This window comes from Nomascus leucogenys, chromosome 17, assembly GCF_006542625.1.
Source record: "Nomascus leucogenys isolate Asia chromosome 17, Asia_NLE_v1, whole genome shotgun sequence".
In the NCBI taxonomy this organism is placed as follows: domain Eukaryota; kingdom Metazoa; phylum Chordata; class Mammalia; order Primates; family Hylobatidae; genus Nomascus; species Nomascus leucogenys.
This window is the reverse complement of record NC_044397.1, coordinates 51,341,093-51,413,181: the sequence shown is the minus strand read 5'-3', so window position 1 is coordinate 51,413,181 and position 72,089 is coordinate 51,341,093. Positions and strand designations below refer to the sequence as shown.

The 72,089-nt window shown below is 36.6% G+C and overlaps 1 long non-coding RNA gene and 1 other non-coding gene across 3 annotated transcripts; both read left to right on the top strand.

Annotated features, from left to right (window-relative positions):
* Nucleotides 1-36,380: 36,380 nt before the first annotated feature.
* LOC105737772 lies at nucleotides 36,381-55,100 on the top strand. Of its 2 annotated transcripts, none has more exons than XR_001113455.2 (3): nucleotides 36,381-36,501; nucleotides 52,971-53,042; nucleotides 54,624-55,100. It is a non-coding gene; the product is annotated as an uncharacterized LOC105737772 (long non-coding RNA). The 2 variants fall into 2 exon arrangements; XR_004026519.1 differs by having other exon boundaries at nucleotides 54,156-55,100.
* Nucleotides 55,101-65,254: 10,154 nt separating this feature from the next.
* On the top strand, nucleotides 65,255-65,358 carry LOC115831069. The gene has a single exon (XR_004026616.1). It is a non-coding gene; the product is annotated as a small nucleolar RNA U13 (small nucleolar RNA).
* The last annotated feature ends 6,731 nt before the right edge of the window (nucleotides 65,359-72,089 follow it).

Here is a 72,089-nt window from a genome sequence, read left to right as displayed (position 1 = left end):
ATGTTATATAATGATTTTTATATGTTGCTGGAATTTATTTGCTAGTAGTAGTCTATTGAATATTTTGCCTCTGTATTAATAAAAGATATTGGGGTGTAGCTTTGTTTCTTATTTTTATTTCATTTTCCTTTGTGATGCCTTTGGTTTTGTTATCAGGGTAATGATGACCTCACAGAATGAGTTGGGAAGTGTACAGTATTATTCTTTTTTTTTTTTGAAGAGATTGTTAAGGACTGGTTTTCTTTAAATGCATGGTAGAATTCACTTGTGAAGCTATCTGAGTCAGGTTTTTTTTTAAGTGAAGTTTTTAAGTTACCAGGCAATCTCCTCCTCTATCTCTTGATTGGCTTCCTCATGTCTAAAGCAGTGAGAGTCAGTCCCACTTTACCTATGTCTCAGGACAGTTGTAAAGACTAAATAAGAAGTTATACGTACTGTCTTGTGAACTAGGGGAGTCTTTCCAACGTTAGGTATCAAGACAGCCAAGTAAAAAGGGGTTTCTGGAGAATCTCCAACCCGCCTGCACACTGGGATGACGAGGTGGAGCCTCTGGAAGTTCACGCTGTTTGCAGCGGGGAAGAGTGTGGTCTGTCCTGTTCCTGTGTGGGAACCTGGGATTCAATCTGTTAGGCAGGACTCCCTCTCGCTTTGCTAAAAGTCCCTGTTTCTTTTTTTTTCCCTTTTCACCCAGTAAACCCTGCCCTATTCACCCTACAGTGTGTCCAGGTGCCTAAATTATCCTGGTTGTGTGGCAAGAACCTGTTTTTTTCTACAACAGCATCATTATGTAGAGTAGATGAATAAAAAGGAAAAATAGATTTTTAGTAAAGGCAAAGTCAATCACACAGCATGACAAACATGCAGCTGTGAAAGATTATATCAGAAGAAGAAGACACCAAATGTTTTCTCTAGATTAAATATGGATTGCATTTTTAAACACCTTAAGCACCATTTAATCCTCCATATTTTAAATAAACCGTTTCATTTCTAAAATAACTGTTCTTTGAAGAGAACACAAAAGATACAAAAAAATTTACATAAGGAAATAGAAAGCATTTATAACTAATACTGATTTAGCATACTGAAGCTGCCCACAACTATATATGCATTTTTTTCACATGCACATACTATTTAGCTTTTTTTCTGACTTTTTAAACATCTGTCTACACATCATCAAGATCCTAGGCAAATGGCTAATTTTTGTATTTTTAATACCAGTGCTCTCTCATTTTAGTTCAAATCTCAGACACCTTTTTTTTGACCTTAGCCCACCATTTCTTGTTCCAGCCTCTGTTCTCCTTAGGGCTCCTGGTTACCTGTTACTGATTAATGGAAAAATATATTCCTATAAGCACCTGTTTCAGCACTTGTGTTGTTATAAAGGAATACCTAAGGCTGGGTCATTTATAAAGAAAACACATGTATTCGGCTCATGGCTTGGCAGGCTATACTGCATGGCGCCAGCATCTGCTTCAGATGAGGGACTCAGACTGCTTCCGGGCACCACGGAAGGTGAAGGGGAACGCACATGTGTAGAAATTACATGGTGAGAGAGGAAGCAAGAGAGAGAGTGAAGATGCCAGGCCCTTTTTAACAACCAGCTCTCCAAGTAACTCTCTCAGGAAAGAATGGAGTAAGAGCTCACTCACCACTGCAGGGACAGCACCTATCCATTCACGAGAGATCCACCGCCATGAGCCAAACACCTCACACTAGGCCCCACCTTCAACACTGGGGATCACATTTCAACATGAGGTTTAGAGGGTAAAATCTAAACTGTACCAGAACCCAATTCCTGCCTGCTGCCTGGACTCACTGTTGATGTGGATAGGAGACTACAGTTAGTGGGAAAATGCTTCATGAAGACACACACACACAAACACAACCTCGTTATTCCTTGAAGGACAGCATCATGGATCTCTATCCTGATCCTCCTTCCTTCCCACGTTACCCCAAACCCTCCAGCACTCAGTTCCCCCATTAAGATTAACAACAATGTCTCTGCTGCTGACTCACTTTCTGTGGAACCAGGCCGTTCCTGATTTAGCTGTTCTCTCCAGAGGCTCATGTGGCCTAAAATATTCGGGGAGCTCCAGGAGCCCCTGCTATGGGTCCCTGAATGCAAGGGGCAGGCTTATTTTCCTCTACCTGCCCTGTGCTCTGTCCCTGAACATGAGTTCCTCATAGATGTGGGACGCTGAACCATGATGAGTAACACTGGACTCAGGACTGCGGGCATCCCAAATGCAGAGAAGCTGTGGCTGCATGGTTTTATGAATCTTTAAGTTGGAGTGCTGGAAACAGGGAGGCCTGAATCCCCACCTATGTACAGGACTAGACCCTCAGCAGCTAATTGTGTGCTTGCTTCCTCCTTCACTGTCTCTTTTTTTGGTGGAAATCTTTCCAAAATCTAGAAATAAGTGCACTGGTAACCTCTGGTAACCTTTACCTTCTTTGTTGTGACTCTCAGCTTTTTTTTCCTATCCCTTCCCAAGTGGTAGCACTTTTCTTTGAGATGGGGTCCCAGTCTCTTGCCTAGGCTGCAGAGCAAGTGACGCAATCATAGCTCACTGCAGCCTGGACCTCACAGGCTCAAGCGACCCTCCCACCTCAGCCTCTGGAGTAGCTAAGACTACAGATGCTGCATTTTGTTGTTGTTGTTGTAGAGATGAGGGGTAGGGGGGCTCACTACATTGCCCAGGCTGATCTGGAACTCCTGGCCTCAAACAGTCCTCTTGTCTCAGCCTCCCAAAGCACTGGGATTACATGTGCTTGCCACCATGCCCAGCCCAGGTGGAAGAATATTTTGAGAATCCACTGCTGTCTAGATCTATTTTATCCTGGAAGTTTAAATCATGTTTTTCGTATGTGGGGAGAAAATATTCATTTGGCTGGATGAGATGAACTATGGCACCAAATTTTTAATACAGTGTGATTTTTAATAGTAAAATGGCAAAATGAATAACTTTCTATAATTATTTTCACTAAGTCACAAATAATTTGGCACAATGACAAAAAGAGCAATTCAGAATGATTCCTAGAAAATTGACTAATACAATAGTATTGCATTTTAATAAAAAGATAATTATCTGCTTTAAATACTTACTGATTTATTTTAAATGTAAATCCATACAACATAATAATGCATTCTTATCCTTGCTTAATTCATCAAATACTATGCATTCAGGTATTTTGCTTCAAGTTCATATCAAGATCTTAAGCATTCATTATCAAGTCAAAATAAAAATGAATTGGTACCAGAAAAAACTTCCACTGGCTTTCATAAAAGTTGCTTTAAAATTTAGCACTCAGAGGATAATCAAAAGAACTAGTGCTCTATATTCAGAAACCAATTCCCTATTTGAAATATGGACAGATAAAATGACTTCAAGGAAATGTTTGTAATTATTGTACTAACATGCTTCAATATTCAGCATGTTAAGGGAATGCAACAAAATCTAAAGCAATAGAATTTCAAAATCAAAGTATTCTAATGGTCCCTTGCCAACAATATACCAGGAAATTTTTAAAAGCTTCGCACACAGAAACAAGAAATGAATGCTTTTTATCATTACTAAATGAGAAAGCCACAGAAAAGTGTTTAAATATCCAAGGTAAAATATATAACAATCTCGGCTTCCAAAATAACTCTATTACAAGCATTTATAAAAACAAATATATTTGGTATTTTTAGAAGGAATAAAAAAGTTCATACTGTCTTTGGAATTTGAACATAAAATACAGCTTTTATAGTCATATAACAACTTTTTGTTCTGAGATTTTTTTTTTTTTTGTCTGAGTTTTGCTCTTGTTGCCCAGGCTGAAGTGCAATGGCACAATCTTGCCTCACCACAACCTCCACCTCCCGAGTTCAAGTGATTCTCCTGCCTCAACCTCCCAAGTAGCTGGGATTACAGGCATGTGCCACCACGCCCGGCTCATTTTTGTATTTTTGGTAGAGACGGGGTTTCTCCATGTTGGTCAGGCTGGTCTCGAACTCCCGACCTTAAGTGATCTGCCCACCTCAGCCTTGCAAAGTGCTGGGATTACAAGCATGAACCACCATGCCCAGCCTGTCCTGAGATTTTTTTAAACTTCTAAATTCTTCAGTATTTATTAAGGTGAATTTTAGTGTGACTAATATTTTTTGTTTATTATGATTGGTTATTTTAATATTAAAATACTGGTATAATAAATAAAATAGGTTATTTTAATGTTAAACCATTTAAAAATTTATATTTATATTACTTATTTTACAATTATTGTAACTACCTAGATGCGACTATATTGAGCAGTTCAGAAACATTTTCAAATACATAGACATTTATGGTTAAAAAGTTAAATATATTTCTATTAAATTGTGCTACAGCAACACAGAATGAAGTGGAAAGTACAATAGATCCTCTTGCTATCAATATAGTCTATTATTGGGTCCAGTATTAAATTTTTGCTGTGGCAATGTGAACTATTTTGTTCGTGTATGTCATCTACATTATTTTTCATTAGGATTTCCCTCATTCTCACTATCTGCGTCTTCCTTTGTTGTGTGTTGTGGGCAAACTGATGAGAAATCAAGTGCTGTCATAGCAAAGTAGAGGACTGCCAAAATGGTATTAATTCTTAATAAAATAATGAAATTTGCTTCAATGCTTTTAAAGAAGACGTGGGGCATGTTCTCTTATATTGTAGCTCACTTTCAAATTTAATCAGTCAGAAACATTCAACCATAGCTTCCAGTGTCTTAACTACTTCTTCATTCTCAAATACTGTATCCTAGTTTTTGCCCCTTGTACCTGAGACAGTCTAGCTAGCTTGTAGCTGACTTCCTGCCAAGTTTCTTCCACACTCATAGCGTATGTGTTAATTCTTCCTAGTGTGTTTTCTTAATTTTGCCCTTCCTTGATGAATAATTTACAGTGACTTCCTCTCCCACATAGTTTTTTATTAATAAAAATGAACAACAAATTTATTAGGTCTGAGATCCAAATTCAGGTGTCTATAACCCTCAGAGTAAAGTATTTCTCTATTCTGAGTAATGTGTTTAAAAAATATATTAAATTATTGTGGAATGTACATATTAAATTATCTTTATTTCAGTGTTACTTGAATATACACAACATAAACTGTGAATTTCTCAGGTTTTGGATTTCTGTGAAAATATAGAGTTAAAGCAATTTAGTAAATTTATTCAAACAAAATTAAAATAATATTAAATCAATAAAATGAAGATGCTTAAAACCACTGCTAGTGGTGGTGATATCAGCAAGATGACAGAATAGGAGCATTTTGCTGTTATCTCTGCACAGAAGCATCAATTTTGACAGCCACTGGCAGACAAGAGTCCCTGTGTGAAAGTCCAGGAGTCAAATCAGGAAAATCCAACACACTATGGAGCAAAAAATCTGAGAACAGATGGATTGAAGAGGATACTTTACTCCTGTCACCCCTCCCACAGGCATCACAGCTCGATGTCAACAAACACTCTTGACACACGATTTCCTTCACAGGATAAAGTGTGAGCACAGGATAAAGCTGAGTGAGCACTCAGCTTTCCCAGCTATGTGAGATGCTGCCCCAAAAATCCACTTTTTCTCACCCCACCCAGAATGCCGAGGTAATCAGCATGGTTGGGAGGGGCTGGGAGCAGAGAACAGAGAAGACATACCAACAGGGGCTCAGTACTCAACCAAAGCTGGATCCTACCAACCACTTAATGTACTACATCAGTAAGTCCACACATGAGCCACTTCAAAAAAACTTACCTTGGACCTGCCAAGGCCTCACAGGCATACCCAATGCATCACACACGTCACTCCCTGTCACCCCATGGCTGGCTCCCCACACAGTGCAGCAGAGAGCAATTGTGAGCCTCTACATATAACTCTCGAGCATGCTTAGACAGTGGGCTTAACATTGTGAGATGCGAAGGAAGACACAAAGTTATGTATTGCAGGGCACCACTCCAGGGAAAAACAGACAGAAGACATCAAGGAACTACCCTGGCTTTGCAGGATTGAGAGAAGGCATATAATCATAAAAATTATTTTTCAAAAGGGATCCAAAAGTATGGAGAAGATAATCCATAGAAAAGATCAGAAAGAGCCTAAGAGTCTCTAGCCAGGCTGAGATATGAAGGTGTTTCTGTCCTAAAGCCAGTCAGTAAAGAGGAGAGAAGGTTACTTGTTCTTCAAAGGCAAGGACAGCAAGGCAAGACTGAAAGGAATACAAAAAATCAAGGAACCATGACACCACCAAAGGAGCACAAATTTCTAATAATCAAACACAAAAATTTGAGACCTATAAGTTGCCTTACATAGAATTCAAAATAATTTTAAAGAAGCTTAGTGAGTTACAAAAGAATACAGATAAACAACTCAACAAAAAGCAGAAAAATAATATATGAACAAACAAGAAATTCAACAAAGAGATAGAAATTATAAAAAGAATCAAACAGAAACTCTGGAGCTGAAGAATACATTGAATGAAATAAAATATGCAATTGAGAGTTTCAACAGCAGACTGGATACAGCAGAAGAAAGAATCTATACATTCAAAGACAAGTCACATGAAATAATCCAGAGGACAAAAAAAAAAAAAATCAAAGAAATAGAAAGAATTTGGGAAGCCTATGGAATATATGGAACCCTATGAGTAAAATTATCCAGTCAAGGTAGAAAAAGAAAAAAGAATGACAAGGATGAAAATAAAAGCCTATGGAATTTATTAGATTATTGAGAGACCTGATATATGAATTATGGAAGTCCCAGGAGTAAAAGAGAGAAGACTCAAATAAATAAACTCAGAAAAAAAAGAAAAACATTGCAACTAATAGCACAGAAATCACAAATATAAGGGACTATTATGAACAATTATACCTCAATAATTGGATAACCTAGAATAAATGGATAAATTCCTAGAAATATGCAAACTACCAAAAGTGAATCATGAAGAAAAATATCCAAAGAGGGCAATAATAAATATAGAGATCGAATCAGTAATCAAAAAACCCACAACAAAGAAAAACTCAGGACCTGACTGCTTTACTGGTGAGTTCTACTAAACATTTAAATAATTAAAACCAGTCCTCAACTCTTCTCAAATGTTGTCAAGGAGGAAACACATCCAAACTCCTTTTACAAGGCCAATATTACCTAGACATCGAAACCAGACAAAGTGGCCAGGCATGGGTGGCTCATGTCTGTAATCCAAGCACTTTGAGAGGACAAGGCAGGTGAATCACTTGAGGTCAGGAGTTCAAGACCAGCCTGGCCAACATGGCAAAACCCCGTTTCTACTAAAAATGCAAAAAGTTAGCTGGGCATGGGGGCACCTGCCTGTAATCCCAGCTATTCAGGAAGTTGAGGCAGGAGAATCACTTAAACCTGGGAGGCAGAGGTTGCAGTGAGTGGAGATCACACCACTGCACTCCAGCCTGGGAACACAGATGCATAAATTCTCTACAAAATACTGCCAAGCCAAATTCAAAGCTACATTAAAGGGATCATACGTTATGATAAGTAAAAAGTGATTTACCCCTAGGATGCAGGGATGGTTTGATCTGTGCAAATTAATAAATGTAATACACTACATTAATATAATGAAGGATTATAAGTCATATGATCATCTTAATAGATGCATAAAAAGCATCTGATAAAACTCATCATCCTTTCATTATACAAACTCTCAACAAATTAGGTATAGATGGAAATGTACTACAAAATAATAAAGAACATATATGACTATAACTAGCACCATACTCAGTGAAGAAAAACTAAATTTTTTCTCTAAAATTATCAACAAGACAAGATGTCCACTTTCATTACCTCTACTCAATAAAATACTAGAAATCATAACCAAAGCAATTAGGCAAAAAGGGAGAAAAAAAGAAATAAAAGACAACCATATTGGAAGTCAATAAGTAAAATATTCTGTGTTTGCAGATGGCATTAACTTATGTACAGAAAGCACTAAAAACTCCACCAAAAAACTGTTAGATCCACAAATTTAGTAAAGTTGATTTGGTAATTTAGTTGATTTAGTAAAATCAACATACATAAACTAGTTGTGTTTCTATACATGTACAAAGAACTATCTGAAAAATAAGGTAAGAAAACAAACTCACAACATAAAAAATTATAAAATGCTTAGAAATTTAACCAAGATGGTAAAAATCTGTCCACTGAAAACTTTACAATATAGATTACAAAACTGAAGAAGACACAAATAAATAGAAAGATATCTGATGCTCATAGATTGAAAGAATACATATTGGCAAAATATCCATAGTACCTAACATTTTTCACAGAAATAGAAAAAAATCAAAATTTGAATGGAACCCCAAAGACCCTGAATAGCTAAAACAATCTTGAGCAACAACCAAGCTATAGTCATCACATTTCCTGATTTCAAATTATATTACAAAACTATAGTAATTAAAACAGTACGGTACTGGCATAAAAACAGACCAATGAAACAGAACAGAAAGCCCAGAAATAAACCCACTAATGTATGGTCAATGACTCTTTGAAAAAGTTTCCAAGAATATATACAATGTGGAACAGTTAGTCCCTTCAATATATGGGGTTGGGAAAACAGGATATTCACATGCAAAAGAATAAAATTGGACCCTTGTCTTAAAACACACACAAACATAAACTCAAAGTGGGTTAAAGACATAAAGGTAAGACCTGAAACTGAAACACCTAGAAGAAAACAAAATAGAAAAACTTATTGATATTAGTCTCAAAAAATGTCTTTTGGATATGACATCAAAACAAAGGCAACAGAAGCAAAAATGAACAAGTGGGACTGCATCAAACTAAAATGTTTTTGTATGTCAAACAAAACATACAATAAAATGAAAAGGCAACCTATGAAAAGGGAGAAAATATTTTCAAACCATGTAGCCAATAATGTGTTAATATGAAAATATAATAAGGAACTCATACAACTTAATAGAAAAAGAGACAAATAATTGATTAAAAATAAGCAAAGGTCCTAAATAGATATTTCTTAGAAGAAGACAAACAAATGGCCAAGGGATAATTAAAGCCAAAATGAAATATCACCTCACCTGTTAGAATGACTAAACTAAAGCTAACTGATCTTCATCAAGGTCATTAAGAATACACATTGGGGAAAAAACTCTCTTCAATAAATACTTCTGAGAAAACTTGATAGCCATGTGCAGAAGAATGAAACTGGACCCCTATCTCTCACCATATACAAAATCAACTCGAGATGATGTAAAGACTTAGACATAAGTCTAAAACTATAAAACGACTAGAAGAAAACATAGTGGCAATTCTTCAGGGTATTAGTCTAAGCAAGGATTTTACTGGTAAGACCTTTCAGGGTATTAGTCTAGGCAAGGATTTTATTGCTAAGAACTCAAAAGCACAGGCAACAACAACAACAAAAAAAATTTTGCACAGCTAAAGATACAACAGAGTAAAGAGACAACATTTTGAATGGGAGAAAACATTTGCAAACTACTCACTTGACAGGAAACTGACATCCAGAATATGAAAATAACAGCAAAAAAAAATAAATTAAAAACAGTCAAAGGACATATATAGACATTTCTCAAAAGAAGACATACAAATGGCCAACAGATATGTGAGAAAGCACTAAGTATCACTAATCATTAGAATTACTACTTTCAAAGAGAAAAAAAACATAACAGATTTTGGCAAGGATGGAGAGAAAAGAAAACTCTGGGAATTTAAATTAGTAGAGTCACTATCAAAACCAGTATGGAGATATCTCAAAAAATTAAAAATAGAACCTCTATAGGATCCAGCAATCCCACTGCTGGGTATTTACCCAAACAAAGAGGGATTAATATATCAAAGAGATACATGCACTTCCTTGTTTATTACAGCACTAGTCACAATATAAAAAATATGGAATCAATCTAAGTGTCTATCAATGCATGAATGGATAAAGAAAATATGACATGTATATAACCTGATGAAATACCATTTCGCCATAATAAAAAAGAATGAAATTATGTCATTTGCAGCAACATGGATGAAACTAGAGATTATTGTGTTAAGTGAAATAAGCCAAACACAGACAAACAAATATCCCATGTTCTCATTCATATGTGGGAAATAAAAAAACGATCCCTTGGAGGTGGAGAGTAGAATGATAGATACCAGAGGCTGGGAGAGGTGTATGATTTTGAAGGGAGGGGTGATGAAGAGCAGTTGGTTTATGGGTACAAACATAGTTGGATAAAACGAATAAGTTATAATGTTTGATAGCAGAGTAGGGTAACTGTAGTTAGCAACGATGTGATGCATTTTTCCAAATAGCTAGAAGAGAGGTCTTGAAACGTTCCCAACACATAGAAATGATAAATACTCAGGTGACTGATGCCCTAAATACCTTGACTTTATCATTGCACATTCTATGCATGTAACAAAATTTCACATGTACCCCATAGATATATACAAATGTAATGCATCAAAAATAAAAATATTTTTATGAAAGATAACAAGTGCTAACAAGGATATGAAGAAGAACTCTTATATGCTGTTGACAGGAATGTAAATGTGTACAGCCATTATGGAAACAATATGAAGGCTACACAAAAAATTAAAAATAGGATCACCATATAATCTAGTAACCCCAGTTTGGATATTTATCCAAAGGAAATAAATTCATTATCTTAAAGAGATATCTGAACTTCCATGTTCGTTGTGGTATTTTTCACAATAGCCAAGATATGGCAACAACTTAAATATCCACTGATGAATGGTTAAAGAAAATATGACATAAGAAGAAAATTCTGCCATTGTATCAATATGGATGAACCCAGAGAACATTATGCTAAGTGAAATAAGTTAGTCACAGAAAGACAAATCTGTACAATCACATAAGAGGTTTAACATTCTCTTGTTAAAAGTATTACATTGCTTCTAAAATTTGGCTATTAAAAATTGTTAGATAGCATTATTTGTGCTTTTTTGTGTAGTTATAGTTCTAGATATCAAACTAGAAATTATATTGCAGATTGAAAAAATTTATTACTTCTAAATTGCTCTTGAGAGAGGTTGTACCAATTTAATCTCTCATAAATCAAAACTTAATATGATCAAAGTTTAAACTGTCTTGTTTTTATCAATGAAAACTATTATTTCTTTGTTGTTCCAATTTTTATCCTACTTTCTAATGAGGTGGAGATTTATATAAATTGATCATTTATGTTTATTATTATTTTAAATTTTTTATTGCTCCATTGTTAATATTTATATTAATGTATAGAAAGTATTTATATAATTTGAATACTGAAGAATACAATGAATGAAACAAAAAATGCAATTTACATAGCACATAGAAATAGAATCTTGGGGGTAGGAAAAGTCTTTCTCAAATAGCAAAAATGCCATAAATAAAATGAATTATTATTATTAACTTACCTAAATTAAGCAACAAATTTATGGAACAAAGGACTTCATAAAATTCAAAACAAATGAAATATTTTGAGAATACATTTGTGTGTATGTATATACATATGTACTCAAAATATACAATGTATGCTAAATACTAATTTTTGGTTATTAAATTTTGCTATATTTGTACTATGGAATACTTTTTCACAGTTGACAATAGATAGCTAGATCCATATAAAGTTCCTTGGATAGCTTCCCAAGATATATTATAAAAAATATGTATATGTTACAACATACAATATATCCTTTAAAAAGACACCTAAACACAGTAACATATATTTATATCAGTACACATACGCATAGTTATGCATCTAAGTGTATCACATGAAACTAACATATATGATCAGCTCCAGAAAATAAATATGGAACTGGAATTAGATTGGAAGCCAACAGAAAGAATTAATCATCCTCTGTAATGGATTTTGTGCTTATTTGCTTGTGTATCTTCATATGTTAATTATGTAATTAAAAAGTCATTTAAAAATAAAATTTTGTACTCAGGAGGCTGAGGCAGGAGAATGGCATGAACCCAGAAGGAGGAGCTTGCAGTGAGCCGAGATCATGCCACTGCACTCCAGCCTGGGTGACAGAGTGAGACTCCGTCTCAAAAAAAAAAAAATTATATTATGAATTTAACTTTATGCACCTTATTGGGATGTTGAACCAAATTTAGTTATTTATTTATAAATATTATGGAGGTGAGAACTCTCTATGTTTTCCAAACTGATCTCAAACTCCTGGGCTCAAGTGATCCTCCTGCCTCAGCCTCCCAAAATGTTGGGATTACAGATGCGGGCCACCACACCTGGTCTGAAACCAAATTTCTCTTTGACTGTTTTATTTTTATTATTATTGCAAAATTAAATGTAAAACCCTTCGCTTTGGGCTGTAAAATATAGGCAATACATAGCTATGTTGCTAATAACATACAAACTTCGTTAGTACAATGAGTATGTTCTTAATAAGCATGGAGTGAGCTAATGAGGGAGACAGAAGGAGATGAGGATAGGTGATAACACTATGCTGTCAGGGAAATCAGTCTTTCACTGCCCCAGCTGCTGACCTCAGCTGTGTTCCACTGACCTCTGTTAACATTTCTTTATTCTTTTTAAGTTTTTTGAATTGGTACTTTGTAATTATACACATTTATGTGGTACAATTTGATGTTTTGATACGTGAATTCATTGTATAACATTTTTCTCTAGTCTGCAGGAGGGGTTTGGAATTGCTTCCAGTCTGTGTGATGATCCACTGAAAACTCTATTCTTTGTGAGATGTACTGAGACTCATGCTTTGTCAGCATTCGGTGATGGTCATGAAGCCTTTGTGCTGAAACTTGGCTAAGGAGCCCCCTGGAGTCTTCTCACAGATCCTTGTCAGTGCTTCAGCTGTCTCAAACACAAGCCACTTAGTTGCACTGTTTTACATTACAAAAGCAACCTGTAAACAGGTTGAAGGTAAAAGCGTGTTTTCCACATTTTTTTAAGATTTTCAAAAACAACTTGTTCAAAAGCAAATTTTGTATCAGTATGTTTATATTTCTTAAGAACTACTTGCTTATAATTTGGCAAAGTGGGGAGAAAACACCATCAAATAATTCCACTTGGAGGGAGGAGGTATCCTTTAAACATTCTCACACAAAGCACACATACCGCATAGCTGACCCACGTGCTTCCCTTTCCCCGGAGGAGCGCAGCTTTAATTTTCTCTCACGTTCTAATCTCCTGCCTATGTTGCTGCTATCCAGATTCAACTGGAAGCAAGAAGGGAGAACACAGCATACAGAAGTCAGCCTCCCAGGGCTGGGCTTGGGGTGAAGGATAGAGACCGGAGCAAAATTAACAAAATGAGAACACCCAGTGCGTATCCTCAGTGTGGGATTCCAGCTGGATTCACATTTTAAGGTCAGATTGCCAATGACGAAGGAAAAAACAAATTCTAGCAAAATATTTTAAGATTTTTACTCTGAGCTAATGTGAGTGACTGTGGCTCAGGTAACACAGTCTCAAGAGGTCCTAAGAAAGAGCGCCCAAGTGGTGGGGTTACAGTTTAGTTTTATACATTTCAGGGAGACAGGAATTGAAGGCAAAATCGTAAATCAATACATGGAAGTTATACATTGGTTCAACTTGAAAAGGTGGGACATCTTGAAGTGGGAAGTTACAAGTCATAGGTGGGTTTTAGAATTCTTATTTGGCAACTGGTTGAAAGAGTTCAGCTTGTCTAAAGACTTGGGCTCAGTAGAAAGGAATGCGTAAGTTGAGTAAAAGGAGTCTGCTATCTGTCATGTTCCGCCATAGCAGAGTCAGGTTGGAAAGTTGTCCACAATATTCCAAGTCAAAAAACAAACAAACAAACAAACAACAACAATAACAAAAACCTGTTTAATGAGATTTTATGGTATGTAAGACATGACTCCCCAGGCCCCTTAGAAAGGAATTTGAGCGAGAAAAAATGATCAGAGTTCAGTCCTCACCAAATTGCACTTTACTGGAATAGTTTATTCAGAATTCAAGGGTATGGAAGGCCTAACCTCAAGCCACTATTGCCAGAATTTAATATTGCACTTATAAAACTCTTCACTTATGGTGTCTGCTAACACATCCATGTATCAGCAATGGCACAGGAGGTTCAGGCAGCTCCTGCACTTGTCCACATGATTGCAACTTCAGCGCGGGGTGGTCACTGATCCTGCCTCACAGAGCATTCCCACTGCATGTGGAAACTGCACTCTGCCTGGTCTGTCTGTGACCCAGGAGGCTTCCGTCTTCTCTCAGCATTTCTGCAATTTAGCCTATTTCCAAAGCACTTGTCAGAGCTCTCTTATAAATGGAATTCTGCTTATGAATGTTTCCTAGTTCCAGAGTAAAAGGAGTTTACTGATTCTTGTGATCTTTGTTGCATGTGATTAGTTTGAGGGAACAAAAAGAAGCAGAATTAGTATTTTACTCTATTATTATCGGGCAATCTACTATATTTTTATGTAGACATAACCTAGGTTTTATTTGCGTGAAAAAATTGAAAGAAAAAAGTAATTTGTTACGAATTGTAATCATTTGGATAAAAAAAATTATAATTGACTGAGATCCCGGATTTGTTTTAAGATGTACATTTCCTATATGTTATGTAAATAAAATAAGTGTTCCAATATAACTGTATATGCTAATATACATGTGTGCATACTGTGTGACAATTATGGAACAAAAAGCCAATAATTATCTACAATATAGAAATACACTTAATTCTGAATTTCTGAAGTCTTTTATTATTTACAACTCAGACTTATGACTTAATTTCTGAATTTTTAGGCAAATTATTGAAAGTATTATACATAATTAGTCATTTAATTTTACTACCTTCCTCTATAAAAGTCAGATTCATTCTTTGACTAAAAACACCAAGCTTTATTCACTATAACAATAATAATAAAATGAAAGTATTGCACATCATAAGGTCTTACCTCTTTTTACATTTTAATGAGTATTTGTGCACCTTAGTGATGATTAGCATTGCTCTGAATCAAGAACTGTATATTCACAGACATTCTAAGTTTGCCTCTTAACAGAAAATTTTAATTAATACAATCCAAAAACAATGTTTCTTCTAAATATAAAATAATTGAATATTATAATACAAATTTTAGAATCAGACTATTATTTTAGAACACACCACATAATGGATCAGCTACATACTTTAGAAAGTACAATTTCCAAGTGCAATGTGCTGTTTGATGTGAAGGTGAATAATCAGGCTTCTCCAGTGGGTAGTCAGGACACATCACCTTCCACCCGGACTGGAGATTTCCAACATTAACTCTGACTGGAAAACTTGGGCTGTGTCATGAAACAACCACGGCTGTTAGTGTCTGGATAACTTGAATTTAAGGTTGATCCAGGCCTTGAGGCAAGGTATCCAAGATTTCCTGAGTAGGGTTTTACTCTCAAGCAAAGCCCTTTCATACCATCGAAAACTATGGACCCTGAATTTATCCATGATCCCAATGCTGTCTTACCCAGGAATGTCATGTTATTTTGAAGCCAGAGAAAATGTCCAGAATCATTTTGCTGCATGGTTTTGCTACTCTTACTCCCTAAATAAGGTTAGATGGAATTACAGATCCTATATCTTATTTAAATTTCTGTGATTCTTTTCTTGTTTATTTTGTATTCTCCTTAACTTTATTTTTTTTTCTCTCTCTTTTCTTTAAACTTTAGGCTTGTTGACAGTATGTGGTGTCACTGACCTCTGCTTTATAATGAAGAGAAAAAATCACAGAAATGGGAGTTTTCTTGAAGATTTCTTGCTTTCAACATTAAAAACATATCCAAGCTTGAATATAAAAGAGCTAATTTAGTTAATCCAATTAACTTCATAATGCAAGTGCAACATATCATTAATGCTATTTCCTCCCATTTGTTTAATGGATTATCTAATTGGTTTAATGTAAAAGAGTGGAACAAAATTAGAGTCAGATGTTAAGGGATTTTATTGAGAAAGCGTGGGATAGAAAAGAAATAACCCAGGATTCTGTAATGATAAAGCTAAGAGGTGAAACAAGTCTGATATTTCATAGATTTTGAACTAGATTTAATTCTAACAGAACTGAGTGGTGCCATTTACAGAAATTGCATGCAAGGCTGGTTCTAATGTGCCAGGTGCTCGTTACACATAGGTTCACAGGGCCTTAAGCCCATCTTTCCTTGAAGCTCAGGATTTAAGCAAATGTAGCTCCAAGTTATGGGGCTAGACATTGCAGCAAACTGGCTGTCTTTGCTCCATTTCCCTTGCTCTTTTGATCTACCATTAAATTAATGCTGAATTTTGAAAACTAGGCTCTTGGGAGTGCTTCTCCCCCAGCACACCAGGGTAATTGAGACATTTCTGCACTCTCTCCCTCAACTCTCTATTTCTCTCCTTTTCCTCTTTATTTTGTTCATTTTGGAAATGAAAATACATACTTATGCAGTTTAACTTTAAGTTTTCAGAGTACAAAATATTTTAAGTCAAAATAAAAAACACGTTTCTATATTCTGACAAAATAGAGAAAACTTTTCCCAAAACTTTGGAGCTAAACTATAATGGTTCATTTTGTTTTGCTTTGCTTTTTTTGTTTGTTTAATTTTATGGGAAAAAATAATACAGGTGGTTTATTTTCTGGGCCATTACATCCCAAATATGTCCTTTTGCCTATAGCCATTTTTGCTATATATAAAGAAATATGTGAGGCTGGGTAATTTACATTAAAAAAAAGGTTGAATTGGTTCACTGTTCTGCAGGCTGTATAGGAAGTATGGTGCCAGCATCTGCTCCTGGTGAGGACTTCAGGGAACTCACAGTCATCGTGGAAGGTGAAGGGGGAGCAGGCATGTCACATGGAGAGTGAGTGGTGAGGGGGTAGTCCTAGGCTTTTGAACAACCAGATCTCACGTAAACTGAGTGAGAATTCACGTATCACCGAGGATACGGCACTAAACCATTCATAGGAGATCTGTCCCTGTGATGCAGTCACCTCCCCTTAGCAGGCCCCACCTGCAACAATGGGATCACATTTCAACATGAGATTTGGAGGGGACACATATCCAAACCGTATCACCTTCTCACACTATTCTTTCTATGGTTTAAATATAATCATTGCATGTAGTGTGTTTCTCTTTTAAAAAAACTATTCAATCAGAAATTATTTGCCTTTAAACAAAGTAATTATGTATTTCTTAATTCTGCTCTTAGTTTGTCTTACATATATTTTACACTTTTACTTTTCCCATCTCTCAGCTTTTGCTAGACTACAACTATCTTTGCCTGCTCTGGATGTTATTTTTTTCTCCTAATGGATACCCTCCATGTTTTACAAATTGTTATCAGTCTTTATTTTTCTAACAATCTCTAAAAATTAGTCCAGGCAAGCAAGAATAGAAGAATGTAGAATTATTTCCTTCCCTTATTTCATGTGAGTTTTTTTTAGTATTCTGAAATTTGAGTTCCAGATTATTACTTGTGTTTATGTCAGCAATTTGTGCATCATGCTTCTTTCACTTTATAAATATGCTTGACAAATGCATTAAGCATCACACTTATATGATCAAAGGTATGTTTCTTATACTTAAAAAAAAATCAACTCATGTGTTAGCTAATGTATACTGTAACTTGTGGGTCAGATTAAACCTAGATGACCTCTCCCAGGTGTGGTGGAAGGACGGTGCAGGGGTGTTAAAGGCAGTCGTAGTGCCTCACAGATGCCCTGCAACTTTTCGATCAAAACTCCACTTTAGTTGATTGCCAGATTCATCCAATGTAGGACTCATCTGGTCAGTCTAGGTGTAGTGCAGTTCTGTATCATGTCAAACATCAATCCCTCCGAATCTCCCACATGAGGTATTGTATCTGAGCATACTTTGCTAATTGTTTGGGTTGATAATCAGCTTGAAGTAGCCACAAAATACAGCTCTTCTAACACTCACATCTACTCACCTTCTCCCTCTTGCCCTCCTTGCATAACTTCTGCTTGGCTCCAGGCTTCATTTACCTAAGTGTCTTATAAATGCACTTCCTAAGTAATTTATAACAAGTCTTATCCTACAGGAGAAGAAACACACAAGCGGACACTTAAAAGTTTTTACCTTCCCCTTCTCTTTCCAGTCTGGTATGTACAAGAAAAAATTGTAGGATGTATGTCATAACTCATCAACACAACCCTCTACTGCTATACGTAAGAGGTAAGTATGATCAGTGTGTATTTCTTTCTCATTATTAAAATTGTACCTTGTGACTTTCCTATTTTATTATTTTTAAAATTTTCATTATTACATTATTTACATTATTACTAAACTGAGAAATCTATTTCTGATTCCAAAATTTGTGCATTGTGGTATTCCTATTGAGTCACAATATGATTTAAACTTACACCTTAATGGAAGTTTGGCTGGGAATGTAGAATAATAAATTAAAATTATGTATTTTTTCTATGAGTTCTATATAATGTTTTCATTGCCTTATTGCATTTATCCTGTGCCAAGCTAGTTGTTTTTTTGCAAGTGCTTGTTTATTTTCTTTCCTCTCTGAAAGTTTATAGGAGGTTCTCTTGGTTTTCCTTATCCTGTCAAGTGAGAATTTTCTCAATATTCAATTAACATATTCCATCTGAGTACTACATCTATTCTTAGTTCAATGAAGTTTTCTTCCCTGGCTTCTTTGATAGCGTCCTTTTCTTTTGTCTTCTTTATATTTTCTCATATGTTCTTACAATATAGAGTACTGTTACATATCTTGCATGTATCCTATATTTCCCTTCAAATTTTGTCTCCTAATTTTGAACTCTTTCTATTGTTTTAAGGTATGGTAGAATGGCCATGTTTGATATTCTTTATATCTAATCCAATTTTCAGAAATATAATTTTTATTATGTTTTTTGAATTTGTGTTCCTAATATGCAAGATGTTTTTCCCTCTCAGTTTCTTTTTAACTGTGTGTTATTGCTTTTAAGTATAATGTCCTCTCAAATTTTTTTCTGAAAATACTATCTAGAAGATAACATGAGGCAACCTACTGCCCTTGGGTATGGTGCTGACATTTTAGTTACAATAATGAGTTACAATTCATGAAAAACAAATTTGGCTGGAATTAAAATTAAAAACTTCTTCTTGAAGGATGAGAAAAAACATACAAAAGATCAATGAATCTAGTAGTTTGTTGTTTGAAGGAATAATAAGATTAATAGCCCATTAGTTACAATAACAAAGAAAAAAGAGAAGATCCAAATAAACACTATCAGAAATGACAAAGGAGACATTACCACTGACCCCATGGAGATACAAAATATCCCTCAGAAACACCTATTCACACATACTAGAAAACGTAGGAGAAATGGATAAATTCCTGGAAACATACAACCTCCCAAGATTTAACCAGGAAGAAACTGAATTCCTGAATAAACAGTAATGAGCTCTGAAATTGAATCAGTAATAAAAAGTCTACCAACCAAAAAACGGCCAGGGCCAAATGGATTCACAGCTGAAGTCTACCAGATGTATAAAGCAGAGCTGGCTCCATTCCTACTGAAACTATTTCAAAAACTTGATGAGAAGGAACTCCTTTCTAACTCATTCTATGAGGCCAGCATCATCCCAATACCAAAACCTGGCAGACACACTACAAAAAAATCAAACTTCAGGCCAATATCCCTGATGAATGTAGAAGCGAAAATCCTCAACAAAATACTATCAAACTGAATCCAACAGCACATCAAAAAGCTAATCTAATGCAATCAAGTAGGCTTTATGCCTGGAATGCAAGTTTGGTTCAACACATGTAAAACATGTTTTTCCCCCTCAGTTTCTCTTTAACAGTGTATTATTGCTCTTAAGTATAATGTCCTCTCAAAAATTTTACATGTGATTCATCACATAAACAGAACTAAAAACAAAACCATATGATTGTCTCAACAGACGCAGAAAAGGCTTTCAATAAAATTCAGCATGCTTCATGTTAAAAGCCCTCAACAAACCAGGCATTAAAGGAACATACCTCAAAATAATAAGATCCATCTATGACAAACCCACAGCCAACCTTATATGGAATAAACAAAATTTTGAAGCATTTGCCTTGAGAATAAGACAAGGATGCCCCTGATCACCACTCATATTCAACACAGTACTGGAAGTCCTAGCCAGAGCAGACAGGCAAGAGAAAGAAATAAAAGGCATCCAAACAGGAAGAGAGGAAGTTAAACTATTTATGCTTGGAGAAAATATGATTTTATACCTAGAAAACTGCATACTCTGCCTGAAAGCTCCTAGATCTGAATAACTTCAGCAAAGTTTCAGGATATAAAATCAGTACACAAAAATCAGTAGCATTTCTATACAACAACATCCAAGCTGAAAGCCAAAGCAAAAACGCAATGCCATTCACAATAGCTACAAAAATAATAAAATACCCAGGAATACAGCTGACCAGGGAGGTGAGAGATATCTACAGCAATAATTTCAAAACACTGCTGAAAGAAATTAGACATGATACAAACAAATGAAAAAACATTCCATGCTCAATGACAGAATCAATATTGACAAATGGCCATACTGCCCAAAGTACTTCACAGATTCAGTGCTATTCCTATCAAACTACAAATGACATTCTCCACAGAATTAGAAAAAAAAAACTATTTTAAAATTCATACCAAACATAAAAAGATCCCAAATACCCAATCCTAAGCAAAAAAAAAAAAAAAACTGGAGACATCACATCATTCAGCTTCAAATTATACTGTTAATACAAGGCTACAGTGACCACAACAGCATAGTATTAGTATAAAAACAGACACATAGACCAATAGAACATAATAGAGAGCCCAGAAATAAAGCCACATATTTAACAACTATCTGGTATTTGAAAAAGTCAGTATAAACAAGCAATAGAGAAAAAAACTCCCTATTCAATAAATAGTGCTGGTATAGCTGGATAGCCATATGCAGAAGATTGAAACTGGGCATCTTCCTTATATCATCTACAAAAATCAACTCAAGATGAATTAAAGGCTTAAATGTAAAACCTAAAACTATTAGGTTGGTGCAAAAGTAATTGCTGGGCTGAGCTGGGCCTGGTGGCTCAGGCTTGTAATCCCAGCACTTTGGGAAGCTGAGGTGGGTGGATCACAAGGTCAGGAGTTCAAGACCAGCCTGGCCAAGATGGTGAAACCCTCCTCTCTACTAAAACTACAAAAATTAGCCAAGCACAGTGGCAGGTGCTTATAATCCCAGCTACTCAGGAGGCTGAGGCAGGAGAATCACTTGAACCCAGGTGGCAGAGGCTGCAATGAGCCGAGATCATGCCACTGCACTTCAGCCTGGGCGACAGAGTGAAATGGCAAAACAGCAGTTACTTTTGCACCAACCTAATACAGAAATACTAGAAGATAACCTAGAAAATACCATTCTGGAAATAGGAACAGGCAAAGATGCCAATAGCAATTGCAAGAAAAATAAAAATTGACAAATGGGATCTTATAAAACTAAAGAGCTTCTGCACAGCAAAAGAAACCATCAACAGAGTAAACAGCCTACAGAATGAGAGAGTTGGCAGTTTCTTACAAAAATTACATACTCTTACTATACAACCCAGCAATCATGCTCCTTGGCATTTACCAAAATTAGCTGAAATTTATGTCCATGCAAAAACCTGCATATGAATGTTTATAGCAGCTTTATTCATATGTACCAAGATACCCTTCAGTAGGTGAATGGATAAAGTGTGGTACATCCAGACAATGGAATATTATTCAATGCTAAGGAGATATGAGCTATGAAGTCATGAAAACACATGGAGGAAACTTAAATACATATTGTTAAGTGAAAGAAGCAAATCTGAAAAGGCTACATACTGTATAATTTCAATTATATGCAACTGTGGAAGAGGCAAAACTATGGCGATATTACAAGGATCAATGGTGTCAGGTGCTGGGTGGGGGTTGTGTAGGTGAAACACGGAGAATTTATAGAGGAATGAAACTATTCTGTATGACACGATGGTGGATGCATGTCATACATTTATCCAGACCTCTAGAATGTGTATTACCAAGAGTGAACCCTAAAGTATGATACATAGTTTAGGCAATTCTGGTGTGTCAATGTAGGCTCATCAATTCTGACAAATGCCCCACTCTGGTGGGGGATGTTGATAATGTAATAGGCTATGCATAGAGGAGTTAGAGGGATATGGGAAACCTCTGTACCTTCTGCTCAATTTTGTTGTGAACCTAAAACTGGGCTAAAAAACTAAGATCTATAAGAAATAATATTAATAATTTTAAAATAAATAAGTCATGAAAAGACATGGATGAATCTTAAATGCATATTGCTCAGTGAAACAGCCAGTCTGAAAAGGCTACACACTGTGTGATTACAACTCTATGACATTCTGGAAAACACAAAATTACAGAGACAGTAAATAGATCAGTTGTTTCAAGGGATTTGGGAGGGTGGAGTTAAGTATGTGAAGGACAGGAGATTCTTTGAGATTGTAAAACTATTCTACATGATATCATGATGAATATAATACATTAAGTAAGTGTCAAAATCCATAAATATTTTTTGTTTTCTTCACTATCATTTATCTTTATTTCTTTATTTATTTATATTTAAATATAGATATATTTAAATATTTTATTTATTTGTATTATTTCATTTTTCATTGTGGTATAAGCACATAACATGAATTCTACACACTTAACAAATTTTTAAGTACACAATATAATATTGTTGAATCTAGGCCCAGTGTCATACAGTTCTCTAGAACTTATTCATCTTCATACCCATGGAATATCAACTCCCCTTTTCCCCTCTTACCTGTTCCTGGCTACTACCATCCTACTCTGTTTCTATGAGTCTGACTATTTAAGATACCTCATACAAATTAAATCATGCAGTATTTGTCCTTCTGTAACTGGTTTATTTCACTTGAAATGATGTCTTCCAGGTTCATCCACGGCATTGCATATGGCAGAATTTCTTTCTCTTTTTTTTTTTGAGACAGAGTCTCCCTCCATTGCCCAGGCTGGAGTGCAGTGGCACGATGTCGGCTCACTGCAAGCTCCGCCTCCCGGTTTACGCCATTCTCCTGCCTCAGCCTCCCGAGTAGCTGGGACTACAGGTGCCCGCTACCGCACCCAGCTAATTTTTTGTATTTTTAGAAGAGATGGGGTTTCACCGTGTTAGCCAAGATGGTCTCGATTTCCTGACCTCGTGATCTGCCCACCTCGGCCTCCCAAAGTGCAGGCTCTTTCTCTTTTTAAGACTGAATATTATTCCATTGTATCTGTGTATGACATTTTCTTCCCTCCATTCACACATCAGGGAACATTTATGTTGTTGCCATACCTCGACTATTGTGAATAATTTTGTGGTGAACATGGGAGTGCAGATATCTTTCCAAGATATATGTTTGTGTACATCTTCTCAGATATGTATACACACGTACATTTCTTTATTCCGTCAGCTGACAGGGCCTGGAAACAATACCCTGGAGACAGTCTAGTGCCTTGATCTTGGTTTCTAACATATTTCTCCAATAAAAAATATCAGGAATCCTTGGAGAAATGGCTGATTCTAGTACTGTGGTAGAAAATCCACAAGATGAATCTGGATTACCTTGTTGCGCCAGAAAGTAAAATAGTGCTAACAAACAAACAGAAAAGACCCACAAAGATACAAGATATCCAAGGAACTGAGAAGCAAACTGAAGAGCTCCAAGGGGCCAAATTTGAAACAATTGGCGCAAGAAAACAAAGTAGTATTTGAAGTATAACGTTAAATATAAAATAAATATCCATATGTCAATATAGATATAAATAAATGGTTGAATAAATAAAAACAAACAAAATGGAGAAAGGAGAAATCTTTTTCTTATTATACTTTAAGTTTTAGGGTACATGTGCACAAAGTGCAGGTTTGTTACATATGTATACATGTGCCATGTTGCTGTGCTGCACCCATTAATCCATCATTTAACATTAGGTATATCTCCTAATGCTATCCCTCCCCCCTCCCCCCACCCCACAACAGGCCCTGGTGTGTGATGTTCCCCTTCCTGTGTCTATGTGTTCTCATTGTTCAATTCCCACCTATGAGTGAGAACATGTGGTATTTAGTTTTTTGTCCTTGCGATAGTTTGCTGAGAATGATGGATTCCAGCTTCAACCAGGTCCCCAAAAAGGACATGAACTCATCCGTTTTTATGGCTGCATAGTATTCCACAGTGTATATGTGCCACATTTTCTTACTCCAGTCTATCATTGTTGGACATTTGGCTTGGTTCCAAGTCTTTGCTATTCTGAATAGTGCCACAATAAACATACGTGGGCATGTGTCTTTATAGCAGCATGATTTATAATTCTTTGGGTATATACCCAGTAATGGGATGGCTGGGTCAAATGGTATTCCTAGTTCTAGATCCCCGAGGAATCGCCACACTGACTTCCACAATGGTTGAACTAGTTTACAGTCCCACCAACAGTGTAAAAGTGTTCCTATTTCTCCACATGGTCTCCAGCACCTGTTTTTTCCTGACTTTTTAATGATTGCCATTCTAACTGGTGTGAGATGGTATCTCACTGTGGTTTTGATTTGCATTTCTCTGATGGCCAGTGATGATGACCATTTTTTCATGTGTCTTTTGGCTACATAAACGTCTTCTTTTGAGAAGTGTCTGTTCGTATCCTTCACCCACTTGTTGATAGGGTTGTTTGTTTTTTTCTTCTAAATTTGTTTGAGTTTATTGTAGATTCTAGATATTAGCCCTTTGTCAGATGAGTGGGGTGCAAAAATTTTCTCCCATTCTGTAGGTTGCCTGTTCACTCTGATGGTAGTTTCTTTTACTGTGCAGAAGCTCTTTAGTTTAATTAGATCCCATTTGTCAATTTTGGCTTTTGTTGCCATTGCTTTTGGTGTTTTAGACATGAAGTCCTTCCCCATGCCTATGTCCTCAATCGTAATGCCTAGGTTTTCTTCTAGGGCTTTTATGGTTTTAGGTCTAACATGTAAGTCATTAATCCATCTTGAATTAATTTTTGTATAAGGTGTAAGGAAGGGATCCAGTTTCAGCTTTCTACATATGGCTAGCCAGTTTTCCCAACACCATTTATTAAATAGGGAATCCTTTCCCCATTTCTTGTTTTTGTCAGGTTTGTCAAAGATCAGATGGTTGTAGATATGTGGTATTATTTCTGAGGGCTTTTCTCTGTTCCATTGGTCTATATCTCTGTTTTGGTACCAGTACCATGCTGTTTTGCTTACTGTGGCCTTGTAGTATAGTTTGAAGTCAGGTATTGTGATGCCTCCAGCTTTGTTCTTTTGGCTTAGGATTGACTTGGCAATGCGGACTCTTTTTTGGTTCCATATGAACTTTAAAGTAGTTTTTTTCCAATTCTGTGAAGAAAGTGATTGGTAGCTTGATGGGGATGGCATTGAATCTATAAATTACCTTGGGCAGTATGGCCATTTTCATGATATTGATTCTTCCTATCCATGAGCATGGAATGTTCTTCCATTTGTTTGTGTTCTCTTTTATTTCATTGAGCAGTGGTTTGTAGTTCTCCTTAAAGAGGTCTTTCACATCCCTTGTAAGTTGGATTCCTAGGTATTTTATTCTCTTTGAAGCAATTGTGAATGGGAGTTCACTCATGATTTGGCTCTCTGTTTGTCTGCTATTGGTGTATAAGAATGCTTGTGATTTTTGCACATTGATTTTGTATCCAGAGACTTTGCTGAAGTTGTGTATGAGCTTAAGGAGATTTTGGGCTGAGACAGTGGGGTTTTCTAGATATACAATCATGTCCTCTGCACACAGGGACAATTTGACTTCCTCTTTTCCTAATTGAATATCCTTTATTTCTTTCTCCTGCCTGATTGCCCTGGCCAGAACTTCCAACACTATGTTGAATAGGAGTGGTGAGAGAGGGCATCCCTGTCTTGTGCCAGTTTTCAAAGGGAATGCTTCCAGTTTTTGCCCATTCAGTATGATATTGGCTGTGGGTTTGTCATAAATAGTTCTTATTATGTTGAGACACGTCCCATCAATACCTAATTTTTGAGAGTTTTTAGCATGAAAGTTGTTGAATTTTGTTGAAGGCCTTTTCTGCATCTATTGAGATAATCATGTGGTTTTTGTCTTTGGTTCTGTTTATATGCTGGATTGCATTTATTGATTTGCATATGTTGAACCAGCCTTGCATCCCAGGGATGAAGCCCATTTGACCATGGTGGATAAGCTTTTTGATGTGTTGCTGGGTTCAGTTTGCCAGTATTTTATTGAGGATTTTTGCATCGATGTTCATCAGGGATATTGGTCTAAAATTCTCTTTTTTTGTTGTGTCCCTGTCAGGCTTTGGTATCAGGATGATGCTGGCCTCATAAAATCAGTTAGGGAGGATTACCTCTTTTTCTATTGATTGGAATAGTTTCAGAAGGAATGGTACCAGCTCCTCCTTGTACCTCTGGTAGAATTCGGCTGTGAATCCATCAGGTCCTGGACTTCTTTTGGTTGGTAAGCTATTAATTATTGCCACAATTTCAGAGCCTGTTATTGGTCTATTCAGAGATGCAACTTCTTCCCGGTTTAGTCTTGGGAGAACGTATGTGTCAAGGAATTTATCCATTTCTTCTAGATTTCCTAGTTTATTCGCATAGAGATGTTTATAGTATTCTCTGATGGTAGTTTGTATTTCTGTGGGATCAGTGGTGATATCCCCTTTATCATTTTTTATTGCGTCTATTTGATTCTTCTCTCTTTTCTTCTTTATTAGTCTTGCTAGTGGTCTATCAATTTTGTTGATCTTTTCAAAAAACCAGCTCCTGGATTCATTAATTTTTTGAAGGGTTTTTTGTGTCTCTATTTCCTTCAGTTCTGCTCCGCTCTTAGTTATTTCTTGCCTTCTGCTAGTTTTTGAATGTGTTTGCTCTTGCTTCTCTAGTTCTTTTAATTGTGATGTTAGGGTGTCAATTTTAGATCTTTCCTGCTTTCTCTTGTGGGCATTTAGTGCTATAAATTTCCCTCTACACATTGCTTTGAATGTGTCCCAGAGATTCTGGTGTGTTGTATCTCTGTTCTCATTGATTTCAAAGAACATCTTTATTTCTGCCTTCATTTTGTTATGTACCCAGTAGTCATTCAGGAGCAGGTTGTTCAGTTTCCATGTAGTTGAGTGGTTTTGAGTGAGTTTCTTGATCCTGAGTTCTAGTTTGATTGCACTGTGGTCTGAGAGAGAGTTTGTTATAATTTCTTTTCTTTTACATTTGCTGAGGAGTACGTTACTTCCAACTATGTGGTCAATTTTGGAATAGGTGTGGTGTTGTGCTGAAAAGAATGTATATTCTCTTGATTTGGGGTGGAGAGTTTTGTAGATATCTATTAGGTCCACTTGGTGCAGAGCTGAGTTCAATTCCTGGATATCCTTGTTAACTTTCTGTCTCGTTGATCTGTCTAATGTTGACAGTGGGGTGTTAAAATCTCCCATTATTATTGTGTGGGAGTATAAGTCTCTTTGTAGATCTCTAAGGACTTGCTTTATGAATCTGGGTGATCCTGTATTGGGTGCATATATATTTAGGATAGTTAGCTCTTCTTGTTGAATTGATCCCTTTACCATTATGTAATGGCCTTCTTTGTCTCTTTTGATCTTTGTTGGTTTAAAGTATGTTTTATCAGAGACTAAGATTGCAACCCCTGCCTTTTTTTGTTTTCCATTTGCTTGGTAGATCTTCCTCCATCCCTTTATTTTGAGCCTATATGTGTCTCTGCATGTGAGATGGGTTTCCTGAATGCAGCACACTAATGGGTCTTGACTCTTGATCTAATTTGCCAGTCTGTGTCTTTTAATTGGAGCATTTAGCCCATTTACATTTAAGGTTAATATTGTTATGTGTGAATTTAATCCTGTCATTATGATGTTAGCTGTTTATTTTGCTCATTAGTTGATGCAGTTTCTTCCTAGCCTTGATGGTCTTTACAATGTGGCATGTTTTTGCAGGGGCTGGTACCGGTTGTTCCCTTCCATGTTTAGTGTTTCCTTCAGGAGCTCTTTTAGGGCAGGCCTGGCAGACAAGCATTTGCTTGTCTGTAAAGGATTTTATTTCTCCTTCACTGATGAAGCTTAGTTTGGCTGGATATGAAATTCTGGGTTGAAAATCCTTTTCTTTAAGAATGTTGAATATTGGCCCCCACTCTCTTCTGGCTTGTAGAGTTTCTGCTGAGAGATCAGCTGCTGGTCTGATGGGCTTCCGTTTGTGGGTAACCCCACCTTTCTCTCTGGCTGCCCTTAACATTTTTTCCTTCATTTCAACTTTGGTGAATCTGACATTTATGTGTCTTGGAGTTGCTCTTCTCGAGGGGTATCTTTGTGGCATTCTCTGTATTTCCTGAATTTGAATGTTGGCCTGCCTTGCTAGATTGGGGAAGTTCTCCTGGATAATATCCTGTAGAGTGTTTTCCAACTTGGTTCCATTCTCTCCATCACTTTCAGGTACACCAATCAGACATAGATTTGGTCTTTTCACATAGTCCCATATTTCTTGGAGGCTTTGTTCATATCTTTTTATTCTTTTTTCTCTAAACTTCTCTTCTCACTTCATTTCATTCATTTGATCTTCCATCACTAGTACCCTTTCTTCCAGTTGATTGAATCGGCTACCAAGGCTTGTGCATTCGTCACGTAGTTCTTGTGCCTTGGTTTTCAGCTCCATCAGGTCCTTTAAGGACTTCTCTGCATTGGTTATTCTAGTTAGCCATTCATCTAATCCTTTCTCAAAGTTTTTAACTTCTTTGCCATTGGTTTGAACTTCCTCCTTTAGCTCGGAGAAGTTTGATCATCTGTAGCCTTCTTCTCTCAACTCGTCAAAGTCATTCTCCATCCAGCTTTGTTCCATTGCTGGTCAGGAGCTGTGTTCCTTTGGAGGAGGAGAGGTGCTCTGATTTTTAGAATTTTCAGTTTTTCTCCTCGTTTTTTTCCCCGTCTTTGTGGTTATATCTACCTTTGGTCTTTGATGATGGTGACGTACAGATAGGGTTTTGGTGTGGATGTCCTTTCTGCTTCTTAGTTTTCCTTCTAACAGTCAGTACCCTCAGCTGCAGATCTGTTGGAGTTTTCTGGAGGTCCACGCCAGACCCTGTTTGCCTGGGTGTCAGCAGCGGAGGCTGCGGAACATCAGATATTGGTGAGCAGCAAATGTTGCTGCCTGATCGTTCCTCTGGAAGTTTTGTCTCAGAGGAGTACCCGGCCGTGTGATGTGTCAGTCTGCCCCTACGGGGGGGTGCCTCCCAGTTAGGCTACTTGGGGTTCAGGGACCCACTTGAGGAGGCAGTCTGTCAGTTCTCAGATCTCCAGCTGTGTGCTGGGAAAACCACTACTCTCTTCATAGCTGTCAGATACAGACATTTAATTCTGCAGAGGATTATGCTGCCTTTTGTTTGGCTATGCCCTGCCCCCAGAGGTGGAGTCTACAGAGGCAGGCAGGCCTCTTTGAGCTGCAGTGGGCTTCACCCAGATCAAGCTTCCTGGCCACTTTGTTTACCTACTCAAGCCCGAGCAATGGCAGGTGCCCCTCCCCCAGCCTCGCTGCCACCTTGCAGTTTGATCTCAGACTGCTGTGCTAGCAATGAGCTAGGCTCCGTGGGCATAGGACCCTCTGAGCCACGTGGGGGATATAATCTCCTGGTGTGCCATTTGCTAAGACTGTCAGAAAAGTGCAATATTAAGGTGGGAGTGACCCAATTTTCCAGGTGCTGTCTGTCACCCCTTTCCTTGGCTAGGAAAGGGAATTCCCTGACCTCTTGCGCTTCCTGGGTGAGGCAATGCCTCGCCCTGCTTCGGCTCAGGCCCAGTGCACTGCACCCACTGTCCTGCATCCACTGTCCAACAATCCCCAGTGACATGCACCCAGTACCTCAGTTGGAAATGTAGAAGTCATTCATCTTCTGCATCGCTCATGCTGGGAGCTGTAGACTGGGGCTGTTCCTATTCGGCCATCTTGGCTCCACCCCCTGGAGGAAACTTCTATGCAAAGAAAAATTCCAAATGCATACTCCCTCTTCTTAAGTGTCGGCTGACCATGGTGACTTATTTCAAAGAGTACAATATAGAAAATTAATTGTTTTTAAAACGTTACTATGCAGAGAAGAGAACTGACAAGAACTACTTCAAGCTATGTGATAAAGTTTAGCACCAGCAATCATGAGTCATATTGATAAGAGGTATTCTTGATACAATGTGATGAGGATGACATTTTTTCTCTGTTCTTCCTCCAATAAATACATTAGCCCAGTGTAATCATGAGAAAAACATCAGACAAATTTCATTGTGGGGACATTCTACAAAATACCTGACCATTATTCCTCAAAACTGTCAAAGTAATCAAATACAAGAAAAGTCTGAGAAATTGTCATAGTCAAGAGAAGCTTAATGCCACATGATAACTAAATGTTATGTGGCATCGTAGGTGGGACCCTATAACAGAAAAAGGACATTATGAAAAAGGCTGAGGAAATCTGAATTAAGGAATTTTAATTAAAATTAAATAGTCCATTAGTTGTGACAAATGTATCATCCTTATATAAGATGTTACTACGGGGGGAAGTTGGTATAGGGTATATGGAAATTCTCTACTATCTTTACAATAATTTTGCAAATCAAACCTTTTTTTAAAAAATTAATAAAAAACAAAAAACAGAGTAACTGGGAGAGTGAGCAATAGGACATACTATTAATGTTGAGTTGTCAGGAAGGTCCTTGATGATAGGGTGGCGTTTGAGCAAAGTGCTTAGAGGAAGCAATGGATGGTTCTTAGTGAAAAAGCACAGAAATCTGAGTTACATTTTCAGGAGGTCACTCACACAGCTGATGGGAGGAGGTGGCGGAAGGGGTAGGACCACAGGGTTTACAGCAGGGCACCCAGTGAGGAGGTTACTTGGATAATCCAAACAAGAGATAGCATCAGCCTGCACCAAGGTAGTGACTTCAGTGGTAAGAAGAAATTCTCAGATTTTTGGTGTATTTGAGGGTAAAACCAACAGGCTTTGCTTATGTTTTGGATATAGAATGTGAGTGAAAAGAGTCAAGGATGACCCAATAGATAATTGAGCCAAACAATTGGTGAATGGGTGTTGTCTGGCCTGAGATGAGGAGCACGCCCAGAGAAGCTCTTTGGAATGGAGATTATAAGAATATAAAAGGAAGGCTGATTTGCACCGGAAATTGAGGCGCCTTTCTGATCATGAATATAAGGAATGAACCCATAAAGTAAAATATTGATATCTTTGACTAGTTAAATTAAAAACTAATATTTGACCCCCACGTTGAAAGGTAAACAAATTGTAAAACATTTGCAACACTTTGATAGAAGCAAAATCTTGCATTCCCCCTATAATCCATGTTTTATGTTTTTTCTTTTCCTTTTATACACTTTGTTTTCTTAGGATTGCACTGTTTCACCCAGTGCTGACAAATGAGATTTTGTACAGAGGCTTGAGACCACAGGCTCTCCTAATTAGCAGCTGCTTGTGAGAGAATCTCAGAACAGACAGGACAGAAAAAAAGAGTTGTTGATTCTGCTGGATGAAATAGGATTTTAAATAAAGCACACTGAAAGAAATAATTTAATAGAGTTTAAAAAATGAAGCATTACATATATAAGAATATTCTTTTTCAGCATGTAATAATCATAAAATAATTATCCTTGAATCTTTAATCTTTAAGGGAATTTTCCCCTTAATCATGATGAGTAATATTCAAATTTATAAATTTGTGTATATATTAGAAGATATATAGATGACAATTTCTCTTCTCTAAGAGAATCTTATCTTTTCTTCTCCTCCATTATGACAAGAAAAGAAATAAATTGATGCTGCCTTGTTTTAAAATAATAGGTATGCATGATGATTGTCACATCATCAGTGAAGAATAAGGAATTAATAGCTTCAGACACATCGTTCTACTTCAGAACATTCTATTCATAAGGAATAACATTAAAGGATCTGTAACATTACTGGCTTTTTACTGACTTTTGATTCCATAGAGAGTAATCCTAATAACATTTCTATACATATGGAATCTACAATATGGGAGTAATATGTAGACAGGCCAATTAAACCCTTCTGCTCTGATAAAATATTGCTTATACTCTGGTATCATCCCCTTCTCACTATAATTTGTTTTTAAATTACCTAATAATCTTTTGAATGAAGGCTGGCTACAATGTTAAAAGTTAGAACTGTTTGCAAAGTATATATGTAAATGATAGAGAAAGCCCAGGATGTGTGAGTCTGAGAATTGTATACACCTGCTGTTTTGTTCTTGAGCTCTTTTCCTATTCTACAATACTTTTTAAACACCAACATTGTAAGAGAGAAGATTGAGGTCAGTAGAGCATGAAGAAAAACAAAAGACCACCTAGTTCTCTGGTTGCTATACTTCTAGGACACCTCTATTTTGGCAAAAAGCTCTGTCCACTTGAGCTATCTAATTCACAAGCTCTATATTGGAATCTGCAGCCAAAGCCCAGCGGTGTTTTAAAAAAAGGATCATGTTCTTGTCTTTGTCTTGTGTACATGCATTTTCTTTCTGAGAACAAAGATGATGAAATTCATGTCTTCTTGAGTTGTAAAATGCTTTTTTTTTACATCACTCCTTTCTTTTATGTTAAAAAAAAGCCCTATACATAAATTTACTCTGTGATTCCATTGAAAATACAGTGTATAATCTCTGACTCTCCATCACCCACTACTTAAGAGAAGCTCAGTTGAGACATGCTTTTCGAAGACAAGGTTTTGAAAGAAAGTTCAACCCATCTGCACTTGCACTGTATCCTAAAATTTACTTTTTTACATACCTGTCTTTAGAGACCAAAAGCAATATGGGCAATTTGAGAAAACTACATAGACCTTCTGGAAAATTAATTTTATGGAATTACATTTTAACTTGTTTCTAGCACCTATATTCATGATTTTTAAAAGAAACCACCCAATAAAAACTGCTTGTATCAATAATAAATATGTATAATCATTTTTAGCTTCTTTAGAAAGATTACCTTCTAAGAATTCCTATTGAATTTCTGTCTCTGGCATCACAAATTATATTGTCATAAGGTTGCCCTGTGCCATTTGTTGCTTGCTAGCAAGTTTAGAACCAAATTAATGCCCATTTGGTTAATGGGCTCATTAGTCCTAATTTCTAAATTGACTGTGCCTTTTCGCTTTTAATATACAGTAGAGGTCGTTTTTGGTGTTCAGTAGAGGTTGATGAAATTACCAATTTCTTGATGAAATTGTATGCTATTATGTGTAGGTGTGCACATGTGTAAGACAACATGTTAATATATATAAAAATTCTTTAAAATGTTCATGCACTTTGATTCAATAATTTAATATCTCAAGACACAGCCTAAGTGTTTAATTGAATATGCACAGGATAATTTATGAACCATGATTAATTTCATATTATTGAAAGTTGTTAAAACTGTAAAATAGCATCATAATCCAGTAAGAGGAGAATTCTTAGTTAAATTCTGTGCAAAACTAGCTCTTGTGATATATAAACACAGGGGAAAGTTCTCATGCTATGTTGTTGTATGAATAAAGCTGAATATAGACATGAAATTACAATGTACTGTGAGAGCCATGTGTATTTTAAAGGGAGAAAAACTGAAACGCTCTAAACAAAATGTTTTCAGAGGTTCTCTGAGTGAAGGGATTTTGGATTAAAATGTTGGCTTATTATATTTTCTTTATTTTCTAATCTTTCCAAAATAAATGTGTGTTATATTTTATAAACAGAAGTAAGAGTATATTTAAATGATAACTTTGCAGGGACAAAGAAAAAGAAAGAAAGAGAACAAAAGAATAAAACAAGTATTTGGCAGTTATCTCATGTATTGAATGATTACATTGCTACAAAACAGTCATAAATTATTTATGAATTTTTAGTATATTTTACAAATTTCCCACTTGGTAAAACATTTTCTCGGAGCTGCACATAGATTCAAAGTATAAAATCAATCATAATTAGGAAAATAACCAAGAAGAAAAAACATAGGATTGAAACATTACCATTCGGACAACTGACCGGGCGGGGCAAATAAAGCTAAAATATTATGGTTTTGAATTAGATATTAACAGTTGACTTCAATGATACCAGTGTAAGAATAAGAATCGCTTAACTCTGTCTCACTCACCTTCAGAAAGTCAACAAATCTGCACATAAAGTGATTTGTCTAGAGGTTATTGTGGAAGGCAGTGTCCACCAGCCCAGCCTTTACCCTACGACGTGCTCTTGGCCATAGCCACTTCCAGGTTCCAGGAGTCATGAACTCCAGTCTGCAAAACCTGTTCTCAGCATACAGGATGCTACACAAAAGGATATGTGAGAGCCAAGTAACAGAATACACCACCTCCTATACTTTAGCCTTAATGGCAAAAAGCAACCACAAATGTACAAACAAAGGCTTATACCTTTCTTGTTAAAACAATGAAGTGCATATCCACTCATGCAAATTCATAACAGTTTTTACACTAATGCCTTTTCTTTTATATCTATTTTCATGTGTTTCATAAATAAATAAGCACAGATGAAAATAGAATAAATATATAAAGCCTCTTTAGAAGTATATAGTACTTTAAAAAAGTATTTTACAAGGAAGATTCGGAGAATTCACTTTATCATTGATAAACTCACAAAAAATACAGGAAAGAAGAAAGATAACTAAGGTAAAACAAAAATTATCTTGTTTTTCATTTTTATTTTAAAACCCATACATTTTGTTGTTTTCCATTTGTAAACAAATGTTTATTATACACATGGTAAAATTACTGTATTACACGTCTCTAAACAAAGAGTTATAAATATAATCATAGGTCAATATACAAATTATTTAGACATAAAATTTGCTTTAGTATAACTAGAAACTATATTTATTTATTTTGTACAGAGCAAAGTACAAATAATTAAAATGAGAGCTCTATTACAAGATTGAATGGCAGTTAGAACTCACTTATAATAAATGCAATCTAAAATACTCTTGAGTCACTGACACTTAATATTCCACATAATGCTAAACATTTCAACTGCGGGGTTACTTAAGTTCAACAGTGTAGGAAATACACCCCAAATTAAAAATCACTTCAAGTGTATTTCTGTGTGATGATAACATGCCCAGCTCTGTCATGGGTGTCTGATTAGGTGTCAGCAACATGCTCTCCTGAAAATCGGGGACATCAGTCTCCTATTCTCCAAACCCCACCTGTCAGTGTTCTTTCGGATTATTAAAATTATTGCTCAGTGAAAAGAACAGATTCTACATGTTCTGTTTTTTAACCACAGATTCCTCTGAAACGAGTACACATGTTTTAGATGGCCTTATAATTATACATACAACAGAAACTTAGGGAAATGCTCACAACGCATGACTCTCATAGTCCCTGTCTAAAGTTTCCTGAGGGATGGCAGGATCGATTGTCTGAGACAGCAGAGAGGCAGAAGAAATATTGGATGGCACTGAACTTTTTCACATAGAGCTGGTCTATATAGTTGACATTTAATTTAATTCAGGGGTTCAGAAGAAACATAGGAAAAATTTCAATGAAATAACACGTCTACGCATTCATAATAAATTAATTTGAAGAAAAAAACACACAGAAAACCTGTTTCTCCCCCTACATTCTTACACAGTCAATCACACTCAATGCAACACTTTACCTGGTTACCAAAATGTATGTGAGGGTTTCTCCCACCAGCACAGGCAATGCTTCTGTGAACACCAGCGTGGTGTCCTGTGATTCAGTTCAATTCTGACTCTATCTACCTGGAGGAAGCTCCAGACCCCACAAGTGAGGGCTCAGCCCCAGAAGGTTGCCCCCACTTCAGGTGACAGTCCCAAGCTTGTGGCTGACCAGCTATAAACCTGGGTTCCCAGGACCCTTCCTTGGGTTCCATTAATTTGCTAGAGCAACTCAGACAACTCAGCTAAACACTTACATTTTCCCATTTATCATAAAAGACATTGCAAAGGATTCAGGTGCCAGAGAGACAGATGACATGCACAGGGCAAGAAATGTGGGGAGAAGCAGAGCTTCCATGCCCTTTTTTGAATTGGAGCCAACCCCAGGCATCTCTATGTGTTCAGCAATCTGGAAGCTTTCTGAATTCAGCCTTTTGGGTTTTTATGGAGGTTTCATTATGCAGTCGTAGTTGGTTAAATCATTGTCCACTGATGATCAACTTAACCTTCAGTTCCTCTCCCCTTCCTAGAGATTAGAAGGTGGGGCTGGAAGTTCCAACCCCCTCATTACACAGGTGGTTTGTTCCCTGGAAAACCAGCCCTCACTCTAAGCCTATCCAGGAGCCCACTGAGAGCCACCCTGTTAGAACAAAAGATGGTTTTGTCACTCAGTACATTACAAAGGAGCTCTGTGTCAGAAACTAGGATTAAAGAACAAATACAGAACAAATGGTTCCTCCAGCACCCCTACTGCAAGGATTTTAAGAACTCTATCTCAGGATAAAGACCTGAGGGTAAAGACCACTATATATATTTCTTATTACAGATACCAAGAAAATAACACATTAATGGTAAATTAATACTCAAAAATTATATAAAAATAGCAAAGAACTGTCACTTTAAATATATTAAAGTTAGAAAGGTAGAAATATAAATACTCATATAAAATCTTTAGCCTGAAGCAAAATCTTTTTAAGGTATTTTATATGTAAAAAATACTTTTATTTTATATGTATTTACATATATTTTATATGTATATGTTATATTTATATTTATGTTTGTACATATGTTGTTTATGTATCTATTATATTTACATTCATATTTATATGTTTGTTATATATTACATATCTATGTTACATTTTAAATTTAAATTACTTTATTCTGCCATTATGCATATATATACACATATTCAAATTCAGAAATACACATACAGATATCTACCTACAAGATTTAAACATTATTTTCCAATTGAAGTTTTACAAGCAGTAGAGTTTAGTAATTGTAAATAAATAAAAAGAATTTTCTTCTACTAAAGTTCATCATTTCCATATAGAAAGGATCAAAATCCTCATTTTTTTCTAAATACAGGTAAGAAAAAATTATTGTTTAGTAGCTAAGCATTTTGAAAGTTTGATGTTAAGCCAACTTAGAAGTTACATTAGTACATCAGCTAAGGCTGTAATGAGCTGACTATGCCTGTCTCCTTTGACTAATGGTAGCCATTTGAACAAACAAACAAAGCCTCAAGGCGGCTGTTGAAGTAGACACAGTAACCCATTACATTATTTTAAGATAAAACCATAGTAAATGTTTCAGACCATAGATTGTTCACATAAGATTTCTCTTCTTTTGTTTTAACCAGAAGAAAATCACATACTTCAAACCGTTAAGAACATAGTTTTCATTAAATCCTGATTTTATTTTGGACCAATTAGCAAGCTGAAAAGCAGGAACCAAAGCTAAGTGCTGATCACTGAAAAATTAATATATATGAAAATGAATAAATTCTGAAACTAATATTTTAGTTGTTAATACAAATAGTTTGTGATTTTATAAGCATATTATGTTGAAATACAAAACAAATTGTTCATTCAAAATCTGCATCACATTGTCAATAGCTGGCTTGTAATGCCAAAAGTGCACCATATTTTTCTTAGTAACTTGACATGAGATTCTATTCCAGGAAACTCTGAGATTCTGCCATTTTAATTACAGGTGCAAGAGCAAACGCTCATTCTCTTGTCCCACCTTAACCTACCTTGAAGCACACATATAAAACCAAATGATTACTTGGGACATTTCAAACTAAACTGCTTTCACTTCAGGCTCTCTCGCAGGAATACCTCATTTACTACTCCATATCTCTAAAATCATTTTAGAAATTGTCTTCGGGGCAATAAGAATAAAAAAGGAATGAAGGCCCATAAGCTGCAGATATTTAACACATAAATATGCTATTTATAAGCAACAAGTTTTTGCACTCCAGAATTTTAAGCTATGTAATGGCTTATGAGGAGAGATATGCATTTAAGCTAAAGGACCCAAATGCTTTAAGGGACATAATACTCCAGAATGTTCTGCTTCAGAGAACACTGTTTCTAAAAATCACTTTCAGGGAAAGGGCCTATTTTGGCTCACTGTTAAATGGTTGCATTTCCATCCAGTTCATTCATTTGACATCCACTGGAATTCTCTGTAGAGTCAGAGATTGAAGCAAGCTTCAGTTAATATCTCAGAAGACACATAAGATGTGGATGTCAATTGGGCTCATTCAAATCTACGAATATGACCAGGAATATTTGGAAATTGTCTATCATGCCAAGAAAGATAATAGCTTTCTGAAAGCAAATAGTTTAAATGCTTAGAGTACAACATGGAGGAAATAAAGGAAGTATTTATCTGTGAGAGAGGACACAGTTAATCCACTTAATTTGAATTTGAATTAAAACCACTCTGCAAAGATATTCCAAATTGTTCAGCCAATTGTATAGGCAAAACATTTTTTATTTGTCTTTACTTTTGAAGAAATTAAAAATGCTTTGAATTTCAGAACATGAATGACTAAGGAGCCATCGTCATAATATCATAATGACATATGGAATAACTGTCTAAATTGCTTCCTTCAAATGTCCTCTAGCTTTTATTATTTTTTAATTATTAAATATATCAAAATTACAAAACATTTTATCTAGTATATTTTAAGCTTAAAGAATGATGCTAAAACCAATGTATCCATCTAAAGAAATGATGTCACCAGTTCTTTTAAAACCTGCCCTGCACACCTTACATCACATCACCTCCCCACCCCTACCCTGAGGCAAATAGCTGCTAGCCTAGGTTCCTCTGAAATACTCCCTTGAATTTCCTTAAAGGTTTTGCCACCTATAAATGATTCTCTAAACAATATGTTGTTCAGATTTGCCTGGTTTGACCTTACAATAAAGCAGTCATTTTGTGTGTTTTCTTTTCAAGTCAGGATCTTGCTCTGTCACCCAGGCCAGGCTGGAGTGCAGTGGCACAATCAGGACTCCCTGCAGCCTTGACCTCCTGGGCTCAAACAGTCTTCCCCAATTTAGCCTCCTGAATAGCTAGGACTACAGGGCATGCCACCATGCCTGGCTAATTTTTTGTATTTTTTTGTAAAGAAGGGATCTTGCTATGTGGCCCATGATGGTCTCGAACTTCTGGGCTCAAGCAATCTGTCTCCCTCAGCCTCCCAAAGTGCTGGGACTACCATGCCCAGCCCTTCTGTGACTTTCTTTTTCTGTCCCCCAGCATTAGATTTCTGAGTTTGTCCAGGCTGATGTCTAGCTTTGATTCACCATTTTCCACTCTGGATATATTATGTCAATAAGCCAAAATTTATTCATTGGTTGTTAGACACTTGAACTGTTTCCCCTTGAGGCCATGGCAACCAATGTTGCCACAAATATTCTTTAATATTTCTACTGGGACACAGACATAATAAATGCCTCACACTAAGTACCTAAGGGTGGCATCTTTTATATTCATAAAATTGCTGAGTATTTTTGTTTCTATTCTCTGGAAGAATTTACATAAAATTCTAAGTATTTGCATGTTGGATGTTTGGTTAAAAAAATCACCTATAAAACCATCTGGGCAGGGTATTTGTTTTGGGAAGAATTTTAACTTTGCTTTCTATTTTGATAATTGTGCTGTGTGAATCTAAAGTTGAGGTTCTTGCAAAGCAGACTCAGTTACATTCTCGGTGGATATGAGGTGTCTGGCCCCTGCTTCTAATGTCCAGCACAGCTGAATTGGGGCAAACCACAACAGTTGCAGTGTTGAGGCCCATTTCCCAGCTCATATGTGGAGGATGCATTTCTCATTTGATGTCTTTCCCTTCTCTGGGGCCCCTGGCTGTCATCACTACTGGATAACAAACCTCTTTTCCAGAACCCACATAGAGAGGCATGCTACCCCAGCATGGGATTGTGAGCAGCCACAGCAATGGCTTGATTTAGCATGTATTATTGATTTCCCATCTAAATGTTTCAGATATTCTCACATTGTAATAAAGGGTAATTTTTTTGTCATATAGCTTTTTCTAAAAATTTCAATTTAATTTTTTCTGCAGTAATGAGTTATTCACAATTTGACTTAATTATTCCTCTGTTAGTGATTTGCTATGTAGTTATTTCTAAAGGCTAACAGAGCCAATGAGCCATTGTTAGAGAAATCTGTAGTTTTTAAATGAGACTTTAAAAAAAAACAGTTGTTGATTCTTTTTCCTCATATTTCCTTTTTTTCTGTTTTCCACCTTCTGTTCTGAATACTAAGTATGTTTGCTAAGTTAATCATCACCACATTCTTTGGAGATAGGAACTAATACTACCTTATACAGATATTAAGACTAAGACTCAGAATGGTCAAGGAATTTTTCAAAATCACCTCACTAGGAAGTGGGAGGGTCAGAATTTAATTCTGTGGGCAGAGGTTGTACACAGGACTTTCTTCTGAGGCAACTGTAAGGATATTCTATTTTCGGTGTATCTATGGGTTTTTCTTTATGGTTGCGCTTCATAGAACGTTTTTGAGTGATCAGTTATAGATTATGCAGTAAGATTCCTTAATGTGACTTTTAAATGAACAAGGTTTTGATTAAAAATGAAAAGGCAGACTGGGAATAGAGCATAGCAGAATGTCTAGCAATATAATAAACAGCATCTGAGACAATTACTGAACTGGAAGTTAGAGTTGAAGAAACTATGTAGAAGGCAACCAAAATATAAGGAAATAAACATATAAAAGACAGGTGGAAAGGTATAGGAGAGAAAATGAAAAGGTCAAACATACTACTGATCCGAGTTTTAGGAGGAGAGAAACAGGTTAGGGGTGGAGTGGGATCATAGTCTAAGAGGTAACACATGAGAATTGTTTAGAATTAATGAGCAAAATGAATCTTTAAATTCAGGAAAGCTAACAAACATCACACCAGGTACATGAAAGAACAGAATAAAACTACAAAACAGGCAAAGCAAAGAAAATCATTTAAAACAGCCAAGAGAACAGGGATTTTCCGTAAAAGAATGGTGATTAGACCAACAATGAGCTTCCCGATATACTAACGGAAGCCAGAGACAGCAAGATAGTATTTTCTGAATTCCTGGAGCACGTGGCTGCCAGCTGAGAATTACTCAATGAGATACCCTAGGGATGTTTTGCACAAGTGCATCGGGGGCATGTACCAGGGTATTTATTGCAGCATGGACTTAAGAAAAATACTATATCATTTAAAAATGCATTGAAGGTATGTGGTAAGAGCTACATATGAAGATAAAGGTAAATGGTTAAATTTGGAAGATGACAAATAGGAAAGATTCAAAGACATTGCCAGGGATTCAAGAAATTTAGAACAGTTGGTTCCTTGACAGAAAATGAGGCCATGTCACCAATAGAAGAAAATGAGAAAGAACCTTGAAGTAGAGTTTTAAAGGACAAATTTTCAAAGAAAGAAAAGATGATTTCAGAGATTATCTAGAAAGAAAATTTTACTTAGAACGTATGCTACTGAAATTACAACCGAACTGAAAGTTCCAGTTATTTTGTTAGAGAACAAAGTATTCTTTACCATTACTTTGTAACAAGGCCTGAGCATGCTCTAGAGTCTTCAAATTTGATCTTCGTCACCTGATTCTTTTATGCCAATGTTATAGTAAAACTAATATGGCTAGAAATTTATAAGCCAAGAAATAATGATTCTGTTTTTATGTCAGGTATATGTGTGTGTAAATCTATTCACTTTTTTCCACACCACTTCTAAGTACCTACAGCAAATAGCCACTACCTTTCACAGAAACTACACAGTAGCTTCTTAATTGTTCCTTATAGTTTCAATCTTGCTTTGTGACAATTAATCAATCCTCCACATAGCAAACATAATTATGTTATAATATAACTAAGATCATGTCATACCCCAGGTTAGCACATCTCATCAAATCCAACACAGCAACATCCCATCACCTAAAAGTCCTCGCGGGACCTGAATCGACCTCCTTCTCTAGCTTGCCCTGGGCTCCTTTTCTCTATCTCACAGCTTCTTTCTATTTCAGTGTCTCTCATGAGGCAAAATGCATGGTACTTGACACATTCTCTTACTTCTGCTCACAACACTCAATAGCTCTCCATCTGGCTAACTGATGCATCCTTCCAGTCTCATCCTAAATACCCTTTCCTGGAAAGGCCCTCCCTAGCCACCCAATTTAAATTACTTCTCGCTGTTTTAACTCTCTTATAACACCTTGCACATTTTCTTGTGTTAAAGGAATATTATAATACAGAGATGTTCTACTTTACATGTTTCATATGTGTATTAGAGTATTATATTCCTAATTCCTCCCTCCCATGCCATGTATCACTACCCTCATTCATTTCACTTACACATAAGCTATAATCATAGAATATATCAGTTATTATTATTTTGAACAAACTGTTGTCTGTTAGCTCAATTGAGAATAAGGAAATAGAAGATTTTATTTTATCTTCACTTATTTCTTCCCTAAATCTTCCCTTTCTTTATGTAGCTCCAAGTTTCTGATCTGTATAATTTTTTTTCTCTCTAAAGAAAGTTTTTAAAAACCACTTTTTGCACGGCAGGTCTACTGACAATACATCCCCTCAGTTTTTGTTTGTCTGAGAAAGTTTTTATTTCTCTTTCACTTTTGAAGGGTCATTTTGCATGGTACAGAATTACAGGCTGGTGGTTTTTCCTCAATACTTTGAATTTTTCACACTCTCTCTTCTTGCTTGCCTGGTTTTTGAGACGTCAGATGTAATTCTTATAATTACTCCTCTATAAATAAGATGTTTTTCCCTCTGGCTTCAGTCAGTATGTTTTCTTTATTTTGGATTTTCCACAGTTTGAATATTACATGCCTGAATATAAGTGTAGGGCTTTTTCCTTCTCTCTTTTTGTCCTTTTTTTTCTTCTTGGCATTTATCCTACTTGGTGTTCTCTCCACTTCCTGAAATTGTGGTTTGGTGTCACATTAATTGGTGAAGTTCTTAGTCATTATTATTTCAAATATTTCTTCTGTTCCTTTTTCTCTTTCTTTTTCTTCTTGCATTCCCTGTGTTTCTATGTTACGCCTTTTGTAATTGTCTCAAATCCTTTAATATTCCATTTTTTTTCAGTCTTTTTTTTTGCTTTGCTTTTCAATTTTGGAAGTTTTTATTGACATATCTTCAAGTATGAAAATTCTTTCCTCAGCCATGTCCAGCCCATTAAAAGCATTTAAAATTTTTCTGTGACAGTGTTTTTGATTCTAGAATTTATTTAATTCTGTGTTAGAATGTCCAACTCTCTGCTTGCATTGCCCATCTGTTCTTGGATGTTGCCTACTTTTTCCAACAAAGCCTTTAACATTATTCTTTCATGTTCCTAATCTTACAATTCCCACACCCCTGCCATATCTGAGTCTGGTTCTGATGCTTGTTCTGTCTTTTCAAGCTGTATGTTTTGCCTTTTAGTAGGCCTTGTAATTTTTTGTTGAAAGTATAACGTGAAGTACCTGGTACTGTTTCCTACAGAGATTTCTGCTTTGCTATGCTGTGATTCTCATTACTTGTTTGTCTGTTTCTCCACTTTCAGCATAGTGGTTTGTCCTGAGACCTCACTTTTCTGTGGGTCTAAGAAGGGCTGTTGATTTTCAGTTCATTCAGCTTTTCACTTGTTGTTAGGATGGAGTAACAGCTTCCCAGCTTATTCCCAGCCAGGCCAAAGGACAGAATCAAATTTCCTTTTAAGTACACAGTTTATAAACAGTTATTTTTGTGACTTTGTTTCTGTTCTTTTTAGCTTTCTAGGATAGACATTCAAAAAATAATCATCCTTACACTTAGCAACTTATGTGTAGTACTATTCTCATTCTCAAGTACATAGTAGAAAATCTGTCAATATTTCAGATTTAAGGAAAAAGAAATTAGGTCCTAAATATATTTAGTCACTGCAGCAGATATGTGCTACTACTTTTGTGATCATCATTCTGCTTAAACATTCTCTATTGAGTTACAGCTTTTAAAAACTCCTAACTACTAGTTAAAACTAGGAAACTTTTATTTGTGCTTAGATGTGCTTTGATCTCCAGTGGGTGTTCACATGAATAACAAGTCATTTTTGAAATTCATGTGCCAAATTACTCTCTCTTAGATGGTATTTACTTGTAAGAACACCAGGCAATATGTTGTAGTCATTGCCTTAAGGTTTACCGTGGGTTTGACTTCTATAAACATTAATGAGAATCACTTGGCTGCTTCTATGCATAAAGTACTAGAATCTGGTCCCTAGGTTATGTCACTTTTGCATCTGTATGGCTAACGCACGTCATTAAGCCATAATGGTAAACATAACTACTTAGAAGTCATGTTTCACCTTTTCCTCCTGTGGATCCCAAATCAAATTGTGAACAATTAATTGTGGATTACAACACCACTGCAGAGTAATTTTCAATAGGAATATATTAAGAGAGCCTACACCATTTCTGAAGTTTCAACTGATAAGAAGTGACAACTCTTAGAAAGGCAGTCCTTACAAATCCACAATATACATGGGTAGGAAAAGTAAATACGATCTTCAATATAATTAGACAAAGAAATTGGCAGATATATTTAACTCTTAAAAGTTCTGCCAGGACCCTATGCTTAAAAACTGTGGGGTAATTTAAAGTATTCCAATCAAGTTTGGATTCCATTTTTGTGGCTGATCATCAGCAAGTACATTTTTCCTAAATAAAGAAATAATATTTGTAGAACTTTAAAATATCATCTCTTCTTTCCTGGCTTTCATGTGCTCTGTGATAACTTGATTAGGCCAGGGAAGAAGAAGAGATATTTGAGTGGCCTGGACATGGCATGTAAAAATGACTCAGCCAACCGCTGGAAAGAAGCTGCTGGCCTTCAGGTCAGTATTTACTGGGGTGTGGTGAATTAAAACCAGATGTGCAAGCATGGACAGCTGCAGAGGAAATGCTTCTCAGTGCTATTTGCCAGCTGTGTTCCACAAAGTGGAGATAAAAGTGGTGGCAGTCAGGCAAGATCCCTTTTCTCATGATCCTTACCTTCTAATGGGGAGAGACAGCATATTTGGCCAGTGAGCACTGCTCCAACTCCTTGGACTGAGGGCCACTTTATACTCTTAAAAATTGAGATCTCATCAAAACTTTTGTTTATGTGAGTTATATCCACTGATGTTTACTGTAGTCAGAATTAACACTGTGGCATTTTAAGATTTTATTTATTTATTTCTACATAACAGGAAAGTAATTACACATTAACATGAAAATATTTTTATGAAAAAATAACTCCATTTAAAAAATTAAAACAATGAAAAGAGTGTTTTTGTTTTACATTTTTGCAAATCTTTGTAACATCTACTTTCATTGAAGATGGCTGGATTCTCATATCTGTGTTGGCGTTAAATATTGTTATATGTTGTTTTGGATGAAGTGTATAAAGAAAATCTACCATGGAAAAGGTAGGCATATTTTAATAGCCTTTCAGCTATTCTTTGATATTACACTGAAGGGAGGCAGCTTCATAAAAATGAATTGCAATGTGGGATCTGAAGTCATATCTTTCCAGACTCTGTTATATACAAATCCTTTCATCTGGCACTTTGAATGGATCTTTTACCCATTCATGATTCTGTAATATCATGTATTAGTCATCTGAAAAATAATGAATCACAGGTTTATGAAGATCTTCCAAATGTTGACACATTTGATTACACTATATATAATCGCATTTGTTAGTATCATCTCAAATATCATCAAAAAGGCTTTAAATCTTGGGAAGCTGTCAATGGTAGCAGATACAAAGCTTTAATTTTATTATTGGCAACAAAATACCATCAGTTTTATGATAGGCTCATTTTATTCATTTTCAAGAAATAAAGAATCTTGGCTTTATTCAAGCCAAGATAATTTTTTATGAAAAAGTCTCTAGTCCAGCTCACAACTTAATTTCACAAGCACTTTTCCTCAAGAATTCCATCATACTCTGGTATGCTGTGGAAGTACTTAACATAGACTTCCTATTTCATAGAACAGGACATTAATAATACAGGTACTAATAGCTCAAAATACAGTGAAATTAACTTTTTATGCTTCATCAAGAGACATTCTTTTGTTTTTTTGGTTTTTTTGTTTTTTTTTTGAGACAGAGCCTTGCTCTGTCATCCAGGCTGGAGTGCAGTGGTACAATCTCATCTCACCACAAAGTCCACCTCCCAGGTTCAAGCGATTCTCCTGCCTCAGCCTCCCAAGTAGCTGGGATTACAGGTGCATGCCACCATGCCTGGCTAATTTTTGTATTTTTAGAGTTTGCCATGTTGGTCAGGCTGGTCTTGAACTCCTGACCTCAGGTGATCCACTTGTCTCAGCCTCCCAAAGTGCTGGGATTACAGGCGGGAGCCACCGCTCACGGGCAACAGACATTCTTAAGTAAAACTGGTTTTATGTATTTATTTGTTTGTTTTACTGCTAGTATTGCCAATGAAGAGTTCAATGACCTGCTAGTACAGCTTGCTGCCACTGCACCGACATGCACTGAGCCATCGCAGACTGTGATGGCTTAGTATAATTAAAAATTGTTTTCAATTTTTGTAAACCTGTAGAAAGTGTTATGAATACATGGGATACACTTTGAGAACCACTGGAGTAAACAAATAAATTATCAAGATAATCACAGATATGATAAGGGATGCAATTATAATAAAATATGATGGGGGATGATTGATCACTGGAATATAACTTACTAAAGAGTTCTTTCTTCACTTCCCCATCAAAGCTAGTAATATGTCAGCTAAGTAACCTGGATGACTATTACTTGTCTTGATTAGTCTTGATTAGAACTCTCCACAATTCAAATTATTTATCAGAATAGTGACTGATAATTTAGTTTTGTGTGTAAAAAAAAAAATTATAAGCTCCATGAATGCATATTTTGTTCTGTTAAACTTTTATTCTTAATAAATCATTCTGGATCTGACTTAAGTTATATATGTGTGCACGTGTGCATTCATGTGTGTGTGTGTTTGTGTAGAATGAATAAATTATTGAGACCAGAGAGGACATAAATTTGAGAGAAAGAATTGGGCATGATGAGTTCTGTTTCTCCATTACGAACATGAAAGGGGTCTTGGCTGTCTACTTGGCAGATGGCTAATGCAAGGTGGAATATGTGGGGCTGGTCCTTAGCAGGGAATCTGGGCTGGAGATAAAGATGTGGACACTCTCAGCTTATAGCTGCCAATTAAGACTAATCTCACGCAAGACTTGCTGATAGTCTGTAAAGGGAAAATGGCCAGGGATAAGATCCTGAGGCACACTGACATTTGGAGAGTAAGTGAGAAACCTAGAGAAAAAAATTGAGAAGTGCTCCCCTACACACCTGCCCTAACCCAAAACTATCACTTTTCCTATACTAATTATTATTTTGCATATTTATCTAATTCTTCAAAGAACAGATTTTAATCTATTTTATTTTACAGGTTTAACAGATTTTAAAATGAGTTTATTTTAATCATCTTTGTATCCCTAGCAACTAGTACAAAATACCCATCAATTTCGATTCATTTTTTGAGTTACTATTTCAATAAATGTAAGTTTATCATTTAAATTTTGGGAGTGTTTTTCACTCAGATTTTCTTTCATTCCTGTTAGGAAACAACCAAGATAAGATTGTTGTTGTAATAGGATTATCTCCAATCATTGGATTGATTAAATGTTCTCTAACCTGTACGTTGCAGTGTTTCTTGAAAAACATCCTTCCTTAGTCCTTGATTTCTGAAAAAAAAAAAATGGATTTTAGTCAGTGAGCATTAGGAGTTGAAGAAAATGAGTTCATCTTTGGCTGACAAGTCAATAGGATTCTGCTGCTTACTTTTTTTTTAATGCCTCTAAAGCTTTCATTCTCAAAATGCATGGGAATAAGCCATTGAGAAAGTGCATCAATAACAAAATCATATAGGGCTGTGTATACACATACTCGGTAAAATCTACCTATGATTTTCGAAAATATTTATTAAATTCCAAAACCCAATTCTCTAAAGGTATAAGGTCAATATTAATAACTTTCATTTGATATCAAGAAACACTTTATATCAAACTTGATAAAGGAGTTACTCTCTGAACTGGGAAAATCAAATCTAATTTTCAGTTACCTAAAATTAAGAAAAAAATAGATCACCATTAGCACTAAGTTTGTGTAAAATACAAAATGTCAAATGTATGAATCAGCCTGATATAATTAAGACCTCTGCTCCATGGAACTATTAAAATAGAAATACACAAACATAAGTCAACAAGCAAATTGTACAATGTAAACTATACATACCCATGTAAACTATACACACCCATGCATACACACGCACTCATAAAACAATGTTCCAGAGAAAAACACAAGCTTCAATAAACAGCAAATCATAAAATTTAGTTTGCTTTTTCAGTAGCAAATGAAAATATATAGAACTTCAGGAAATGAGAAAGCTGGAGGATTCTTGAAGAGGACTTGAGCTGTCTTTTAGGATGAATCATCTCCCAAATTCATGAACACAGAAATACCCCATGGATTTTTACTCACAGTCTGCTGGCCACACAAGGGAGGAGGAGATATGAGATCATAGGATAGTAGCAGGTACAAAACTGGTACAGGTTGAATAGCCCAAATCCAAAAAACCCAAGTCTAAAATGTTACAAAATTCTAAACTTTTCGAGTACTGACAAGACGATCTCAAAAAAAGTACTCATTGGAACAACTCAGATTTTGGATTTTTGGATTCAGAATACCCAACCAGGAAGTATAATGCAAACATTCCAAAATAAAAAAAAAATCCAAAATTCAAAACACTTCTGGTCTTAAGCATTTTGGATAAGAGACAATCTTTCCTTTACATTTAATAATGGCAAATAAAATGTTTCATCTAAATTGCCTAGTATTGTTGTACATTATTTTAAATCTGCCATTTCAGTGTGGCCTAATGTCCTCAAGCCAAGGTTGATAAAAATGCTAAATATTAACTTAAATTACAAAATACATTACAGATAGAGTCAATGTCCACATCATGTCTCTGCAGAAGCGAGCTGTTAACAGGCACTGGTGGGATGCCTTGCCCTTAAGAGGCTATAGTCTGATGTGAGTTGCTTTATTCTCATCCCGCAAACATCCAATCCTCTCCAGACACATGTACTCAGGGCTGTGTCTAGGTTTAGCGGGTCCGCCAAAGCTTACACAATTTAAAGAAAACAGCTTCAAACTGGTCAACAAAATTATAACACATGTTAAAATATGTCGCCTTTTGAAACCTATCTTCTGGCTGCGTGCATTTCCAGCTTTGTGACTCCTCTGCCCCATACCCATCCAGCCCCAGCCCTGCAGGACACATCCTCACTGCCACGCCATCTTCGTTTCCTGACCCGGTGACACCAGCTTACCCTCTCTTAGTCATTTGATCTCCTCTTCAGCTTTGCCTCAAACTTACACAGACAATTCTGGACTTCCAGATATTTGGATTTTAGAGTTTTGCACATTAGAACCCACAGATGCCACCAGCCTACCTTCTGTCTTCTGTTGTTGATTTCACACGACTTCCTGGGGACTTGACGACCAGACTCCCCTCTGATGGAAAGCAACTGACCTCAATTGACTGAGCAGGAATGACTGCACCTGGCAGGATAGAACATGTGGCCCAATGCTGAGCACATCCTCTGCATACGTCCTCTGCATGTGGCTTGTGAATAATGCTGTTTGGGATTTGATCTATTTACTGGTTGTTCCATATGAGTATATGCAGTTTTCCTTCTCTGAACCTGATGTCATTACTTCACTGTCATAGCTTTACCTGGCTGGTTGCCTCCTGTCACACTAGCCCATGCACTGGTCACAGAAATACATTTGGGCTGGAAAAAAACCAAGACCTTGAGTGAGCAATAGCTCCATTGGCTAAATCTTGGGCAAGGCTTTCTCCTGGGACTTATTGCTGGGAAATTACACCAAATCTTCTCCACTTAGGTTTGAAAACATTCTTTTGATTTTCATTTTTACCACTATTTAATAAAAATTCTGCCCCAAACCAAAGCAACTCAGTTTTAACAATCTGTTAGTACTGAAAACTCGTATACTTTTAAAATGTCCAAAGTTACCTCTTTTATGAGTCAGGCAATATCAAAAAGTGTGTATCTCAATATAATCAAATATGTTCTTTAAAGAATTTTAGAAAAGTTAGTGGAACAAACAAACAAATGCTGTTTTCAATAACATTGTAATGGAAGTTGAACATTTTTATAGTTTCTTTTTTTCTAATAGTGATTCCATCAATAGCATCCGTGTATATCATCTAACTTAATCTTCACCTCAACTCTGGGACTCAGTGAAGGATGATACAACCTCCAATAACATCATTCTCTTGATATTTCGAGAATAATATTTTGGAGGTATTATCTGTGCAGTTCAACAGCTTTAGCAAAAGATTTATCTCTTTCAGCAGAGCAGAAATTTAGCCTGACAAAAGTGGGGAGGTAGAGAATTGGTGTCGAAAAATTTCCCCTTTCCTGTCTCAGTTGAAAGGAAAGGTCACAGAATATGGGTCTGAATGAGACTTACATAGTTTTGAACTTCATGTGGAGCCCCAAACACCACAAGCTGTATACCCTTCAATCAAAATGAAAATTATAGCTCTGAGCTGCATTTCTATCAGAGAAAAGCAAATGTTGTGATTTTTGCACTGAAATCAAATTTAACTGGAATGATTCAATAAAATGATGGTGTCATTTTGAATGTTGCACTCTTTCTTAAAGTTTGATTAGTCTAGACACCTGAGTTGAAAAATGACTGTTGCCTGATACTTCAAAGCACACTTGACAACTTTGATTAAATATTTATGTTAAATGTACATGACTTAAAATGAAATGTGTTCCAATCAAGACACTAGCAAGCAGAACACACGTAACTCGTCAGCGTTAGAGCTCTGGTTTCGGGCAGTTTGATTTGAGGTTCAGCCAACTCCAGAGGTGCAGCTCTCCAACTTCCACTACTTAAATGGGGGTCACAGCAAGTCTGCATTTCACATGGTAGTATCCAAGCAACTCAATATCCAGTAATTCCTTGGAATTGTCGCAAAGAATAAAAAGTAAGCAAGGAGCAGCTCGTTGTATTCTCTCTTCCCTCCTCGTATTACAACCGTAAACCCCCATATATGCTCTCTCGAAAACAAAATTTTAGAGCACTGTCGAGGGCAACTCTCTTAATCTTTTAAAACGTTTTAAAAACGTTTGTAATTCCAGTTCTTATTCCTAATTACTTGAGAATTTATATGTGTTTGTTCAATTCAAAACAACCCTATTGCATTTTCTTTTGAAGTAAGCTATCCATAACATATTTGCATTTGCATTTATCTTCTGAGAGAAATAATTAATATCAGCTTAATTGCTGAAGTCAGGAACTTGGAAGCCATATTTAGCTTCCGTTTGTCATTCCTCCCACACTCTAGCTGGTGGAAAGCATCATGAAGCCTAGCTGACGTGCTTTGTATCTGTCATCCTCCAGACAAGCCCAGAACCAAGACTGGCTCTCCATGGCCTTGCGTCACCCTAGACTGTGGCACCAATTCTAACTCACGCCTCGGCTTGTGTGCATCTCTACACCACCACAATCTAGCCACACATTCCAGAAAGATGTTAAGTAAATCAAATCTGACATTCTGGTTGCTTTGAATCTACATTCATTAATTCTAAAGGCATTGCTCATTTTATCATGCGATTTTTTTACTTTTTATCTTTGTATCATATTTTACAGAGATAAGTATGCAATTTTTGTTTTGATTATATTTACTGAAAAAATGCATGCTTACTTCACAGAAAATCCAATGACAATTATTTTTAAAAGTGAAACCTGGGCTGGGCACAGTGGCTCACGCCTGTAATACCAGCACTTTGGGAGGCCGAGGCAGGTGAATCACTTGAGGTTAGGAGTTCGAGACCAGCCTGGCCAACATGGTGAAACCCGGTCACTACCAAAAATACAAAAAATTAGTGGGGCGTGGTGGTGGGCACCTGTAATCCTAGCTACTCAGGAGGCTGAAGCAGGAGAATCGCTTGAACCCAGGAGGCAGAGGTTGCAGTGAGCCAAGGTTTTGCCATTGCACTCCAGCCTGGGTGACAAGAACAAAAGTCTGTCTCAAAAAAATAAAATTAAATTAAATAAGTAAATAGGTTAATAAATAAATAAATAAAATTTTTTAAAAGTGAAAACTGAATGACCTCTTCCTTGTACTCACTCAAGATTAATCAGTGTTAACAGAGTATTGTCTATCTCCCAAGTATTAGAATGTATTCAATGGCTTCCCATTGCTGACAGCATAAATCATACCCTCCTTAGAATTCTTTTTTGGACCTTCCCTCTCTTTTTCCTTGTAAAGTGGAGCGCAGACTGGAATGGCAGGAAAATGCACAATGTGTTTGAAATTTTGCCTCTGTTTACTGCACCCATTTATTTCTCAAACTTGAGATTAAACAACACTTCCTCTAGCAAAGTTTTCCTATTGGCTTCTCTCAGGGCTTTTTGTTTGAAAGAAAAGCAGATACTCAAGCCATCACTAGTTGGGCACTAGCAGTTGCTTTCAGGATATGCAAGTTATTTGAAAATAAAACTTCAATTACGATAGATTTCATGGAGGCTGCAATTAGCATTGAGACAGCATCATCATCCTTTTTCCTGGTGTCTCCATTTTTATCTTATGTCATTTCTGAGGCTCTTTGAAGCCAGGCCCTTTTCAGTGGTTGAAAACCTTTTATTTGCTGCTTTCTCATAATGCCGATTGTTACGTAAGTTTGATTGTCTTGGCCCTGGCTTAAAGTTACAAAGCCTTCTGCCTTTTGCCTTCCTGGTTGTTTACCCAGCTTTCGTATTTCCGAATTGGATATTACTGCAAAAAATACTTTGGGTACAATATATATTTTTTTCCTTTTAGGTCACAAGATGTACATTGCTGGCCCCAGCTGGATTTTCCCAGGGTCAGGTGTCCATTCCCACCTAATCAAAGGTAAGGATGGAGTTGGCTCTCAGTGTGAGCCGGTTGGGGAGGGGATGCGATGGTTAATTTCATGTGTCAACTTGTCCAGGTTATGGTATCAAGTTCTTTGGCCAAACACTAAACCAAATGGTGATCTGAAGGTATTTTATAAATGCTACAATCAATTGACTTTAAGTAAAATAAAAATCATCCTTGATAATACAGATGAGCTTCATTCAATCAGTCAAAGACCTTAAGAGCAAGAACTGACGTTTTCAGAGAAGGATATCTGCCTCCAGACCTTACCACAGAAATCCTGCTGAGTTCCCAGATGCCAGGCTACCTTACAGATGTGGGACTTACCAGCCCCACAACCGCATAAGCCAATCTGATCCTTAAAATATCTATCTATCATCTATCTATCTATCTATCTATCTATCTATCTATCTATCTATCATCTATCTATCTATCTATCTATCATCTCTATTTGTCTGTCTATCTATCTGTCTGTCTCTGTGTCTATTTGTCTATCTGTCTATTGTCTTTCTATATCTATCTATCTCTATCTATCTGTGTCTATCTGTCTATATCTATCTATCTCTGTCTGTCTGTCTATCTATCTGTCTCATTGTCTATCTATCTCTCTGTCTGTCTGTAGTCTATCTATCTGTGTCTAGTTGTCTATCTATCTATCTATCTATCTTTCTGTCTATCTATGAAGATCACATCTATCCTACTGCTACTGTTTCTCTGGAGACCTCTGACTGATATGTAAAGTAATCTCTATTTCAAGGCAATAGTGGGTTGGCACCATAGAGCATTCCTTTGACAGTGTTCTGTTGTGTTAACAAGGTAATGTTAACTGCCATTACAAAATAACCCAAAAGATCAGCTCTAACAATGGAGATGAATGCCTTGCACACATAGGGCCACTGCATGTGTTCCTGGTGAGGAGTTGGCTTCCACACACTGTGAGGTGCTCAGGCCTCTCCCATCACAGGGATTTGCCTTCTCCTAAAGGCTTGGTATCCTTCCACCTGGCTGTTGGATGAGGAAAGAGAGTGGATGGGTGCCTCTTCCATTAGGCTCCCTGGTGCAGAAGTGAAACACTTCAATTCTCTTCATGTTCCATTGATGTAACAGGTCGTGAGTCCTCACATGTTTTCAAGAGTTTGGAAAATGATCTCCCTTGCCAGGTTGCCAATCTTCAAAGGGAGGTCTATACTGTGGAAGAAAAAGAAAAAATTTATGTGCATTTATCTTGTTTAATACACTCATCGTATATAGTATTTTTGCAACAGCAATAATAACACTCTTAATTTAGTACATAATTATATATGTCATATACTTAATATACAAAATATTTTCCTTGCTAACCTGTATGATTTCAAATGCCTGGAACAATAAATAATTCATGTCATTACTTGAGAGTATGTAAATTTTAATATGTTAAGATATACTGGCAAAGTTCTAAAAGTTGCAATTTTATGGGAGGCCAAATTATGTACATAGTAGTTTGTCTGAAGACTTGAGCCAAAAGGAAACTAATAGACTTTTGAGCTACAATATGGACATAATGTCATGAAGCAGGAACATTATGCTCCATTGCAGGACACTTCTGCTGACCTGCACCTAGAATACCCTATTCTGTGCTGATGACTCAGATGTAAGAATGATGATGTGCAACGGTTGGCATGCAGAGAACAATGAGAAAAAGAACTGAGTTGTGCAAAGACATGAGGAAAGGACATGAGGCTCTTAATAACAGCTGCCAAGTACTGCAGTCTGGAATCTGGAGCAAAGTGATTCAATTCTGACCACTGCCTGTGAGTAAACGGGATGTTATTTTTCAATACTTTTGTTTAATAGTACCTCCTTCATTACATGTGAACAGCACTCCAGGATAGTAAATCATAAACTGGGAATAAAGCCTGTAATTTTAATTAACATATTTTAAAATGCTTCTAATTTGTATGCATTTGATTAAATTTTCATTTGCATTGAGCTATTTTTTCTTTCTCATGTAATGTTTGACATTACCATTTCTTTCTTTAATGAAATACTAATATTTAATAAAATATATTACATTCTTAATATGACTTGTCAGGAATTTTTCTTCCTTAAATATTTGTGTAATGAAAATGAAACCTCACTGCACGTGGAATCTCAGCTGACAAGTAAAAAGAAGCATTTTTGTATTAGCGATATCTTGTTCCCTCTTACAATGTTTCCTTCCTCTCACCTCCATGTGGCCAAAATAAATGACCAGAGTGGCTCATCCTCACTACTGTCTCCCTTGCAGTGCAGCCTCTATAACCATGCTCTGGGCAAGCAGGTACTTATCTGGGGACAGGCTCCAGTAATGGAGCATGCAATGCAAAAACTGGCATTAAAACTATGTTGGGCACGGCGGCTCACACTTGTAATCCCTGCACTTTAGGAGGCAGAGGGGCGGACCACCTGAGGTCAGGAGTTCGAGACCAGCCTGACCAATATGGTGAAATCCCATCTCTACTAAAAATACAGAATCAGCAGGGTGTGGTGGCAGGTGCCTATAATCCCAGCTACTTGGGAGGCTAAGGCAGGAGAATCATTTGAATCTGGGAAGCAGAGGTTGCAGTGAGCCAAGATCGCACCACTGCACTCCAGCCTGGACAACAAGAGCAAAACTCTATCTGAAAAGAAAAACCAAAACCAAAAACAAACAAACAAACAAACAAAAACTACATCACCTACAGAGATGCTTTCTAAATATTCTTTTTTTTTTTTTGGTCAGATATAAAACACATGTATCTGCTCATTTCATTGCAAATAGAGGTTCTAATTGGTCTTGACTCTGTGCTCGATGCCCACAAAGCCATTCTGCACTCCTCTGTGCACAGGCGTCAACTCCTCGTTCAGTCAGCCAGCCAGGCATGTGAACAGATAGCTTACCAAACAACCCAAACAACGTGCAACACAGTGTCCCCACCAGGAGATCTCTATGAGCAAGGATCATGTTGAATTTTGTTAGTATTCCTTGCACTTTATGGGCGCTCAATTAATGCCTTTTTGCCATAAGTGGTAGTTAATAAATGCACCTAAAATTTCAGTATAGAAAAACTACTATTCTTAGGCTTTTAGTCATGAGCTTCCTCAGCAAACCTTCCCTCCCATCAGTGAGTGCTTCCCTTCGATCTACACCTCCCAGTGTCTTGAAAGGAAAAAGAGACTGACTAATTGCCCCCATCCGAAAGTCTCTCCTCATTTCATCTCACTTAACATTTCTGCAGAGTTTGCCAAATGCAACTATTCCTTTTCCCAAAGCAGGATGTGGGAGGGGACGTAAACAGAGATTAGAAAGAAGAAAAATATTCTTACCATGTTGGGGGGCTGGATTTATGTGAAATCCAAAGTGAATCAGTCATTACAGGGCTTGGCACATAGTAATTTTTCCAAAAATGTTACCACTATTAGTATTTTGTGATCATTAAAGATGCCAAAAACATGTATGCCTCCTTGCTTTTAGCCATGTGGTTGTTAGCGCTTGAGATGTACTTTTGCTTACATTTTACGTATCAAAAATATGCTTCTCTTTAAAGGAACAATTGAAATGTCACATCCTTTGATTACTTCCTTCATCCCCTTTATGGGGAAAATTATTGGTTTCTTCCTTAACTCTGTTGTTTCCAATGGAAATAATAATGCTAAACCTTCAGCCATGAGAAGTGAGGTATAAAGTCATAGTGATTTACAACATCTGTCTTCTCTCTATATGAGCATTAACTGTAGGAGGGACTAAGTCCAGCAGGGAGGCAGGCTTGGTCTCCCAGTTGCTGAAACACAAAATGTTGAGGTAAGATTACAGTTTTTATTTTTAAAAAGACAGAATTTTGCTTTGTTTTTACATTACATGATGCCATATGTTCAATGAATAAGTAAGAAAAATACAAAATTTTAATTTTCAATTTTTAATGTCTTTAGATTTATTTTTAATCTCATTGCAATTGTATGTATATGCATATGTATATGTATTAGGTATGTACATATGAAATACACGTTATACATTTGTATTTATTATGCATATGCAATTTATATATACATATACTATATATGAGATATATATACATTCGTGTACTATATACTGTACATATCTTGTACATGTATATTATATGTATATGCTCATGCATATTTGTATGTGCACCAACAGCATATTCTCTACATTTCTGCGTGAGCTTTTAAAACCAATTATTATGGGCCAGGGGCGGTGGCTCACGCCTGTAATCCCAGCACTTTGGGAGGCTGAGGTGGACAGATCATGAGGTCAGGAGATCGAGACCATCCTGGCCAACTTGGTGAAACCCCATCTCACTAAAAATACAAAAATTAGCTGGGAGTGGTGGCAGGTGCCTGTAATCCCAGCTACTCAGGAGGCTGAGGCAGGAGAAACTGGTTTTCCATGTGGACGTTGTGCAAGTCTCCTTCTGGTTTTTAGTGGCTGGGTTGGTGGTGGGCACACTGGGTGAGAAGGACAACAGGCAGATCTACCAGCCACCCAGGGATACTCATCTCTGCGTGGTTTCCCAGTGGAAGTCTGTGTATTTGCCAATTAATCTTCTACTGATCCATTGATACATCTTTGTTGAGTCCTGTTCTCTATGCTAAAAAATTAGCAGTGAATAAGACAATCTGTTCTTTCAGATAATTTATTTGAGAATTACGTAAAGTGAGTACTGTGAATAAAAGTAAATACAAACAAGCAAAATAATTTTAGATAGAAGCAAAGGCCATGAAGGAAATGGTTTCAGGGGCCATTATCACCCCATGGTGATAAGGTGAGAACTAAAATGTATTGCGAACGAGTGTTTTAAATAACATATTTTTAAATAATTTTTTTAAAGGCTAATTCTACCTGCTAGGTTACAGCTTATGGTGAAAATTGCATGCAGATAGCAGAAGAGAACTCAAAGAATATCACCAATACAGAAAGCAAATAGTTCTTCTGGGCTGTTGTCAGGATGTCTGGTTAAGTGAAGCCTGTGTCCTCTGGACTGTGGACCACGGAGGACAGGAGGACCTGTGAGTTGCAAATAAAACCCTTGTCCCCCGCCCATTGAATGGGCTCCCTCTTGACCAAAGGGATCCCATAGAGACCTTAAAAACTGAGTTCCCAGCCATGATGGGAAGGGAGGTTGGGTACAGCTCATTCTAACCCCTCCCTGATGGACCTTAGACAAAACTGCCCAGAATTAATGGTAAAATAGATATTATAAGACAAATAGAATGGATTTCATGTGACAATAAGATACCAAATTATAACCAAGACGTAAGATGATGCCAGACCAGGGTAACTCCTGCCTGCAGGCCATCAGTCTGGCTAAACAAGGCATTTTGACCCAGCATCTTGTGGCTGACTCTGACATAGCATCCTAATCTTAGATATTCCTTTCTGCTGACAGTAAGTTTTAGAGAGAGCCTTACTCCTTTAACCAGCTGAAAATTAAAGAATTTCTGAATCCACTTATAACCTGTAAGCCCCCACTTTAAGGTATCCTACCTTTTTAGGCCGAGCTAATGTATACATTCTACCTACTGACTTACATCCTTGCCTGTCACTCCTGCTTCCCTGAAATGTATAAAACCAAACTGTAATCTGACCACCATATTTTAAATATGTGTGTTTAAAAGAGGTTTAAAATAAACTTTTCCAAAATATTTTAAAGTACAGCTTTTCTGTTAACAGATCTCACCAAGGAGGAAAACTAAGGAGGTAAGCATTGCAATGATGATTCAATTTGCTCAAGTTCCTACAGACAGCTCTGTGTATGTTAAAGCTGACAAAATTCTGTCAGCCCCACCATGGCTTAGTGCAGGCAATAATCATTTCATTTTGAATTTAAACTTGTACTTAGAAAAATATATGTATTCGGTTGACCATATGAAGTTTCCATTACTGTAGGTCAAAATCAGTCCAATACTGGTCACTTCATGTGACTCAACCTCATGTATTTGCATTTAAATGGCTCCACTGCCTACTCGGAATGGTATCTCCTAGCAAAGGCCGAGTCCTCTGGCTTCATAAGTAAGCCCCATATTTCCTAGTTACTCCCTCTTTTTAAAGATATCGCTAAATAGGGTTGGAAGAATGCAAAATTTAGAGCTGGAGACCAAAACATAGTTTAAATTGCCCTTCTTTGGAAAGAAGAAAATCTGCATGGAGTTGGCGAGGGAAGAATAGGAAATGAAAGAGATGGGTCTAGAAGGCTCTAACGGCTTTTCCCTGAATCCAGAGGGAGAAAGATGACAGAACTGGTGGCTAAGAAGCTGAAAGGAGCAACTGTGGAGAAGAAAGACTCCTAAAGGAGATGTGAAAGGAGAGGTGCTGTGGTAGTTGTGAGGTTAACCCCCCTCCTTCCACCCTTTGAGATCTGTACTCAGTTCTGCATGATCAGGGATGCTCTTGTGCAGGCTGAGCCTGGTTAGGAGAAACGGAAAGAGAAGGTGGCATGGCCATGTGAGAAACACACATAGAAAGAGGGATTCACTTGCACGGACAGAGTATCTGTCTTTTCCTGCCCCTACCAACAAAATATGCGAGCGATAGTTTTGAGAGTGCCTAATTATTTGCCTCCTGGGACATTTGCATATCAGAGTCAGTACAGTTTTAAGGAAAAAGATACAAGCCCCTTTACTTAACATTTTAAACCAGATGTCTAAACATGCATTAATTAATAAAAAGGGGAATTGACTAGGCTTGTTTTTCATATATCTAGAAAAATAGATAATCAACATTTTGGAATGAACTGGGATTTTATTGGAGTAATTACTTATTCACAATGCATTATACATCCTGGAAGTAATAGCTCCATAAAAGCAGTTCATTTCCGTTTTTCCCTAGCCATGACTGGCTGGCTGGTGTTTCCGGTGGTCGTGGGTGGGTCTGGATGCTCATATGTGGAGAGGGCCGCTCATAACTCGGGAGACGCCTCAGCTCCCTCCTCCTTCTTCCCTCTTACTTTCCCTTTCCCTTTCCCTGTGTTTCTCTTCTCCCTCTTTTACACTTAAAGCAGCCACTACTATTCTTCTAACTTCTTGTACAAAGTATCTATGAGCGTTTTGTATCTCTGTGTTTTATTTATTTGTTGCCGGTTCAGAGGAAATGAGAGAACTTTGTTGATGTTCGTGTCTCTGTTTTATCTTCATTTAATCATATTAACCAGTGAAGAGTGTTTGGTTTTTTTTTTCAGGGCCATTTGATTATGAAAAAAAGTAATGACATGATTTCACCTATTCTGTATTCAGGGCCACATTTACTTCCCCACTTGCATTGCTATTTTTGAAAAAAGATTGATAATTTTAAATTATTGCTTGTATTGGAGAAATATCAACAATATATAATTTTTTATTCGGCAAACAGCATTTAAGTTTTTATCTAACCAAGAATGTAAGAGATGATTACAAAAATCTTAGTAACTGAAAAGGGATGTGCTATTATATCAGTGATCCTAGGGACAATATTGTGTTTTCAGTGGCTATGGTACCTTACTGCATATAAAACGTTATTACTCTTTATTAAAAGTTACAAAGGGTGTGTTCAGTTGAAAGCATTATCAACTATCCTTTGACAAATCTGGTGGATCATACCAGTATTTTGCAGTGTGTCATGCTTGACACAAGGGGCCAAACAGAAGTTAAAATATAAAGATATGTTAATCTCTATTAGTGTAAAGGAGGTGCAAAATAAAATAATTTATTGAATAAGTTAGCCTAAATGAAGTAGTCTGAAAGCAATCCAATAACCCCTGGGATTTATATGTTCCCGATTTATTAAGTAGTTCACAAGGTCTGATATTTAAGAAAATTTAATATAATTATTAGCATTCTGAGATATCTGCATTTGAGTTATTATAAATCAAATGTATTTAGAGTGGTAATCAAATAATTAAAATATGACTGCATAAGTGGGGACTATTTCAGGACTTAAGATACTGGTTTGAAAATGTACATATATGAATACCATAGTCTCTAAAATATAAGACATTGAACTACTAAATCATTCATTCATACATACATACATTGATTCAGTGGAGTGTGTCTAGGTACTAAAGAAGCTATGGTGAGCAAACTGTACATTCTCTGCCTTCATAAGGCTCACAGATTTATTATGGAGACAGTAATTTAATAGTGCTATAAATAGTAATGCTACAAAAGAGAAGTATATGGTGCTGCAAGAACACATAGTGGAACCTCCTACTCATGCCATGCAGCCTACCAGACACCTCCAGCTTAGCTCAAAGAAGGAAACCTTTAAGTTCTATATTTCATATACCCATTACAGTATTCAGTCACTCAAACCTCATTGTTGAGACAACATTGTAACAACCCACAACCCATCAGAAGCAGTGGGAGGATAGTCAGAAGAATCAGAACAAGTCTTCAGCCTTTACTGGCAACTGGGAGGAATTGTAACTGGAATTTCCAGCCACAGTTTTGCCATGATCTTGTAGGCTCCTGGGAATCTTATGAGATGTAGCATTTGTCCACTAATAGTGAGAAAGTTTTCAGATGGATCTTAAATATGACCTAGATCTAAATATATATCACCCCAAATGCCACAAGAATACACAAATTTGAAGAATCTCAGCTGAGACTGTAAGCCTCCGTGATCTTTGTAAATGGAAGTAATAAAAATTGTTTAAGACAAAAGAAGATGCTTGATATCCCTGGAAGGTAGACATATGGACCATGATGAAGACTACCTCCTTGACAAAGAGGAGGGAAGAAGACTGATGGCTGCAGTAATTAGAGGAAGCCGCTGGACCAGTGTTCCTGAGTTGCACACAGGAAAATGCCCTGAAATTCCACTCCAGCACTTTTGTTATCAAGCTTCCCCAACAGAAAGCACTGTTCTGGGAGAACATACCACAACCGTTTTTCTTTATAGAGGACATCTGCCAAAGGTTGACCTTGTCAGAGGCTACATTTTGAAAAATAATTAAGATAGAGAAAGCTTCCTCCACTTATATAGAGATAGCAAGTAAAAAATTCTTGCTAAAATTATAAATTGCTGATCTCTTCTCCTACCAAGTTAGGCCATTAGTGTATTTACCACAGCTTTATATATTTTCCCCCCATTTATCAGATTGTGTGTGTGCAGTGTGTGTGTTCAGGGGGGATCTGTCAGCATACCTTGTTAGTCAAGAAGTTTTACTGTCAACTCAGACAAGTTCCAAACATTGTACAGATTCACAGAGAAGCAAATTGGTTTTCTGGCCCCAGAAGACTCCCTGGGTTGTATTATATGAGTACAGGCAAGGCAAGCTCGGGTTGATCAATTAGTGGGAGATTGCAGGGGCACTTCTGTAGTGCAGACTAAAACAAGAACCTTCCTAGAATGGCAGGGAGCTTGTGAATCAAGTCTTCCTGGATTAAAAGTCATCACAGACTATAAATTCCCAGGACCAATTCAAATATGTGAATATCATATAATTCATTAGAAATGACTACTGGGTCATTTGGTTTTATGGGTGCCATGTTAGTTAGGAAGGTACAGTTTAAGAGGAAGATGAAAGTATATATCAATTTCTTCATTTATTAATAAAATAAAATTTACAAAAAGTTACAATATTTTATGTTATATATTAGTCATTGAGTACCCAATAAAAGAAAATTTTCAAAAAAAATAACTTTTTACAAGTAGAAACAGACTTTATTTGGAAACATGAAATACATACATTTTGTCTCTTACCTGGAAGTATTATCAATATTTAAAGATAGCATTTAAAAATGTTGTGTATGGTACCTACTTTCTCAAAGTAAAGGTGTTTGCAAGAAAAACACTACTTATTAGGCAGGCTCTAAAGAGTAAAAATCAAACAAGTAAACAAATAACACAATTATGTTGAAAAACAAAAGGTATCCAGTAAAAGAGAATAACTAGGTATTGTATTCAATCTTATTCAGATTAGTGAGTAGATAGTTTTGTTTTCAATTATTCAATGATACAATAAAATAATAATCATGTGTGTTTTACATGCCATTTCCAATAATATGTGTGTTTTATATGCCATTTCCAATAATATGAACATTGACAGAGTTAATACAGAATATAGTTAATATAGCTAATATAGAAATATAAAATATAGTTAATATAGAAATTTCTCTCAAGCTATGCTTACTGGAGATGGAGTAACATGGAGAACAAGTTCATTTATTATACTCACAAGATTAAATTCTTCAAGCCCTAAACCTACTGCAAAAAGCCCTTATGTTGTATTCCTGGTTATAGTTCAAATCAATTAAACTAGTGGATAAATAATTAATGCTTCTTGTAAATAATGCAAGGGATTTATTTGGCTAGTATCACATTTCTTCTATGTGAGTGATTCTCTATATTGTTGGTTACATGCCCAAAATCTAACATCTCAAAAGAACAAAACACTTCTAGAGATGTACCTGTTAAAAATAATTCAAGTTATTCTGTCAAATATGTATAAACTTGTATATTTTTCTTCATTAAAGCATTTATTAAGCTAATACCTCTACATATATAAATGGACAGTTTTAAAGACAAATATCTATCTATAGGAATGTATGTGTAATTGATTTACTTCAAAGAAAATAAAAAATAATTCTGTGCAAATTTGTTATACCTATACTTTTATTTAATTTGTGATCAAAAAAAAATCCAACTTCATTGATCCCCTAAAAACCACCTCTTTTTTATGTTTTTATCATGTGAAAATTTGATAAAGAAAGTATTACTTACTTGACTACAAATCAGATACACACTTGGATTTAAGAAGGGGAGAATGGAAACAATTGCAATCCAGGGAAAATAAATTGTATAAACAACAACATGGGAGAGCATACAGGTGGATACATTCAGGAGCTGCTGCATAATAACTGTCATGGAGTCTTGGGCTGCCAGTTGATTCCAAAGCCTGTGGAAGGAATGGCCCAGCTTGATCTCCTCGTAGGAGGGCCTGAGTGCTGTCTGCTCACTGGAAAGCATCCAGAGGAGAAGCATTCCTAGGACCCATCAGTCACAAATAAGCTCTGCCTCAGAAACCTGCAGGAGGTGGATTCCATGAAAGAGACTGACATTAGCTAAAGGAGGTCAGAAGGACCCTAGGTGAGATAAGTGGCTTCAAGCATCTCAGGCCTAGTGTAGGGATCTGATTTCAAAAATAGATAGATAGAGTATATATTATAAAGGCTTTTCCAGGGTAAGTACAATTCCTTCTCCCAGGACTGCAACTGTAGTGACAAAGAAATACATGATTCTTAGTCTTAGTTTGGTTCATTTTTTTTTTTATTTATTTTTATTTTTGAGACAGGATCTTGCTCTGCCACCACCCTGTGGTGCCCTCATGCCTCACTGCAGCCTCGACCTCCCAGCTCAAGAGATCTTCCCACCTCAGCCTCTTAAGTAGCTGGGATCAGAGGTGCATGCCACCACAACTGGCTAACTTTTGTAATTTTTGTTGAGCTGGGGATCTTCCATGTTTCCCAGGATGGTCTCAAACTCCTGGGCTCAAGCAATCCGCCTACCTCAGCCTCCAAAGTGCTGGGACTACAAGCATGAGTCACTGCGCCTGGCTCTAGTCTGAAAACTAGGGTGTAGACAACCAACTGAGGCTTTCATGTCAACAAAGCTGTTCATTAGTTGAACAGCTAACAACCAACAACACAGTTGGTTGTCTACACAGTAGCCATCTTCTCCTGTCTTCAACAACTGAACTCTGGTTTTCTTCATCTTCCTCTGAGTACTCATGTCCTTTGTGGAAAGCTGGAATCCTCCTAGAGCCAGGAGCTGCTTACTCATTAGCCTTGGCCAATTCTGAATGTCTCCTTCCTCCGTGTAGGTGTGTGGTCTGTGTGAAACACATTCTGCCTAATAGATACTAAGGAAAGTTTGCTGGAAGGCTCAGAGATGGTTTGTCTCATTCGTGGTAATAGACATAAGATGAGTTTTCTCTATTCTGCCTCTTTGGTAGGTGACCATTAGAAGGGGAAGCAACCATTCCTGGACTATTACGGGAACACCAAGAGAATTGCAGAGAAAGTAAACAGTCATTGCCCTCTTATTTTCATACTTCCTTTCTGTGATGTAATCAAGTCTTCATTGTTGATGCCACTTTTAATAAGCCATCTGCAGTTTATAGACGAGGCATTCTCAGATGTATATTAGGAGGTCAGATGCAAGATGGAAAGACATTAAAGGCAGGTTGAGACAAGATTATCAAGGAGGCAGAAGTCTGATCCTTTTGTAGTTTATAAGCGTGATGATTGGGTTTTCATGCTCATGTGTGAGAAGTGCCTTCCTCAAACCTTGTTATGCTGTTGGTGCATTACTCATGTGACGAGAAAAAAAAGGAGGCAGAAGTCAGACCAAGGGGTATAGGCTTTCCTTGATCAACAGTGGTGAGTCACTGATGGGGTTTGAGAAGAGGAGGGACATGATCAGCACTGCACTTCAAAGCATTATTTTAAACGTTGTGAGTGGGAAGGATTTAAGACAAGGCTCAGAACATTTTGCCACTTGGAACGCATTGTTGAATATTCATAAAAAACTAGTTTATGGCTCAGCATAAATAATTTTTAAACACAAAGTAAAATACAGTATGTGTTGCCATGGAAGTGACAGAGCCTGGGAAGATAATGACAAGCAGAAAAAAAACTGTGCCATTGTAATTTAAATCACTATAAAGCTTTCTAGAATTTAAGTGTGTTTTCAGTCAGAGTATTTTGAATACACAAGGAAAAGATGATGGTTATTTTATCGTTCTTGCTGAGAAAGGAAAGAACAAAGGAGGGGTGTTTCCTCTTTGCACATGAGACCTATAAAGCTAAACAAAATCAAGTTCATGCAATCAAAAAGCTGACTAGGGTTTGAAAGACTGAATGAGTCAATTAACAGTGAAGCTGCAGTGCAGAGCACAGACTGGTGAGGTGCCATTGTTAGCACTGGCTGCAGTCCCCTCATGATGATAAAAACGGCTAACAGGCATCGTCTCTGATTACATGCTAAGCTCTGCACTGACACACAGGCACGAGTCCTCTCTGTATCCTTCACCATCAATCACATGTGCTAATGGTGATGAAGTGTGATGTGGGTAAAGAAGACATTGCTGAATTCAGAGATATGATAAACACAAGTAAATAAAAAATAAAGCCATAGAAGACATAAATGATTAATGCCAGAATTTCCAAAAAGTATGAATTAATAAAGGGTATGAAAAGATGATGGGTATATAGATATTAATATAAAGGAGATAAGTTTTTCAGGGCTTAAAATTGAAAGAAGTGTTAAGCAATTATTTACGGGGGAAATTACTTTATGTAAAAGGGAGAGAGAAGTTATACCAGCAAAAAAAAAATTCCTCAAATAAACTGAGTGCACATAACAAATGTTATATTAAGTCAATGCAAATGAGATTTGAAAGTAGATAGAGAAGAACAAACACACCAAAAAAAAAAAAATCAAACTTCTTCGAACGTATAATTGAAGACAGTAACCTCCCAAAACTATTATGGCAGGAAGCCTCACCTGTCTTAGACTCACCCACTACTATTTCTTGTATGGATGGCAGTGTGGGTGCACTTTGCATATCTCCCTTTATGAAACAGCAATAAGTGAACTCAAGGCATTAAAACTTGGGAAGGAAACTCCATCAGGGATGAGGGCCTTTCTGACTATAGTCAGCCTATTTCTGTAAACCGGAAAGACTGTTCTAGGGCAGGGGTTCTTTAGGCTCCGCCCCCAGAGGTTCTGATCGGTAGGTCTGAGGCAGAGCCTAAGAATTTTCATTTCAACAAGTTTCCAGGTGATGCTGCTGCTGCTTCTGCACACTGAAAACGATTGCACAGTATTAGAGGACTCCGAAGCTCCCTGTGTCACCCTCCAAATAACCAGTGGCTGCTCAAACTCCCTCTGGCTTTCACAGTCAAGCTTCTCAAAAGGGCTGTCTAATAACAGAACATCCAGTTCCTTACTCCCATTCCCTCTTCGGGCCACTTGAATTTGGTTTAAGCTTTGGACTTGCATCAGAAGCTCTAGTCAGAGTTACCAAGCTCTCCAACATCTAGTTAACCTCTTGATCTCAAGGTGCCTTGCTGACCACTTGATTTTCTGGCTCTCAGTAAGGCATACTCTTCTTGTTTTGTTTCCTGATGCCAGGGCACTGCTTTTCAGTCTCTTTTGTTGACCCAAGATCTTCACTGGTTACGATGTTGTAGCTATATTTACTTGTAAAAATTTCAAAGAGATGATAGGAATGTCCTGTTTAAGTCTTTAAATGGCTTCTCCCGTCACTTAGGATCCTTTCACTGTACTGCATTCACAGGACCCCTACAGTTAACCACCAATCATTCTTCAGATCAGTCTCCCTGTGGAAAGCAGTCCTTGCTCCTTCAAAGAGCACCTTGAACTTTGCATTGGCTTGCTAGGGGTGCCATACAAAAGTGCTACAGATGGATTACTCAAATACAGAAAGTACCCCAGCTCTAGAGGCTGGAAGCCCAAGATCAAAGATGTCAGCAGGTTTGATTTCTCCCAAGGCTTCTTTCCTCGGCTTCCAAATAGCCTTTTCTCTATATGTGAGCATCCCTGGTGTCTCTCAGGATGTCCATATCAATTCTTTTTATGAAGACATCAATCAGATTGGATTAAGTCCCCTCCAAATAGCACCATTTTAATTTTACCTCTTTAAAGACCCAGTCTCCAAATACAGTCACATTCTGAGGTGTTAGAGGTTAAATTAAGCCTTCAACACATGAATTTTGGGGGAACAGAATACAGTCCATAACACACTTCTGCATTGCAGCTTTTATCAGATATAATTATAATTAAGTTATTGCTGAACTTCCCTGCACTCCCTGCTGGGGTGCTCAACACTGAGTCTGCAGCACCTGCCATGTGTCTGCCCCATGGAAGGTCAAGGTTCACTTGTTTCCTATTGAACGAAAGAATCATGGTCAGAGAAAAACAAGGATACAATGAACTTGGAACCAGTTTTCCCACCACTTGCCTGGAGATTCCCAAATACAGACTCAGCAAACAAAATGCCTGCGATCCACATGGCTTAGCAGTAACCTCGCCTCTCCCCAGAAACTGGGTGGCTAGTCTGATGCAAAGGGCAATGCCCTACCCCTTCAGGGGACAGATGCAATTCCAAGGCAGAAAAATCAAGCAATTCAAGGGAAAGTGTTCAGAATCTAAAAATCCACTTGCTGGGCTATGTGAAGTTGATGACCAAACACAATTCTCTCCCCAGTTCACCTTCTCCAGCAGCTAAATCCAAAAATGCAAATAATCAATATCCAATCTCGTAGTCCAGGTTCTCATTATTGGATCTAATAATGCCAAAGCAAACATGGGTACAAGGAAAATCTATTCTTTCTGTGCTGCTGCATCCTTTCTTCTGCCCTTGGTCAGGCTGAACAAGACACACTTCCTTATGTGCAGGCTGTTGTCCAGCACCAGGTTGTTAGACATTATGTAGCAATCATATAAAATTAATTTAACTTTTTACTTTATGGTTAAACACAATTACTGTTCTTTGGAAAAAAAGAAACTTTACACAAATACATATAAAGTAAAAAATGTTGTCATTCAGAAAATTGGCCCATGTGTGTCTAATTTTATATGCATACATTAAAATATGCATGCATAGTTTATGCAAACATACACATTAAATGAAAAGGCAAGTATTCTAGTCATTGATTTTTCAGGTGCTTTATCTTTATAGTGATCTTTCTAATTGTGAGAAACCCTTTAGATCTTTTAGGTTTCACTATTAGATCTATCTCTTTTGTCCATGTAGAACTGGTTTTGGTATATTCTGTAATGTAAAGAATATAATTATTCTTTCTTTTTTTATCTTTTTAAAGTTACAAAAACTCTTCCTTTAAACATTTAAAATAAAACATTGCTTATTTAAAAACATCAAGAGATTCGATGAACTTTTGAGTAAAATGAGATGATGATCCATTGTTTCTTCTTTCCTCATACCCTCAACCCACCCCTCAGAGGTCATTACAGGTTACATTTTTCATGTAGATTTACAGACATTCTTCTTTCATACCTCATTAGTAGGCTAGTGTCATAGTCCCATTCAGGCTGCTATATAACAAAGTGTCTTAGATTGAGTAACTTATAAACAATGGAATTTATTGCCCACAGTTCTGGAGGTTGGAAAGTCCAAGATCATGGCCCAGCAGATTTGTGTCAGGTGAGGGTTCTCTGCTTCAGGTGTGGTCCCTGCTAGCTGTGCCTTCACGTGGTGGAAGGAGCCCTTGGGCCTCATTTATAAGGGCACTAGTCCTATTGTTGAGTGTCCTTACGACCTAATTATCTCCCAAAGGCCCCACCTCTTGATACTGTTGCATTAAGAATTAGGTTTCAGCATATAAATTTTAGGTGGACACAAATCAGATCATAGCAGCTAGTTACACCTCTTCTTTTTTAATCAAATTTCAGCAATAGGTAATGCTGTAACTTGCTTTTTCATACTTAACACTTGCTTGGTCATTTCATGTTTCCAATGTAATTTATTTCATTTTTATTTAAAGTTACATAATATTCCAACATTATAGTGAATTTAACCGTGCAGTCATAGATTGGTATTAAATTTGTTCCTCGTTGTTGTTTTTTTTACTATTATAAATCATATTGCAACAAATATTTCTGTGCATGCTTCATTTTACACAGAAGCAATGATATATGCTGGACTAAATTCTAAGATTTAAATTATCAATTAAATTTTGAAAAAGACTTCCAAACTGGCTCCAAAAAATTTGTATCAACCTACATTCCCACGACTAGTGTATGAGAGTAACCTTTTTTCCTACCTCATCTCAATTTAGCATATTTAAAGTTTTCTTTATTTTTTCAGAACTAATGAACAAAATAGTATCAATTGTATACTTTCCAATGTACCAATGTTTTCTTCTTAGAGTTTTGAATTCTTTGTTTTATATTTGTATTACATATTCTTATTTCATCTTATTTAAATTAGGTTTTCAGCTTTAAATTATTTTTCAACTTATTTGAAGTCTTTATATTCATTTGTTCATGTTTTGTTGAAAGTTGAAATCTTTTTCCTGCTTTATTGATGGCAAATACTTTCACCTATATATTGTTGCCTATTTACCTTCATTTAAAATTATTTTCACTTTTTATGTAGTTCAGCTTCTTAATTTCATTCTTTGCTTAAGAAAGTCCCCCTGTAAGATATATATACATCCCAACATACTTTTGTCTAATAGTTTAGAACTTGTAATTTAAGTTTAGACTTTTTATCAAGTTGGACGTGGCTCTCTTTGCCATGTATGAGTCCAGATGGACCTGCAGTCAGAGAGAGGTCACGCCTGCTCACCCAAGGCCTCTCCTCCCCTTCACGAATCCACTCTAGTCAGGTCTACCAGCTTCTCCAAGGATCTCAACATTGCCAAATCCTATGGTTGCATTTTAATTCCCCTCACATTCTGCCTGATAGGTGTCTTTGATACTGGCATCATTCCTTTTTCCTGGAACGCTTCACTTAGTGTCTGGAGCAGCACTCTCTCCATTCTGGCCACTGCTCTTAGTCTCCTTGGCTAGTCATTGGCCCAACCTCTAAACATTCACATGCACAGGGCTCAGTCCTGGACCTTTTCTCTGTGTCTACGTGCTCTTCCTATGTGAGTTCATCCAGCAAAATGTCTGGGTCTTGGCATATCCAAAAACATATTTATTTTGCCTTCACATTTGAATTATAGTTTCACCTACATAAATGCATTTTCCTCAAGCCAGTCCAAAGCATAGACTTTGGAATCAGGCTTTCTGAACTTGAATCCTTTTCCACCACTTACCTGCTGTGTCTGTGGGAAAGTTATTTAACATCTTTGCATCTAAACTTCCTTCCCTGAAAAAAAAAACAGGCTAATAATAAATATTTACCTCATTGAGTTGTTAAGAAAATTCAAAGAGAAACATGTACAAAGAAGTTAGAACAAAGACTGGGCTAAATATGTTAGCTATCATTATTATTTGATGACATTATGCTTTAAAATAGCTAGTTCTATTCTGTGCATTGCTACTTTATAAGTAACCTTTCCAAGATTTTCTACTTGGAAAGATTTTAGCATTCTTTCTTGAAACATAGACATTTCACTAGGATGGCTCCAAGTGTGAATCTTTTTGCTCCCAAAATATTTCACCTGGGCATTTGATAAGCCTTTGGATCTAAAAGCCTGTCTTTCCTTGGTTCTTGAAATGTTGGCGAAATTGTTAAAAATCAATTCTTTGAATTTTGTTTGTTCTCTACCCCTATGGTTCTTCCTACAGAACTCCTATTATGTAGATATTGAAGCTGCTCGATAGATGTTCCATGCCACTTACCTCACTTTTCTCATGCAGTTTCTTCTCTTTTTCCTTTTACACTCTGTTTTTGAATACCTTTCAGCTTAATCATCCAGATCACCAACATATAAGTACTGCCTTTGAATTATATTCTTTTGGAAATTTTACTTATGATTTCTTAAATAATTTAGGTTGCTTTTTACATATTACTCTGCTCATTCATTATACAGAAAAACATATTTTCATTAAAGCCTCTGCTTTTCTGTTGTCAAAAATGTACCAGATAATTAAGGAGATGACTTGATTAAGACTACTGTAATAGACAAAAGTTTCATTAATAAGGAATCTCTCAGAATAAAAGAAAGAAGATCTAGGATTTTGTGGAGACAGATAAATGAGTGAGTCTTGAGAAATGATGAAGGCAGGTCTTATGTCAAAATACAGAGTGGTCTTTTTAGGTTAGCCATCTCTCAGGACACAAGAGGGTGGGAAAATTTCTTAACTTTTGCTGCTGCTTTCCAGGAGCAAATGACTCAGATAACATTGAACACTGTCAACCATACTCATTTTGGTTTTTTGTTTATTTCATCTGATAGTTGAGTTTGGTAGCTTTCTTTCACACAAGTGAGTTACCATACATTGATGATAATTCTTTCATCTATGTCCACTGTGTGTACTTGTGTAAAATGAGAAAATGCTTATAACGTCATACCTTTCAGCTATTTTCATCAGTCACACAAATCATCATAGAT